We start from the raw sequence: 69,914 nt of genomic DNA on the forward strand, positions 1-69,914 counted from the left end.
TCTAAAATTTATAGGCTGAACATCTTTTAAAGTTACATTATTAGACGCAACTACAGTAATGTGGTCACAAAGAAGACTGCTTCGTGTTAAGAGACAGATGGTTAATAGAATTGGTTTTATGGATACTATTTGATTCCGTGCATTAAAATAGATTTTGTTGTTTTGTCCTTATTAGTGGAAACATATTAGTAGTCCTGCACATATTTGTGTAGTTTTTAGTCAAAAGATGACTCGTGTATTTCCATGGACCTGTGAGTTATGAAGGAAAATGTTAAAAGTGTTAAAACTGCCCCTGGTCTGAAACTAACTCATTCACTTCACTGTCTGCAGAGACAGCAGGTGCTCTTGCTTGCTGTAGGAGGTGTGGTCAGGCCCTCGGAGGGGCAAAGTATCATGAAGCTTTGTGCTTGTTGGAGATATGGTGGTGAGTGATGTACTAAGAGCCAGCCCATTCCAGTTACCACTGTTCATGCCAAGTATTACTAATGTGGTCCTTCTCTGCAGTTTGAAATACAGTATATAAAGCAATTCTGCAGGGTTTGAAAGCCACTAATTAGCATGACCACCTTTATTCTTCAATGCGCCTGATATTCTTGTACAAGTTTTCTTGTCATTTCTTTCAGGAATAGTTCTCTCGTTAGCACCATCAAGCAAATGCAAAAAACTTCCAAATCAGACAGTCAGTCCCTGAAACTCCATGGCTCAGATGTAAACATGGCAAATAAATAGTCTCATAACACAACAGTAAGAAATATAATGAAGCTTTTTTTAAATTAATGTCACATAATATATCATGAAATTCTGTCATGGGACCATTCTGTTACCACGATCCCTCACACTCAAGCGATCTTGCTACACAAAGAGGTGATGTTTTTTAGTGTGGACACTGAGACTGGACCCTAGTCTTGTTTTATAGCTGCTGATTGGCCTTTGTCACAGCAGCTGTTTGAATGTGTCCTTGCAGTGTAAACACAAAGTCAATTATTAACGTTTATCAATGCTCTGCTCCACTGAGATAAACTGGTTCACTGGTATGTCCGATACACTTATCAACAATTTATCGTACCTGTGTTTAAAATGCCTTTTGCTAAAAGAAAAATATATTATCATGAGAGCCGTGCATTTTATTAAATGTTCCTGTTTGTGTAGACAATGATTATTTACCAAATTAGTTGACCAAATGAACCCTTATTGTCTACATTTACATGTATTTTGACAGTTACATAACTGTCTCATTATTATAGCCACACTACACATTTACAACAGGAAATTCTTTTATAGATGTTGTCAATTTATTTTACATTTAAACACATCTGTCTAGGCATATTTATTTTAAAAAATCCCAGATTATTATTATTATTATTATTATTATTATTATTATTATTATTATTATTATTATCTCTAGTAAATGCTAATCAAAATCTCTAAAAATACTCAAAACAGAAGGAGCTTAATTTAAAAATGAAAACATTACTTTACCCTGTGATTTATTTGCTTGTTGTTGTTTTTTTTTCTTCTAAAAACGGGATAGTAATTTTGTCACTGGTACATTATACCTGTGCTTACCCCTCTGGGATAAGAGTAAATGGCTGTTGTGAAATGGCCTTTTTAATATAACCAGTCATTTAAGAAGTTACAAATTACAGTGTTGTAGTTGAGGTGTCGAACGGATGGATGGTAAAAGCTGTTTTTGAGTCTTGTAGTCCGAGCATACAGACTCCTGTAACATCTGCCAGATGGTAACAAGGAGAACAGCTGACGTGCTGGGTGGCTGTGGTCCTTGATGATGCTGTGTGCTTTCCGGAGGCACCGTTGAAGATGTCCTGAATGGTAGGAAGCCTCATGCCAGTTATGTGCTCTGCTGCTTTCACGACCCTCTGTAGTGATTTACGGCTGCTGGCAGAGCATTCCGTACCAAACTGTAATTATTGTGCTACAATAAATTACCTGATAATAAATGAGTCTGATAATAAAATGAGTAATAAGATGTTTTGATTTAAGAACTGGGTTTAGCTGAATTATCATAAGTTTGGTCTAAACTTTAACATAACTCCTCCTTTCACTGGCTGAATTTATCGGTTATGTGCAGACGTTTCCGATGGGATATTTTCAAAAATAAAAGCTGGGTGTTTATGTATTTTTTCCACTGAAGTCATGTTTCAGTAAAAAAAAAAAAAACAGTCCTAACGAATTCAGTTAAAATGTAAATGTTTATTATTATTATTTTAGCCACACTTTAAATTTATAAAAGGAACCCCATCCCCGCAAAAGAAAAAGAAAGTTAAAATTTTTACACATAAACAAACATCTAAGCATACATTTCAAACATTTCTATATTCTAAAAGTAAACGATAAATATATGTAATATTTAGTATTATTGGATGGTTACTTGGTTATTTAAACCACTATAGTTATATATTTCATAGATGAACTTTTCTTTTTCGGTACTAAAATTTTTGTTATTTATTATCATTGAGATTTTAACTGCACTTTAGTCTTAAAGTTACATGTTACATAAATGTTTAATATTTCTTTAACGTTTTTCTGTCCGGTTACATGCCAATAAAGTTATTTGGGGAAAAAAATTGGGGGGAAGAGGTCACGAGATAAACCGCAGCGTAACAGGGGCTATTTGTGGGGATATAACACTGTTTGGCACGAGGAGCTTCTTATCACTTTTTAACTAGAAAATTATCGTCTGAGTCATCATGCCTCGTGGAAGACTTCTGACCGCTTATTTATGGTCTGTGTTAGCACATAGGTGTCGTGCCTGACGGTGGAGAAACGATGTTGTTCGTTATAGCTGTTGTCTATGTTTATTTAGCGTCTGTTGTCGGTGTAACTGACTCCACTCCAGACTCGTGGTATGTTGCCGCTGTGTACGAGCACAAAGTAATCCTGAACCTAGATCCGCGCGTGCCCGTGTCCCGCCACGATGCCCTGCAGCACATGCAGAAAAACCTGGATATCTACGAGGAGCAGGCAGCCCGGGCAGCCCAGCAGGTATGCACATATTTAAAACAGTATTACTCATTGACCTTTACAGAATTCTGTTGGCATGTCCTTCAAATTAACGAATGAATTAAATTAAGTCGACTGCAGAAGAAAGTGAAGACGAACAGTGTTCAGAAGCCTTACAGGACCAACCTCTTTTAACCTTGTCACATTTTTCTGTTTTTTATGAAAACTGTCAAACTGTGATCTGTCATAGTCAATTTTTAACAGACTTTTTACTGAAGCAGTCATTGCTGCTTCAGAATAGGTATAAAAGCTGTCCACCCTTTAGTACTACTTAAAACAAGAAATTCTTTATATTGTATCAGCATTCTGTTTCTAAGTAAACAACCACTGATTCTTCCCCTGTATAAAGGTGTTTACTTTCACTGCAACAGATTACTGAATCTTCCTCTCTCTCACTGTCGTCTCTCTCAGGGGGCCCAGATCCTGGTGTTTCCAGAAGATGGTATTCATGGATTTAACTTCACTCGATTATCCATCACTAGCTACCTGGAAACCATTCCTGACCCTCAGGAGGAGAGCTGGAATCCATGCATGGAGCCAGAAAGACACAACAACACTGAGGTTCACAGTCATATATTTCAATCTTGGTGATGGCAAGCACCACAGGCTTAACACTGCTGTGATGTTTTTTTTTCTTGATCAGCACCATGGACTACTGAGCCAATGTTTGTAGTGGTAAAAGCTAAAGAAAACATCCATCGATCCATTCTTTTCCACTTATCCTTTTCAGGGTCACAGGGGGGCTGGAGCCTATCCCAGCTGTCTTAGGGCAAGAGGCAGGCACAGGTCCCCAGTCTGTCACCGGGCTAACACATAGACACAGACAGCCATTCGCACTCACACCTATAGGCAATTTTGGGTTTCCAATTAACCCAACCCCACTAACTGCATGTCGTTGGACTGTGCGAGGAAACCGGTGTACCCAGAGAAAAGCCACGCAAACACGGGGAGAAAATGCAAACTCCACATAGAAAGACCCCGGCCTGATGGTGGAACTCAGGATTTTTTTTTTTTTTTGAGGCAACAGTGCTAACCACCATGCCACCGTGCTGCCCTAAAGAAAACATATACAGGATAAATAAAGTTAGACTTACGTTCACAAGATAGAGTGCTGACTTAAACATATAGTGGAACTAATAATTTGTCCACTTTACTGTAATACTCTGAATATGAGAATCCAGTTTAAAGTACAGGAAGAGCACTTTTGATAGTCTTTGACTGGGCACTCTTATCTTCAGGGCCCCAGGGGAGCTGACCCATCTACTCTGTTGGATGTAACATCTCACTGTGTCTGAATCTCATCATATTTGATTATGTTTGTGACTCAAAGGTTCTCCAGAGATTGAGCTGTATGGCTCGTCGTAACAACCTCTACCTGGTGGCCAACATGCCCGACCTGCAACCCTGTCCCCTGAAGACCAGCCCCTCCTCCACCTGTCCTCCTGATGGGCGCTGGCAGTTCAACACAAATGTGGCTTTCAGGTACATGTTAACTCTTAAAATGAAAATGAAGGGAGCGGACAAATAAACACTTCTTTTCTATGGCCTCCTCTCCACAGATGGAGTGCATGTGTTTGTGCCTAAATAAAGACCAGTTCTCCACAATTCCCACAAAAATGATTGACCCTAGTGCCAAAAACACCAAACATTTCCTGGAGTCAAAGTTAACACTTCTTGTTTCAATAGCTATAACAGAAACTACTACAAGAACTACCAAGTATAGTAATTATTACAACTCTGAATCAAATATGTCTTCTTTCATACAGGTCAGATGGTCTTCTGGTGGCACGCTACCACAAACACAACCTATACTTTGAGGCCTCCTGTGACACACCTCCAGAACCTGAAATCATAACATTTGACACTCCTTTTGCTGGGAAGTTTGGCCTCTTCATCTGCTTCGACATCCTCTTTCACGATCCTACAGTGCTCCTAGTGCAGAGGGTATAAAATATAACCACATATGCACTCAGAGTATATATGTAACATTTTAAAATCTTCTCTGAAATTCAACACTTCTTGTTTATGGCTTTTTTTTTAGGGTGTGCGTCAGTTGATCTTTCCAACAGCCTGGATGAACCAGCTCCCCCTGCTGGATTCAATCCAGTTTCAGCAGGCATTCAGCCTGGGTGCCAATGTCACCCTACTAGCTGTCAACATTCGTAATGACAGGCTCATCATGACAGGAAGTGGCATCTACACCCCTTTTTCTGCCACCTACCACCACGCCAGGAAAGGAGACCCAGAGGAGGGCAGGCTGCTGGTGGCCAGAGTGCCAGTTTTGGAGCCACCTGAGGTTGAGGCTGGTGGTGGTGAGTCAACAATATCAGTGGCTACAGACTCTGGATACTGCTACCAAGACAACTGTGATGACCCTCCTCCTCCCTCCTACCCCACCTTCATCTCCTCTATGATGTATGACACATTTACATTTGTCCTCTTAAATGAGACACAAGGTGACGTTAAAGTGTGCAACGGCACTTTCTGCTGCCGCCTGCAGTACAGGTGGTTACTGCAAGAACATAAAGAGCTCTATGCTCTCGGCGCATTTGCAGGAATACACACAGTCAACGGACGTTACGCACTGCAGGCAAGAATCACATGAATTTTAATATTTCTAAAAAGGTTAAAACTGACAACTCACTATTTTTATTTGCCACATGTTAAATATCTACAGGTTTGTGCAGTAGTCCGTTGTGGAGGGTTGGATCAGAGCTCTTGTGGACAGGAAGTGGAAGAAGCAGAGTCTAAAATGGACTTCCTGTTGGAGGGGAACTTTGACACCAAATACGTGTACCCATCTATTCTGACAAGCCGACTGGTCCTGGAGCAGCCCGAGAGTCTGGAGAAAGCTGCAGACATGAGAGTGACCATAAAACATTCAAACACGAAGGGTGGCCTGGTCACTGCCTGCCTGTATGGACGAATGTACCACCTGGATAATGAATGAAATTTGGAGGGATCAGGAAAATAAAGTTCAGTGTTATGGTTAAGAACTGCTCCAAACTTCAGCTGTTACACATTTGTTTTATGTCTTATAAAATAAACCAAAACAAATGTCTTTAATCATCTGTTACTTAATCTTTACAATACAAACATTTCACCATGTAGCATTCATCCTCTGTTTGAATGTTGCATATTCCTCAAAAGGCAATATTTGATAGTTTCTCTCTCACACACACTCACACACACACAGTGACAGCCACCTTCTCTTGTCTCTTGTACACAACACAAACATTAAGAAAGTACAGCATTGCAAGTTATCCATTCCTTGGGCTGCTCATTCAGTTCATCAGTTGTACAGTACATTGGTCTTACATCCACCTGCTGTCACAATCCGCTCTCAACGATTCAATCTCCACCTGGAATAAATACGTAGGTTTCAATATTGACTTTCTCTCCTAGGAATCAAGAAGTCGATCCTAATCTTGAATGCAGCATTATAAGTGTCCCAGAGTGACAGTCAGTGGCTGCTGTGAAAGCTCAAAGTACAGTAGGGAAAACGCTTCTTCAGCTGGTCCCATAAGATTGTCCCTCAGTTTCTGTCTTAACAAAGAAAAAAAAAGCAGTCCTCTGAGCTTTTCTTCACCAGATGCTCCATTAGTAAATGTGAATGAAAAATCTTTAAAACCACTCCAGAAAGTATCCTCAAACAGAAAGAGTTCAACATAAAAATAAAAACACTGCTTTAAATTGAAAAGGACGCTGGGCATGTTACTGGTCGTACAGTGATGCCGTGGAGAAAAAAAAGTGGCAAATTATTCTTTATTTTACCAAATTATTACATTAGTGCATCTTTTCCACTGTGTATGCACCTGAAGGAAGCAAGCATGTGGTTCAGACGAGGATTATTTTTAGATTTGAAGAGACTTACCTAAGAATACTCTGCTTGTATTTACTGCCCTGTCAAGCTTTTGTCAGTAATCTATTAAGGCTCCTGAGTGGCTGGCTAACCTGCCAGTATTGAGGTTCCACTAGTCCTCAGTACGTTTCTGAATCTGAGTCATTCATTTCATCATCTCCAGAAACAGAGGACAGCGGCCGTTCTGGCCTGCAGTAGGAGGCGTGGTCAGGCCTCAGTGGGGCTGGAGTATCAAAGGCCACACCTTTGGAAATGTGGTTTGAAATAGGGTGGTGGTTGATGACTGTTTGAGTAAGCGAGAGAGTGGGCAAAGCTGCTATGGTGACCATGGGCGAGGTGGGCATCATTGAGTTAAGGATGAGGGCCAAGCAGTCAGCTACATCCCGATTGGGAGCACAAGCCAAAGCTGGAGTGTAACCTGGGAATAAAAGGAGAAAAGGGGTTCATAGTACACATTAGAATTACACCTGAAGAGTACGTGTGAGTGCAGTGAGATGAAAGCTGACCATTCTCATCCACAGCTAACACACTGGCTCCTTTCACCAGCAGCTCCTGGACCACCACTGTCAATCCCTTCCTGGCTGCTACATGCAAGGGCCTGCAGGTAGAAGAGTGCTACAGTAAGTTCACACTGGGTTTTGGCGGTTATCCTGCTGCTTACAGTAGGTGCAACCTTCAGGTTCTACATACGTCTGCAGAGCAGCGTTGGTGCAGTTAATGAGATTCCTGTCGCTGATTTTCTCCAGAATCAACAAGGCACTTGTCTCGTGACCCTGAGAAGAGCAGAGAGTACCAAAGTCATCTGCAGTGACCACGTGAGATGTGCAACAATCCTGCCTTTGTCAATATGTTAAAGAGATGACGTTCTGAGCTTCACATAAATGTTAATCTCGCGCAAAGCTTTAAAAAGCTCTTTGTGTGACAGTTACAGACCAGTGCTCGTGTGTGTGGCAAATATTATTGTTCACAATAATATGACATTCTCCAAATTGTGCCTTTTAGTGATGCAAGTGAAACATGTGATGATGTGGTTAAATGTGTCTGCCAGATGTGTCCAAAGTGATACATAAATGTTCCAAGAGCCAGGGCCAAAACATACACGTCCCACACATTGCAAAAATATAAAATCTGAATGGTAACTACTTTCAACTTAAAATCTGAGACACTGAGACCACAAGAAAATCGCAACATTTTTAATACTGAATGACTAAATAACATTTCCTGTCTCTGAAATGCCTTTACCTTGCTGCAAGCCAAATGCAATGCTGTGTTCCTGTCTGCATCTTGCAGTGCCAAGTCTGCCTTAGCAACGCTCGCCATCACCTCTGTAACACAACACAACAGTGGAGATTAATACAAGTGAAAGGTTAACAAATCAGGGACCATTATTTCCACAAGTTTATCCCTGTATCAGTTAGTGTACTGACCCACAGCATTGGTCTGTCCATTTAGAGCTGCCATCATCAGTGGTGTTCTGTGCATGTGGGTGTCAACAACATTTGCCTGAGCTCCATGGCTCAGAAGAAGGGAAACGCACTCCACATGGTCAGAAAAAGCTGCAGCATGAAGAGGAGTCCTGCATCAACATCAATACAGTTATTGTAAATACGTTCCTGCTCACTAAGAACAAATACAAAAAAACAACAACAAAAAAATCCCTCCACGCATGATTTTAAGTCTGCATCTCTCACCTGCCCTTGGAGTCAGTTGCATTCACAATATTTGCACCCAGGGAGTCAATTAACATCTCTGCCACTCCCTCATTATCGTTTATCCTAAAACACACAACGCAGCCTGTCACACACCCTCAGAGCAAATCGATCCTCATAAACATTCGTGGATATAAACAGACAGAGCCTTACACAGCACAGTGCAGTGGGCTGAATGAGTTCCCTGTAATCTTCCTGAACACCTCCTGATCTAACAACATCTCCACACATGCGTCATACCCTGGAAAACAGAGAAAGACAGATGTAAAAACAGAAGAAAGTACAGTGCTGTGTCTTAAAAAAACCCAGATTGACATGGTTCTCAAACATTTCACGTTGTGTCCCAATACCGTTATAGCAGGCCCAGTGCAGTGGTGTGTAGCCCTTGCTGTCAGTGAGGTTTGTGTGACTGTGTGAAGTGTTGGTGGCCTGCAGCAGGGCACCCAGGGCACCCACACGGCCAGAAGCAGATGCCAGGTGCAGGGGGGAGCGGCCCCGGATGTCCTTTACACTCACGCTGGCTCCCCGCTGGAGAAGGGCCTCTACACATTCCTCCTGGCCTGTCACAGCCTATGTGAAACATACAGAAAACACTAGAGAGTATAAATACCAAAAGAAATTTTTAAAAAGCATATATTAAAATTTAATATGCGATCTCAGTAGACACGTGTGCCTATCTCACCCCTCGGTGTAGTGCTGTCCTGCCCCAGCGGTCCTGATTCTCCACACTGGCTCCTTGACTGAGCAGAGAGTACACACAGTCTGTATGTCCGCTCAGCACTGCCAACATCAGAGGAGTCCTGAACACAGTGTGGAGATCAGGCACAACTCAGTAAGAATATTTAAGTGATCAGTTGAATCGCACAAAACAGTAGCCTAAGATTTATATATTTTTTTATTTATGTATTTAAACACACATGCACACACTCACTGTCCGTTGCTGTCTTGTGCATCCACATCAATGTGTTGGTCATTGTTGTTCAACAGCAGGCGCAGGCACTCTGGGTGGCCATTCATAGCTACAGCAAAATGAAATTTTAACTTTAAAAGCCAGAAAATTCACCCTTTTCACGCGATGGGAAGGCGACTGCCTGCTTATATACCTGCAGTATGTATGGCTGTCTGTTTGTGAATGTAATCCCGAGTCATGGGTGACGCGCCGTGGTGCAGCAGCAGAGACACACACTCCTGATGACCTCTTGAGCAGGCCAGAATGAGGGGGGTGCATCCCTCTGGGCTCCGAACATCCACATCAAGCAGGGATGACAAGAGCACCTCTAAGGCTCCACAGTGTCCATGATAAGCCTGGACAAAGTGAAAAAGCACACACACACACATTATGTTAAATGGGGTGGCTGTGGCTTACTAATCTGAAGGTTGGTGGTTCAATACCCAGCTCCTCTATCTAACTGTCAAAAGGATGAGTGTGTGACATTAAAACTGCTTGAGCATAGGAGAAAGTGCTTGTATGAGTGGGTGAGTGTTCAGATAGAATAGAAAAGCCCTAAATAAGTACTAATCCTTCTTTAATGAATGCAGAGTCAAAGATAGATAGAAAAGAAAACATGCTTTAAAGAAAAAAATCTTAAAACTCACTGCCAGATGGAGTGGACTAATGGGAGCGTGGCTCTCTGAATCACTCAGCATGTCTGTTCCTGATGTCTCCATTAGCTGAAACAGCAATATTACTCATTTCAGATCCAGGTTTGCACAAATGCCAGTATGTGCAATACATATACTGATGGATGAAAATTGGTTGAAAACTGAAAGACTATAAAAGGTAGGAGGGCATAAGATTAGGTAAGGTAAAAGGTAAAACAACATAACATGAGAAAAAAGGGCTTTATTTACATAGAAATGTGTCATGATTTCAAAAAGTACATCAATATATATATATATATATATATATATATATATGAACAGATTTTAGTTTTGTACAAAATACAGATAAAAACAGCCTTTTTAATTTGATGCCATAATAAGCCAGAGGAGGGTTCACAGCTTTATCTGTTTAGCAGTTGTCGTAGCCACTACACTACAACAGAGGGAGCTCCTCGCAAAGCTCAATGGTGCTACAGTGAGAGACTGAAATTCCTCTTACCACATCAAGGGGCGTCTCAGTTGCCATCTAAAAGAAACAAAGAGACTTTTTGATATAGTGTCAGAAAACAGATTTATCAGCCTTTATGGCCAATTTTTCCCCATTCAGTGCAGCAGCTGTACACACCAGCTCCAGGCAGAGTGTGCGTCCGTAGGCCGAGGCATAGTGCACAGCACTATAACCCTGTTTGTCTCTCACACCTGGATCTGCGTCATTCCTCAGAAGGTATTCCACACATCTGGGAAAGACAATAGACAGGGTAAGTTTAAAGTGTTTCTTTTATCTCTTTTAAAGAAACACTTTAAACTTGGCATTAGGGATTCTCTGAAACATAATATTTACACTTTGAACACAGAGCAGAACTTACTTCCCATCAATATCAGCAGCAGCAGCGTAGTGCAAGGGGCTACAGCCTCTCTTGTCCAGCTCATTGATGCTTGCCCCAGAGCCCACCAAGGCAAACACACACTGGTAGTTACAGTTGGCTGATGCATAGTGTAGCGGAGCTCTGTGAAGATCAATAAATTAAGTTAGCCACTATTCGCAGATTTAATGTGGTCAAAACTTTACCATTGTCTCCATCTCTTATTTTACTCCATTTCTAGCATCCACCTTTGTGACACCAGCACTGTACTCTTAATCCAATTTTCACATTTTATCTTACCTGCCAAAGTTGTCTTTCCTGTTAAAGTCTGCTCCGATGTTTAACAGCAGGTTCAGACACTCCAGGTTCCTGTGTGGAGAGGGGGACAGCTGTGTTAATGTACCACTCACTGGTACAACAGTCAACTGCATGACATTTACAAAGTACATACACAAACTTTCAGTTCAACCAAAACGTGTATCAGATTGTTGAAAAGAGAAAGAAAGAGTACAATGACAGGAGAATAAGTAAACTAATAATACTGAAGCAGTAAGCAAAAACAATCACCCTCCAGCTGCAGCAGCATGTAGACAGGTCCTTCCAAAGTCGTCGGGAGTGTCTATGACAAACCCTGCACAAATATGCAAGCTGCATTAATTTGGATGTCAACTGGGTGATTCCACAGGCCTGAATGGTGTCAGCATTAATGTACCTGAGGACAGCAGCTTCCTGCAGCAATCTGAGAAGCCGCTGAGAGCTGCCAGGTGTAGGGGGAACATCCCGTGAATGCCTCTCCTTAAAAGACAAGCCATTGCATGCAAGCATTTTTATGACAGAAAAAAAATATTTTATTTATCCTGACTTAACCGTTTCCAGGCTTAGAGCTACTCACTTGCATTTGATCCTTTAACACTACTGCACAGATAACATGAAGCAAGAAGACAGACAGATGGTGAATGTCAGTTGTTACTAACTTGGCTGTGTTGGCTCCGTGTTTGATGAGCGCTGTAATAATTAGCTCGTGGCCATAGCGGGCAGAAATGTGAAGGGCAGTGTTTCTGCTCTTGTCCTCACAATCAATTTCAGCTCCTACACCCACATAAATCAGATAGAATTATATTTTCCATTAAAAAAGCCGGAGCAATCTCAAGAAAAAAAAAGAGCATATTGTGCAACATATGCGGCATACAGCACACTCTGAGATCCAAACTAATTTGAATCCATGCATGAGACAGACAGCACTGGGCGAGGGCTCTCACCATTTTGAATAAGAGCCTGAGAGCAGGAGAACCTTCCATGTGTAGCTGCCATGTGCAGGGGAGTCTTCCCATCTTTACTCTGAAGAGAGAGAAGGCAGAGAAAGAGACATTTATTATTGCAAAATGTACATATTACAAATATGAAATCATTAAAACATCAGCTATTCAACTATGAGTCTAACTCAGAAGTGTTAGAAAGATAAAATGAACAGAAGCTATCACAGACGCCACTGTGGACCACCCACACACACAAAATGCTTGAGCAGCTTGCTGCCTTAGGGAGTCTCCCTCCCCCTCCATCATCCATATGGCCTTGCACCTTGTTGCTGTAGGGACCCAATATCAGTTTCCATCACTGCTACCAAAGTGCTAAAAACACAGTCCCTCTAGCTTTCAACTAAATTCTGAGCAGGATGCATACTAGTAAACACTGAGGACATACAAGATAAAATTTATCCTTTTTTAATACATAGACATAGGAGCATTATGCACATACTTCCTTCTTTGGAAAGCAAATACTCTCCCTTGGATGAATTTCTAGTTTCAGCTTTTTTAACTGCATGTTAACATTACCTGCAAGTTGATGTGAGCCCCATGGGCCAACAGCAGCTCCTGGCACAGCGCCCCCTGGCGTGAGGAGGAAGCAAAGTGGAGGGCAGAGAAGCCCCTCTCGTTCACCTGAAGCCAGGGGACCAAGTAACAGGATTAAACACACAATTACTATGCACATGCAACGTGGCAGAGAGTGATGCGCACACACCTGGTTAACACTGGCTCCTGCCTTGATCAGCTCACCGACAACCACATCCTGTCCATTGTAACAAGCCAAATGGAGTGGTGTGTTGCCATAGGCATTAGCCTCATTTACCTATGCACAGAGGAACAACATTTTCAATTTAACCATTACTAACTACAGTAAGAAATTTTGGTGACACAGACGGCATTTTAAGGACACTGTCAGTATGTCTGTACTGACATTAACCCCGAGGCTCAGCAGGTAGTGCACTGTGCTGCTCATGCCACTGGAGGCAGCTGCATGCAGTGGGGTATAAGCCTTCTTGTCCTTACAGTCCACCTCAGCTCCACTGGCAACCAAGAACTTCACTACCTCCAGGTGACCTAATACAGAGAAGTGAGAAGGAGATGAGTCAAATTCACTTCTGTCAAGAACTACATGCCAGCATCTCCCATTCACATCAACACTATGACCACTATGAACACTCTTACCCATGTAGGCTGCCCAGTGGATGGCTCTCCTGTCCTTCTTATCAAACGCATTAATGTTGGCTCCTCTTGACAGCAGCAACTTCACCATCTGACACACAGAATCAGATTGACAAGGAGCTGATGTGTAGTCACCTCTGTATCTGTGTGTGTGGGAGTGAAGAAAGACTGACCTCTACATGTCCACTGAAGGCAGCGTGGTGCAGGGCAGTGCGTCCCGCCCGATCAGATACGTTGACATTGCTTAGTAACGGGACCAAAGCCTCAGCACAGCGTACCGCCTTATTGCTAGCTGCTACATGGAGCGGCGTCTGCCAGTTCTTGTCACGAGCATTCACATCCGCACTGTGCTTTAGTAACACTGCCACAGCATCCTGAATAAAGAGTGAGCAAACATAAGGTCTACTGGAAAACAGTCTCAGTGCTCTAAGAATGTAAGCACCAAGGTTTACAGGTGGCTGTGTGGGTGTTTAGAAAGTTCATATTCTATTCATAGAGGGCTTTCATCCTGAAATCAAAATGCTGGAAAGTAGAAACTACACAAGGGACTATGTTAGTTTGGGCATGTCGCCCAGGACTAAGAAGAATAGGCAGACATTTTGACGTTTATCAAACACAAAGCCATAACACAGGGGTTATTTCCATTTGCCCCTTTAAGGCCAGATTCTGGGAAAGATTCTCTTAACTTTATCACGACAGACCTTTCTCGAAACCTTGTCAGTAAAGCAGCTAAAAGATATTCTAAGCAGAAAGTGTTTGCGAAATCTCCCTTAAAAAAGGATTTGTTTACCATTACTTGTGACAGGGTCAAAGTTGTAGCGGATTCCCCAGAGGTCACATTTGCATGTGTGTTTGTGTAAATGTGTTACCTCACTACAAGAAGCCACAGCTCGGTGAAGAGGAGTTAACCACTTGTTATCTTTGGCATTAACTCGGGCTCCTTGAGTGAGAAGAAGAGAGTGAGACAGGGTAAGAAAAAGGAGATGTCAGAGCAGTCACATAGTGCCATACGCAGAATCGCAGAATGTACAAAAAGGAGGGGAAGAGCTAAATATCTTAAAAAATATCTTGTAAAATAAATAAATAAAAAAGGATTTTATGAGAAGGAGGATGAGCCAACAGTGGCTGGAAGATATAAAATGCCCATGATCCCCTTTTGGCACGACCCGTGTGTTAAAATAGCCCTGCAGCTGCACCTGTTACTTGCTCTTCATTGAGAAACACTGAATACACACACAGTCTCACATTTATTCGCGCACTACAGCACCCTACTCACTCGTGTTACACGTATGCTTACACTCAGGCGTTTAAGTGTAAGCTCCTCCCACTGATGTGCTCAGCTTACTTCACAGAAAATGAAGCCAAAAAAACACTCGTATCAGATTGTTGACAGATCACAAGAGCGGTCACTAGTCACCATGAGACGGTAACTGAGCAGTGAGCACAGCATGGAAATTACTGAGAAACTGCATGTTATGATAAAAGAGATGACAAACAGTCAGGCTTTTATTCCAGTTTAAAATGCACTGAGCTGTATGGAAGTAGGGAACTACAGGGGGGAAAAGAGTAACATGGCATTAATGAAATACAAAAAAAAAGTTGTCTGTGAAGGTTCTCAGTCATCCAGGTCATCATAGTCTAAGAAGCTTGGAAAGTAAAGCGTCCCTCTTGGGAGGACACTCCCACGAGGCTCTTACAAATTGCACATTTTAATAAGGAGAGAACAGCTAATTATTCAGTATTGCTTTGAGTATCTTACCGAGCAATCAGCATGATGTAAATAACGCTTTTAAGACTTGTGCCTAAAAAATACTACAGTTTGAGTGAAGGGATATAAACATACAGAAGAGGTAATGAGGATACAGACATAACTGTATTTCTCCATCCACCCAGGCATTATAACTAGAGGTCCATAATTAGGTAGAAATGAAATCAAATGATTGGCTTAACAGCAGCACGGTGGCACGGTGGTTAGCACTGTTGCCGCACAGCAAGAAGGTCCTGAGTTCAATTCCACCATCAGGCCGGTCTTTCTGTGTGGAGTTTGCATGTTCTCCCCGTGTTTGCGTGGGTTCCCTCCGGGTACTCCGGCTTCCTCTCACCGCCCAAAGACATGCAGCTTCTGGGGATAGGTTAATTGGTGTGAATGTGAGTGCGAATGGTTGTCTGTCCCTGTGTGTTGGCCCTGCGACAGACTGGCGACCTGTCCAGGGTGTACCCCGCCTCTCGCCCTATGACAGCTGGGATAGGCTCCAGCGCCCCCCGCGACCCTGAAAAGGATAAGCGAATGGATGGATGATTAGCTTAACAGGTGAGCTGGGGTGTAATGTTTACCTGAGAGGATGAGAAGTTCAATGATCTCAGCATCTCCCAGGTAAGCTGCAGCATGCAGCGGGGTCCGCTTCTCGTTGTCCTGGGAGGACGTTACGAAACAAAAACAATCAGTAAAAAATAGGTTTCACTTCTCGTTCAGGACACACATCCTGAGCTGTGACATCATTTGCTGCATGCCAGAACAGAATCAATAGACCTTACAGTGTTGCAGACCACAGGAAGTGCCATTCAGTAAAAATATCTATCATCGTTTCCCTTTTATTCTTCACTTCACTTCATCACTTCAACACACATCTCGCCCTTTCAGTACAACTGAGACCAATCAGTGAGGTGGGGCTATAAACAAATCTCATGTGACTGGAATAGGCCTGGGCTAGTGTAGCTGGCTCCAGGGAGAGCTGGTGTTATGACCCCACCATTATAGAACCACAGAAATCACACTGGAAAAACACGCTCAGGAAGACTGGGACACAGACTGAATGAAATTGGGGAAAAAGGAGAGAGCCAGTGAAGGTCGTGTCCTTTCTCATCTGAAAGGTTAGAGTGTTACAAACAGTTCATATGTCCTGTCTGGCTGGCAGCTACATAGGATGCAGAATACAGAAAGCTGCCAAAAAAGCACTCCGCCAGCCAATCGATAAACCCAGATCAGCTGTGGGCTGCCGGCTGCCTGCTGCTCCCCTCGCTGTTGTTTATGTGCCCTGTGGCAGTGAAAGGCAATGCTAATGTGTTTGTGTAAATTATTCTAAAACTAAACGACCTGAAGCAACAAAAGTGTGTGATTTACCTGAATGTTGACATCCTCTTTCTTGAATATGAGGGCGCGAACTTCATCTGGGTCCACATTGAAGATGGCTCTCAACAGAGATGGCTATAGAGATTAAAAAAAGAAAGAATGATGAGAAATGCCAGCGTATAGCACTATTGGAAAGGCAGTAATTTTCTATGCTGACAAGTGTGTTATCAGAGAGAGTTATGAGTGTTTCAGACGGAAGAGTCTTGCACACACACAGAGTATAATCCCAGGCTGGGACAGAGCCATAGGTCACATATGGCTGTATATCACCTATTTGTTTATGAGTGGCTGTTTTGGCACAAAACTGTTCAAATCTGGGTTAATCCTGAGCATTCTTGCCACGTTGTGCTGCAACAGAAAGTAAATAAAATGTAAATATAGAATAAAATAAAAATGAATAAAATACATTTATGAATAAAGAAGAATTTTGAGTACATTTCCTAAATTTAAACAAGTTATACAAGGTCCTCCTCAAGAAAGAAACTGTGAATGAATGACAGGCACATGGTTTATCTTTAGCCTCCGTTTAATCTATGCTCACGGTCATAAATGTAAACAGCTGCCATGAGGTTGACAGCATACTGAGCAGGATTTGTAGCCAGCGATGCCCTGCAGTCATGATAAAAGTAAGATTAAGACAAAAACAGCATCCTCCTTTTCCTTGCATCAGCCTTTATTTTAAAACTGCTTTCGGCTTTCAGAAGTGATGAATTCATAATAAAAGGGTAATTTGTCATCTCTGAGATTTAACTGTTTCTGTGTTTGATAGAGAAAAATAACAAAACTCATGCAGCACAGCAGACATTTGGTATTATAATAAATCGCCTTAAAGACTCCCCTAGTGAGCCTCATCTTTGTTACCAAGATTTGAGCAATGTAGAAATTTTAAATTAATGCTACTGTTCTCTAATTGCAGCTTCCTTCTTTCAAAACCTATAAATAAAAAAGTGTTTTTCATTTGCTGCAACAGTAGTGAAAGTGCCTAACGCTAATATGATGGTGCTGATTTTGGCGAGGCTCTAATCTTCAAATGCTGCCGTTCGCTCTTTTGCAACCTATCAAGTATTGTCTACTGAGGCTCCATGTCTCTTACTGACAAACCTTTTTTGCTAGAGTGGCTCGTCATGGTCAAACACTGCTGTTCAGTCTATACTTAGTACGATCTAGTGTTAATAAGCACTACAACAAACACTTCAGCCTTCTTCTGTTTTCCCCAACCTGCTCTCATTACCTCCAAACTAAAAATAAGTAGGGCTGTCTAGCATGCCGGCATCCATCTCTTGCCTATTACAATGATGACCACTAAGCTAATGTAAGTGACTGAAGGAGGTCCCCATGCATAAACCCTGTCATCACAGCCGGCACATCTTCTTTGGCTTCACCCTCTTCAGTGCATGCTTCAAAGAGCAGTCATCATAAGTTGAAAAGACTTATTAGCATGTTCCAGCAGAAAGCTTGCCCTTTATACATCCAACAGCGGAGACTACAAAGACCAGGGCTTGCTTTTAATCTATACAAACCAGAGCAGTTCTCATGTGGCAGGACAATACTAGCGCTATATTTAGTGGCACAAACCATGTGCTGAAAGTGCACTGTATTTTTATAGAATGGCACATGAAACAGTACAGGTATAAACATCAGACCAGAACTCAAAAGTGCAGTGGTCTACCTTAAATCCTAGTTAATGCTGTCATTTACACACAAAACTGTAGATGGTACCCTCATTAAAACCAGCAATTTAGAGATTCAGCAAACAGTCCCATCTCACCTTGTCATCCTCAGCGACTACCTTTCGAGAGGCATGATGGGATCTGCGGTCTGGGGATGATTTGGGCCGTGGAGGTGGGGATGAAGAGCAGGACTCATCCTCCTCTACCTCCTCCAGTACCACAATACACACACGGCTAGCCCGCTCAGACCGCATCGGGAACAAACATTCACACGCCACACAATCACTCACTCACTCACACACACGCTCTGTCACTCACGCACATGAATACAGAGTGTTCCTTCTCACATATGTGCACAATTCAGCGGCACAAAGGTCAGCAGTAAATCCCGCACACATAGTGTTTTCCTCGTAAACAAGCGCTGCACATCTTCGCAGAAAAAAAACCACTCTGAAATCCGGCTCTGTCCTCTATCTGTCAGTGTTGCTTTGCGGCATGTCTTTTTATCCTCCTCCTCCTCCTCTCTCGTCTCCACACTCACACTCTGTGAGCGGCAGTAGCGGAGACGGCAGGGAATTCCTTTGCGTAATGGTGGCAGTAAGAGGCATGCGGCAGAATGAGCTGCGCACAGGAAGCTACATATCCTCGCTGCTGTGCTGCAGCCAGGAGCACATACGCAACTGATGCAAACACACACGCGTGCGCACACACACAGATTAGCATAAACGTGGGAGGGGGCAGCAGCACCTAATGTATGTGTGGGTATGCATCGCTCATTTCAGGCAGACTGCTGAAGCCAGCTCTTTCAAAAGAAGAGAGGGATAGGAGAGGGAAAGGAGGGGGAGGGGAGAGGAGAGAGAAAAAGAGAGCCAGGGAAGAGAAAGAGAAGGGAGGGAAAGGGGAGTAGAGATAAAAGGGGTGAGAGACAGAGAGAAATAAAAAGAAAAGGAGTGGGAATGGGAGGGGATGATTGTAGGCAGGTACCTGGAGCACTACAGAACAGCTGTGTAAGTTGACAGTGGAAAAAAAGAAGAGCAGATAAAAGAGAATCAAGTTATAAAAAGAGTGACGAGAGAAGTAAGATTTACTGGGACAAAGGACAGCTATTTGATGCGTCACTGTAACCAGGTCACTTCCTGGTCAGGGCTTATCCTGACTGTCCAGCTAACGAGTATGACAATACTTCCACTGTTTTAACTGTAAGAACAAAAGCGAAAGTCTAATAATGCTTTTAGAGTAAAAGCTTCCCTCTCAAGGAACAGAAACCATGCTGTTTGTTGGACGTTTGAGCTCGGTCCAGATCCCTGCTTGTTTACAACTCTACCTAACTCAGTCTACCCTTTGCCTTATCATTAAGTACCGATGTAATAAAACTCCTGTGTCTGTTATTGCACATTAAAGTAATAATGTCAAAGGCTGCTCATATTTTGTTAACTGGCCAGGCATCTTCAGGGATCTTAAAAGCTATATTCAACATAGATTGTTAAAAGCAACAACAACAACAACAACAAATACACATACACACTTAAATGTAGTGCTGTTTTTAGCTAAATGGGGTGTAAATTATCTGCATTTTATAAAGCTGGTGCTACAATAGAAGTCCCCTTTCATTTTGTATGCTGAAGAATCAAAGAAAATGAATACCACATTGTTGTTGTTTTAGTTTGTGTGTGTGCCCCTGTCCTCTTTGGTGTACTGGTGGCATAGCTTTAGAAGTTCCCATCTCCTCATTATAAAACTGGAACCAAATGGCTTTGCCAGAGAATGTGAGGGTAGCTAACAAGACCAGTCTGTGCGTGCAATACTGTGTGTGTGTGTGTGTGTGTGTGTGTGTGTGTGTGTGTGTGTGTGTGTGTGTGTGTGTGTGTGTGTGTGTCTCCTTCATATTCAACGCAGATCCTAAAAAGAGCAATCTTGCCAAGCCACACATCCCTATTAACTCAGTGGGAGGGACGGCGCAAGGCAAATGAGAGAGAGCGATTCATTTAGAAAGAGCCTTTGTGCAGGCCTAAATTTTAAGTCTAATGGTTTTAGCATTTAGAAACATAATATGAAACACAACATACAATTTCTTTTTTCCTACAGTAATCACTCTGCCATTACAGATTTGCATCAAAAGCACAAACAAAGAATGATTTTCACGAAGCAAAGCATGTAAACAACCAGCGTTTTGTCTATCCCACTTGCTAGCACTGGGGAAACTCTAAGCAGAGCAGCCCGAAGATATTTACAAAGCAAATTTGTTGTAATCCGCTAAACAGAAGTGAGTATTTCTGTCTGTATCCACCCAAACTCAAAAGCAAAGCCAAAGCAGTGGATGTGGAACAGGCTGGAAAACTCCAGATACAGTAAAATGAATGATCAACATCATGTGAAAAAACAATCTAACAAATAAATAAACATTTTGTTAGGTTGGTCTTGTGTGGTATGAAAAGTCCAGTGTGACTGCAGCTACTTCATGAGAGACCTGGCGTGACAGTGTGCATGTGTAAGAGAAAGTATGCAGGCCTGCACTGACCTCTGCTCTGACCCAGCAATAGGATGCACGGTGTGTGTAACATGATCCCAGAAACACAAAGGGCAGTGCGTGAGTGTGTGTGCTGGCACAGACAGCAGTAATAAACCTGCTGATATCAGCTGATACCGTGAGATATATTAAAAGGTTTCAACGATCATCATGAGATTATCTGTAGTATAACTTTGCTGTTTTGATGTGTAGCCAGAGCCATCTAGAGCTATTATATCTCTAGAAAAACTACAAACAGAGCAGCAAAAACTACAAGTGGAAGATGGCGATTAGTGCAGCTGCTGCGATAGCTCTCCCCTGACTCATTATGTATGAAAGTACTGTGCGTTGCTATCCTAAAATACAGGTTACCATTTTGCTCAAGAAAGCTGATATTACCGTTATGAAATCATCTGTATGATAGGCTGAAATCTTTGTAATGGCTAATGTTGTAAATTGCTTAAGCTAAGATAATCTAACTAACTTTATACCTCATAGTATCGTTAACCACCTACTCTGCATCCATTCAACACTTTAATCTGTCTCCCATCAACAAATTATTTAAACATTTTAAATAAATGGTCTGCTACCATCACGTCAGTGTTTTAATACAACTTTTGAACTAGTACGCGGGATAGACTTTTTTAATTATCCGGTTGTTCAGTCTGACGTCACTAGCCGTGTCTGGACCTAAACTCCGCTGCAGGTCCATATATCAAACGATCACTATGGCATTACTGAGAGTAGAAAAACTGCCTAAAGTCTTTCATCTTTAATAAAATGATCAGCGTTCTGCTCTACCAGGTGTAACAATTGAGTTTAACATCCAGGCATCCATGAAAACGGAATTTATGACATTTAACGAGTTAGAAGTTAGCAGGGAGTTAGCTCGCTAGCTTCTATCTAAATACAATATAGCATGTCCTGACTGCGGGGTTTTGGAAACAAATTACAGCTCTGTTATCACTTCCAGCATAAATGAAGACAGAAAACTAAACAGCAGTGACGTTTGTAGGGTTACTGAAGTTGGGCTAGCTGGTATATAATGATGTGCTACGTGACCGCTAGCGACACAGCTATGTTAGCATAATATAAACAAGCTAACTTTTTTTCCACTCGATAAAAGTTAACGTGAGTGTTCACGGTGGTCAGGAACAAATGTAATCGCATGGCAGGATGCTGTAAAAGGACCAAACTTCAGCCAGGAGAACAACTGAGATAATCCATCCACAATACAAGGTTAGTCATTCATATACTGCTGCATGGGCTGGGCTGTAGTTACATCCTAAGGTTTTAAAAACTGAGCTTAAATAAATGATTAGCGGTAATAAAAGCCGAGGGAGGTCAACAGTGATCACTGACTGTTTTAGGAGCTTTTTGAGATCAAATAGAAGAAAATACATAACATTAAACATGTTAACAACACAAAAGCCATATTAAACGCAGACTACTACCGGAAGTAGGATTCGTCGTGTCATCACTGAACAACCGGATTATTATTACTGTGATATTGAACTGGCCTCAAGATATTGATAACGATTACTAACTTACTGGTAATGCGACACAACTGGTATGATGTGTACTAGGTATGTCACAATGACTGCGCTGACAATAACTGTGATATTTAAAAATGAAATATCAATATTGTATCAGTGACATTCATATGAATCTAAATAACTCTGATTTGGCTTTGGGCTTTTTTTAAATGTAAGGTCACAGATTCTCACCATCTCTTTGACTTTAATTCATTTTCCAAAAAATACTAAACAAAAATAAACAGAGTTAAAGAATTTGACTGATTCAATTATTGCTTTTTAAAATATTTTTGGCAGATTTTCTATAGCACTGGCAATTATATTGTTCTGATTAATTTAGTTTTAAATGGATAATTGGTTAATTGTTTAGTGAAAATCTGATGTGATGTGAAGTTCTACCTTTTTCTTTTAAAATCCTTTATTTGAACTGTAAGAAGAACTCTGCAGATTTATTTTAACACCATCTAACCTTGAGCCAAGATCATCTTTAATGTATTGTTAATGCGGGAGAAACAGGAACGCCGATAAAGAACAAGAACACAGAACAGTCAGTTTTAACCACTGGGTCAGCTTACGCTTTGATTATACTCAGACACAGACACGGACAGCTGGAGACCCAACAGACTAGGAGTTATTCCCGTTATAATTCTATGAACTATGCCTAAATTCCACTTCCTTGGGCGCACGTGTAGTTGATGTCACTCAGACACAAGCGGCCTCAAGCGGACCCCAGCTGACTCGCAGATCTGCAAATTCTGATCAAACTTACACTAACTATGACTAAATAAACTAAAACAAACTGTGACTCCTAATGGTTTTTCTTGTATAAGTCACTACTTTTAGCCAGATTAACCTAGAATAGACTACATACTCTCCAGGACTATAAAACTGAAAACTAAAGCAATAAAGCAATTAAGCTGTATAAATTCTGCACACACTGCACTTATCCAAACAACTTGGTGCATGATGGTCAGAAGCTCTCTGGTGACCGGCTATTGCATCGCACGATTCTGCTGAATAGAGACAGTTCTTTTGAGAAGTCGCAGGCCAGTAAACACATAGAAGGAGAAACATTTGAAATACTAATGATAGTATATTTAAAAAAAAAAAAAAAAAAGGAGAAGAAGAAGAAGAAATGATTCAATCACTTCTTAGTAGGGCTGCTCAATTAATCGAATTTTAATCACGATTACGATCTGGGCTTTCAACGATCATTAAAAATGACTGAGCCGATTATTAGCCCCTCCCTCCCTCGTGCTTTACTCTCGCGCTGCTCCGTGTGGTAAATCGAGCGCACCTCTCTGCATTTCGAACACGCATCACAACAATTAAGAGGACCCGAGGAAAGCTCGGAAAGCTAAGCAGAAGTTATTTGGACAGGAGAGTGACTGCCGTTGGTTGAAAAGAGAGGTAAAAAAAAAAAACTTCAGTGGTGTGGAAACACTTTTTTGTATTTAAAGTTTTGAGGGATAAACCTCTTAAATTTCTCCAAGTAGAAATATATGTAAAAAGAAAAACAAAAACGATTTTCAAATTTTTTTGTAGTTTATTGCGCTTTTTTGCAATTAATGTAATTACTATGGACTTAATGCAGACATATTATTAAAATTTGGGCTATAACAGTTGTATTGGTGTATAGCAACTTGAAATGCTCCCACAAATGGCACTACAACATGTAAAAAAATTATATAAGCTCTGGTGGACTTGGTTCTATGGTAGGTCTTAAAGGGTTAAATAAATATCGTCAAATAATCGTGATCTCAATTTCAGTGAAAATAATCGTGATTATCATTTTTGCCATAATCGAGCAGCCCTACTTCTTAGCTGGGTCAAACAGCCTGGTTTCTAAGCAACAGGACGCCCTCTGCAGGACAAACATACGCCGTTGCCAAGAAAAATGACATTCTCGTCTCCACTTTGGCCCTCTGAGCACTCTAAGTGTGACTATTTTTGTCCCTTTGTCAACTTGTCAGCAAACAGCACAGAGAACAATAGAGAATAGAGAGGGAGATCTGACCACACACACTCTTCCGCTTGTTGCGTGCTTGATGTAAGACTGGAAGACTGTTCAGGCCAGGACAGGACACTGAGCCCCACAATACCTGACCCACTTTTTCTTGACCAAACTCATCAGAGCTTCAATCAAAGCCAATTGTGACTCAACATATAACTGAATTTCTAAGCAGTCAGTGTCACTATACTGAACCCCTGATAAGTCATTAAGAGCATAAAACATAAATTTAAAAAATGAAAGAGTTAAATCGATAATTTTAGCCTAATGCAGTTTCATCATCTTTATTATAAAATGTATTATTTAAGAAGTTTAGCACCAGCACTCGAACAGAAACACAGTACTTTGACTCACGGTGTAAAAGTCTGAGTCTAAGTTAACCTGTTCTTTATGTATGTTGACAAATCAACAAATTCCATGCCAAAAAATATTCTGTCTTTTAAATAGATTGCTCCACAATACTATTTTCTTTTTAAATATACATATATATAATTCTATTTTTATTTCTGTTAAGTAAAATGCATACATGTATATGAGCTTACACACTTGATTTCCTAATTTATTACATCTATCTATCAACCAATCAACCAATCAACCAACCAATTTTCCTTTCAAATGTTATATAACATACAAACTGCTGTTAATGTGGCTGGCTTCTCAGTGGGCCAAACGTGGAATATAAATAAATAAATAGTGTGTGGCAAAAACATTAATCCGACCTTTGGCTAATGATCAACCCGCCCACTTGCTATCACCACCCTGAAGACAGGAGCGTTTCCAGCAGCTGATCTGAGGATAATGTCTGACCGGTGAACACAGCTGAGCAGACTTGAGGGCCAGCACCAGCTGCTACTTCCTGTGACAGCCTTTCTTATCTCCAGCAACAGGTGACTGCCCGAAGCTGCCCTCGGGGGCTGAGACGGACAGCTGACAAACCTACTGGGCAACAAATTCGATCTGCAGTCTTTTAATTTGGAAGGTGCAATCCAATCCACGATATCGGCTAACTTTTACGTTATTAACCTGGCAAGGTGTACCGCGCGTTAAGGATTGCGGTTGCTTATTCACATTTAACAGGGCGCAGGAGTTAGCTAGCCACCCAGATAACCTCGTAGCTATCCAGCTGTGTTCATCGGTCCATCACCACCAGCAACACACACACAAACAGTCAAAAGCACCGAGCCTTTGGCATGAAACTACTTTAACTGGACAAAGTTAATGTAAGGCAACAGATGGCCACACGTTAGCATACTTCTTGCTCTTTTTTTCTTTTTTTCTGTTTACGGCTATAGCTAGTTAGCTAACATGTTAGTTGACTTAATGATAAGAATGATGCAACATTAGCCTAGCATTTAGACTTTTATTTCAAAAATAACATTTGCACGGCAGGCTTAAGTCACTATCGACAAACCTAATAGTTTTATGTTACACAAGTTTAAGGAAAAATAAGCAGTCGACGTGACACGCCGCTCCTTATCCCCATACTGTAAAAACTCGAGCAAACTGGCGTTAATCAGTTTTCCTCAAAAGTGTCGAGCTGACTACACCCCAACTAACTGAATTCATAGGTGAGCATTACCTGGTCTTGTATCTTCAACACAGCCATATTCCTTGAGTTAAGACCAAAGGAGGCAGCAACTCGCACGGGAGTTACTGTAAATTACCCGGGGTAGACTGAAAGGGAAAAGACGCTCCGCGGCGGCTTCTCCCTCTTCCTGTCACGGACGCACTCACTGGGAATACACAGCATCAACTTCCCCATATTTTCACTGTTATGTATCCCACTTATCAGGGAAATCATCATCTTGTTTCCCATAAACACAAAACGCAGACTCCAGCGCCCTCGCCATATGTCAATATGAATTGTATACTGATTGAAAATAAAGTAGTTTTGTATTAACTACGCTGAGATAAATTCAAAATCACATTTTTTCCTGTTTGTACAGAGTAAAAACAATCATTGTGCCACATAGTGTGAAGGCATGAAGCAACTATAGACAAACATATGAAGTAAAATATTTTTTTATTTAATTTTCAGCGTTCAGTATTATAAAAACATATAGTTAGGTCAATATATAATTAACAGAAACACAACACCATTTTAAAATTTAATTGGTAACAGAAGCTTATTATTATTATTATAAAATGAATTTGAGAACGGAACACCGGCTTTAGTTTAAGGGTAATCACATCATTGTATGTGTTGCATTTGTTTTCTTGAAGGTGAGGAAGTGGAATATTTTGGAATGACTCGTTCTCAACTCAGTCAGTGGGGTGAAGGTGAGTCAAGTGGAAGAACGGAAGTTGTCTTAGATAGTGCCAGTGAATTTCTGGCCTAACTGCTTTATTTCAAAATTTTAAAGTCTTAAAATCATCTTTAATTACTTTCAGAAATAAGAATTGAGTGCACAAGTTTGAATTTAGTTTTGGATTTTGTCACACAGGCTCAAATATGTACATACACCCCCACAAATATTTGGTTCTTCAAGGGGACATTGCTTTTAGTAGTCATCAAAAAACCTCTCGGCATAATTCTGTTTGGACCACTCTTATTTGCAAATTTAGTAGAATTCATTAAGATTGGTTTCTTTCCTTGCACAGACCCGAATTTCAAGCATAGTCCATAAATTTTCAATATGGTTGAATCCATTCCAGAAGCTTAATGTTAGCCTGCTTTATCCATCCAAATATGCGATGTGTTTCAGATCACTGTCCTGTTAGAACAGCCAATTGTATCCAAGTTTCAGTCGTCTTGTTGTTAATTTGAGGTGACGTTGAAGAAGTTTGAGGTATCCCTTCTTCTTCTTTACTATTCCAACCACTTTTTTTTTTACTGACATGATGCATGTGAGGCATGATGCTACCACCAGCTGGCACAGTGTTCTTAGTTTTAAAGCCCCACCTTTAGTCCTCCAAACATACCACTTATCATTGAGGCATCTCAAATTCTGTGTCATCTGAGCATAAAACCTTCTCCCAGAAGGCATTTGGCTTGGCTATGTGGGCAGCTGCAAATTTCAGTACATCTTGAAGGTGTTGATTTTGAAGCAGGGGCGTCTTTCTTGGTCAGCACCCTCTCCGTCCCTGGCAATATAAAACTCACTTTATTGTGGACAGTCATGCTGTTTCAGCAGTTTCCAGTTTCTTGCAGGCTTGAGCCTTGGTGGTTCCTGGGTTATTCCTGAAAGTCCTAACCAAATTCTTCTCATCTGAGGGTGAGAGTTTGGGTCTTCTCACAGACCTTGGGAGAACATCTGAATAATAACTGATGATCTAAACAGTTTCTTAGAAATTTCTCCAAAAGTTTCTACAATTTTCCTTCTTAGGTATTCACCAAGTTCACTGGACTTTTCTGTTTGGTCAATCCACCGAGTGCTGTCAAGCAAACCCTTATTATGCTGGCAAAGAGAAGCTACCAGTTGTAGTCAATCATGATCACTAAGAAGTGAATAGAGCTCATCAAGTTGGATGAACAATATGTATACATATATCTGAGCCTGTATGTATACTTTTAACTCTGTGTGGATTAGAGAAAATCCAAAATAAATTCAAACTCATGCATTAAATTCTTGATCTTTTAAAGTCACTAAATATGTATGCTTTACGGTTCAAATAAATTAAAAATACAAAACGACCATTACCTTTATGTCCTTGATAAGTCCATGTAAACTTCTGAATACAACTGTACATATCATTACAATTCTGCACAATCTTTTAAAACATATAAATGTGTCCACTGCTTCATCTCTGCAAACGTGCAAAAAGTTTACTGGCACTCACCGAGGCAATCAGCGTCTGGTTGCTGGGCATAACACAAGCATATCTCGGCTATGAGTCGATTACAACTTGTAAAACAAACTACCGCTACCAGATATTTACAATAAACAATGCATGCAATGATGTTGATGACAGCTTTTATTTTGAACACATAAAACAAACAAACCAATTAATATGCACATATTGTTTCTATCAAACTGGATGTTTTCCAGTCAGTAAATGTCCCTATAGTGATCCATATACCAAGACACGACAGGTTTTCGTGCATTAACAGAATTCCATCCAGCTATAACATTCACGGTGATCACATGGGATTGAGACCCTTTGGTCTGTAAAACCTCCTGCGCCGTTCTAGATGGGAATTACTGGAAAACTGTTTGCCGCAAGTACTGCATTTGTTACTCTTGGTCTGGCTTTGCAGGTGTTGAACTAAACTCTGCAGACGGTAAATGTCTCCCACAGATTCCACAAACATGGTTTTTATCCCTTATACAGTATGTGTTTGCACATGGGCTTTCAGTCTGTACATGTAATGGAAAATCTTCCCACACAGGAATAGGAAACTGGAGCTTTGATTGGTCGATATCTGGCTTCACAGGAGGTAACAATCTTTTCACACACAGCTTTGTCTTTGATCTGAGCGCATCTGAACTTGAGCAAAGTGTTTTTGTGTCCTTTGACTTCTCAGTCTTGCTGCATCTTCCATCTTTGGAACCTGCACTGATTCCAGTAGAGTGCAGAGTTTCCCAAGTCAGTGCCGATATATCACACACCATGCATTTGGGAAGAGATTCCATTGCCTGAGCTGAAGGTGCAAAAAGAGAGAATCCCTTGCTGCTTTCACTCATATTTCAAATAAAACTGTTCACATAGTCAATGACGACAGAGTCCTGGGGGCGGCTTGGCTCTAGACTTTGTTCTCTCATTTGATTGCTACCTTTTTCCTCGTCTTTGATCTGCAGTTGTGAGCACTGCGTCTGATGTGTGTCTGTCACTCAAAGGTTTAACAGCTGAATTAAAAGCCTTCACCTTTTCAAAGCTATTTAAAGTCCAGTTTAAAACATTAAAAGCACAACACAATAAGACCCAGACATACTTTCCCCTTGTTCATGAGTGAGGGGAGAGTGACAGACAGATTGGTGTGATGTCAGCAGTGATAAATGAGGTCACATGAGGAGAAGACACACAACAAGTCTGGAAAATAAATGTGAATTTGAGGATTTAGTTACTAAAAAAGACACTGCAACAGTAGTCAAATGTTGATGGAAGGTGTAACCGGACAAACATTAACACAGCAAGTGCTGGATGATCTGCTTGCGGGCAGTTCATAATCATTTCTGGTCAGAGATTTGTTGCATGTGTTGAGTTTTACTTGAATTTGTTTCACTGAGGAGAATAATTTAGGTGACCAGTACAACAAGGGAATATAATCTGGAGATAGGGGTATTATTCTGGTATAGCAGCAAAGTATTGCCTAAACCTCAGTGACATATAAATGTGAAATCTTACACAACCAAATACAATAGCGCCACATTCAATGAAAAATTACATATAATTTTAAAAAAAAAAGCAAAGCTTTTACATTTTTTTGCTCTGGACTTTGGAGTCTGAGACATGATTACCCAGCGATGTACTGGTCTGCATCACATTTAAAGGCACTACTAACACAAACAATGTCTTTTTACATAAGGGCAAAACACACACTCATTATTGTACTAAACAAATAGTTTCATAAAATATTTTGCTGGTACATTAAGAATGGCTACATTGTGACATTATTTTCTGAGCTGTCATTGTAGGAAAAGCACAGAAAGCTACAAATGAGAATCAGCAGCTTGACCGGTATGTTAAAATCATACACCAGTCACGTGAAAGCCTTTTTTCTACTCCAATGTGTTCTCTATATAGTTTCTGTCAACCATAACCTTAACTCTTAGTGAAACAGTGAAACTGAGAGTTGAGGAAGGGTAAAAAAAACCAAAAAAAACTAAACTAATAAACAACAACAAACAAACCCAAAATCATATATTGGATATAAAATTTGTTTTTGTGATATTAAAATCAAATTCAATGAAACAAACCAACACAAAGATGTATGCCCAGACCTAAATCCTACAGAAAATCTGTGGGGTGCCCTGAAGAGGGCTGCGCACAAGAGATGTCCTTGCAATCTGAGCTGACACCAAAAAACACTGTCACACTGAGCCGAAACAGTGCAAATACAAAAATTTGTGCATCCCCCCCATTAAATACATCTTGATCGTGTTACATATTATTTTACCAATCCGGTAAACTGATATTCTCACAGTTGGTGATGTGCTTTGAAAGTGAGGAAAGTAAAGCCTCCTCACAGTGAGGATAAATACAGCTGCTTAGTTTAACACTGGTGTCAGATACATGGAGCAGTAAAACAAACAAACAAACAGCTGGACTGGTGCACATTCCCTTTAAGTGTTTATTTTCTGGCGCATTTATCATCTGCTAGTTCAATGAACCAATCTGAAGCCCCGGCTAAGTTGGATTTGATGATATTGTCCAGCGGCAGTGTTGGTCAAGTTACTTGAAAAAAGTAATCAGTAACTAATTACTGATTACTTCCCCAAAAAGGTAATCCCATTACTTTACTGATTACTTGTTTTCAAAAGTAATTAATTACTTAGTTACTTAGTTACTTTTTAAAAACACGATTTACAACCTGAAGAGGTGATAAAGCGATAGATCTTTCAGCCCAATTCTACTTTTTCTACATAATCCATCATACAAAATGTAATCAAATGGAAAAGTCTGTTTTTTTTTAACTTGTTTTATCAGTTTTAATCTTTTAACTTTATGCATCAAGCAAAAATTTAATTATATGCAACATTCTCTGACGTGAATAAATTAGTTTAACATTTAAACCTATTTTCTGCACATTCCAGCACATGAAATAAAATATTTTTTGTGTTTACACTCACTCTTTCAAATAGATGCAAGTAAAACACAGCAGAAAATAAATAAAGTCAAAGACTCAGCGGTCCTTTTGCTCTATTTTCACCTGTAAAGCAGGACTGCGGTAGGCGGAGGTTTACCCTGGTGCAGGTGTGCCGCAGCGGTCAGTGGAAGAATCCACGAGTTTCTCTGTGAATTTCTCATTACGTCGTTGCGCACTCGGTGCTTACTTGGAAGTTTAGGGGTTTTTTTCGCTGTAAAAAGAAGAAGTTTTCTTCCCACGCACAACGGACACTAATGTTTTTGGCACTTTTTATGGAATCAAACTCAAAGTAAGGTCAGTACTTCCACGCTTTAAACGCTGCACCTCATACTCTCTCCCACAATCGATATATGATCCATTGTTGATCTGCACACAGCTGTTGTCACTAACGGCGCACTCGCTTACGTCACTGTCGTGAGACATTCTCGCAAAAAAATCACGGTTTTAGTAACGCAGTAACGCAGCGTTCCTACGGGAAAGTAACGGTAATCTAATTACCGTTTTTGCAATAGTAATCCCTTACTTTACTCGTTACTTGAAAAAAGTAATCAGATTACGCGTTACTGCCCATCTCTGTCCAGCGGTTATGCTCGTTTTCTTCGTTTGGATGGGTCGCCTGCTTCTTGTAACTTGTATTTTTTCACCAAGCACTTCAGAAGCAGGAGCCTGGAGCCGTCTGAAGACAACTTCCGTTCTTCCACTTGACTCACCTTCACCCCACAGGGCGAATCCGCTGCCTCTGTTTCTTCTTCCGACTCCGATGGAAACTGCGGGACAAGCGGTGCTGCTGCTCCCAAAGGTTACATAGTGTCAGTGTAACAGTTTCATCCTAACGTGCGTCAAGCCTGATGAGGAGACACAACTGCTTCTATTGTGTTATTTTGTTGTACTTTATTTGAACTATTTAAAATTGTACGCACATACTTTATTATTCTTTGTTTTATCAAGCTCTTATACTCCGTCTTTCAGTACTGCCAGATATACGTTTGGTAACAAATTTGTTAGACCACTAAATAATTTAAGGTTTATGCCACATCTGCCCTGAATGAACAGTACTTTTAATTATTAAAATCGCAAGCGGAAGAGAAGGGATTTTTTTTAGGTTTCTGTAATGGTTAATCCACCTATAAGGGTAAGCTCTTTAATCAAATTGGCATTTTTACTGCTAAAATTCTATTTACTGTGGTTTTCAGTGACAGAAAAAAAACAAACTAATGAAAAAAAAATGAAAGCACATTATTATTATTTTTTTCTTTTTCAAAATTACAGTCATTTACTTCAATTTTTGAGCCTTTTTTTTTTTTTTTTTTTTTTTTTGCCTGTCCCGTTTGGCTCTTTTGCCATCAGAATTGTTGTCTAAAGGCAAACAAAGATGCCCAACGGATTTACTTTACCAAATGGACCATCCCAGCCTTGCCGTATTGGTCTATTTGATTCACCTTTGTTTATTTTATTTTCATTTGCTGAACATGGGACAGACTTGACTGGGGAAAGAAACAGGAGAAAGAAAGAGGGAAAGAAAAAGAGCGGGGAAGAGGAACATTGATAAAGGGCAAAAAACAAAAACCCACAAAACAAACAGACAAAAAATACATATATCAATCACCTGGATCACCTGTTGAGAAAGAAAAAAGAGAAAACAAGCAAAGAAAAAGAGAGCAATATAATAAACAACATCACCGCCATGATCTATGTGAATATAACAGTAAATACTAAATATTAAACATTATTGTGCAGCACAAGAGATCGACAGCGCACAGTGTGCTTTGAGGTAGCAGCCAAAAAGGGTGTAGTTTGTGTGTGTGAGCACCCGTGTGTACACCTGTGAGCGTGAGCGCGCTTGTATTTAAAAGGTTCCTTTATGTAATGATCTGCTAGAGGGTGGGGAGCCACGGCCCCGTCCTCCTGGGCATGAAGCAGGTATGGAGGAGATCAAGGCTCCAGACCCCAACAAGCAGCCACCAGGAGTGAGCCAGCGGGTACCTGGACGCCCATCCCCGGACACAAAGAACCACCAATGCACTGATGTCTGAGGGCGTCTGCCACTGGCAGGGGGAGTGGTGGAGGGAGATAGGCCTCCATACCATGGAGGGCCTGAGATGTCCCTAGAGAGGTGGCGTCTGATACCCAACCTGACATATAGACACAAACAAACAGGCACACACAGATACAAACAGCCATTCCCACCCTCATGCTCTCATATGCAATTACTCAGCAGGTTGAATTTTTGAACCTGAATAAATGAATAATTAAAAAGTTTGTTTGCGGTTGAACATTTGAAGGTCCATCAGCTTCAAATTTTGTGAATACAAATGTGAATTCAGCCATTAAAAAAAGTAAAATTACTTTTACAGATTTTTTAAAATATTTGTGTTGTCTTGTTCTTACAACTTAAATTTATTAAGCACTGTAATTCCTTTTTGTTGAAGGCACTTTTTTTGGTCCATCAGCTTCTGCGTTTCCCCATAATTATACTGTGGCTCAGCAGCAGGGGAGGCTGACACTCCATCAGCTCATCACGCCTCCCCTGCATAAAAGAGTATGCCAGGACCTGAGGTGTTGTTGTTGTGTGTGTGGCTGGCAGCTGAAAAGCTGCAGCAGAGAGAAGAGGAAATGCATTTCAACAGATTTCTGACCATAATAATAGTAAAAGGAAACTCTTATAAAAGAAAAAACTATTTAAAAAAAAAATAGCCACAGGACATTTTAGGCATGTTTCTGTGATCCTAGGATGTCCCAAGGGTAGGCTCGAGTTTTCTGCATGAGAAGGAGGAGGGCCGTGGCTACATTCATGCTCACAGAGATCGTTCATCTACGCGGCATCGGCCCTGAAATTGTTTTTACCCCTGTTAGACCAAAAGGAAATAAATATTAAACACTTTTTCTTTTTTACATTTTTGTTCACACATGGTGATACTGATCACTGTTTTGTTGACCCTTATGGGTGGTAAAACCTGACTCTTGCCTACCTATCCATAAAGTCACCTTTTGTACTGCTGTACTGCTGACAATGATATGAACTACTGAGTTACTTGTTGCTTCTTTGAGTTTCTTTCCACACGAGGAACCTAAGTGAAATATTCATTCATCTGTGGAAAGTTTAAAATATCTGAACGGTGAGTTGTGCAGAGACGTTATCCTAGAATATTCTTCAAAACGAAGGTTAGAGTATGGCACTTCCTACCTCCTACTGCTTTCCTTTGTCTGTGGGATGGGAGAAGCAGGTGCTGATGGCAGCGCTGGCTTATAGAGGAAGGAATATGCGAGTTTGTCTCTCACACAGTACGTGTAGGTGTGATCACAGTCCAGTCCCAATGGACAGCAGTGGTATCCATCGAGACAACATTTCCCCTACAAGAAACACTTTTAGTCTCTCGAACAATAATAATGGAGCACTTTTTAATTAAAAGCTGCAGACGTTCAGATGAAAGCTGATTTCATGTTAGTGGAAGATAAAAGGAATTTCATTACATTCATGTGTTGTATTGCACAAGAGTATTTAGGCTGACTCACGGGAGAGTAGGGACAACAGGTCCAGCCTCCTTTTGGGTGTCTGCAGCAGGTAGTGCCATCAGGACAGTAGGTGTAACTGTCACAGTAGACCATTGAACTCTTTATTTGATCTGGGACGTGGCTCTCTTTAAGCTCCTGGAGTGGAGTTCCAGACAGTTCAGGGGGGGCTGGTTTCTCTGCAGCCTCCTTCTTCACCATGGGTATGATCAGCCACGGCTGGTCTAATTTCTCACAAGTCATGGTAACCAGGTTACAGCGATATCCCGAAGGGCAGCAGTGCAGCAGGTCGGCGCAGCACATGGCCTGCAGAGCAAATAAAACAAATTTCTACAAGACTTCCAACTACCACAAATTAAGGTACTACACTGGTGTGTGAATACACCTGACTTACATTTGGATATAGACAGCAGCTATATCCATGGGCAGTCTTGCAGCAGGTACAGTCATCTGGACAAAGACTCTCATCAGGACATGTGATGGAGCATGAAGCAAATCCCCACACAAACATACCAACTGACAGCCACAGAGTGATCCCCGACATCTGCAAGGAAGAGTGTCAACATGACTTTTTATTCTTTGGTTACTTAAACTTCAGATTTTTCTGTTGCCGGCTGCGGTAATGTCAAGTTTCAGTTCAAGACTTTAAAGAAACTTTACCTTTTTTCAGTCACTTACCTTCAGCAAGTGAAGAGCTTCAGCAGCTTCTTGTCACACGTTCCCCTCTGCTGAATCAAGCATGCAGGTTACACATTTTATAATGCAGGTTAGACACTCCCACTGACGTAAACTGTAACATCCCTCTGTCACGTGATGCTCGTATTAAGGCAGACAGGTTTTCAGAACTGCAGAAGGTCAAATCCACAACTACTGTTCTGCTTGGCTTAATAAACAAACTATTAACTACATGTGCACAAGCAGTATAGTTAGGAACAAATGCATTTTTCATTATGGCTTACCATGCACTTCTTTTAATCATACTTTATTTCACTAAAATGCACTAAAATCCAAAAACACAATAGATAAGAACAAGAGGGACAATAACAATAAGGCCATTCTGCATAATGAGCAGTTAAGCCTGTTATGATGATTGTAGGGAAGAATTTTCACTGGGGAAGTGTGTTAAAAAGGGAAGCCTTTAACTGGATTTTAGTAATGTGATGAAGCACATTTCCCCGTTATTAGACTAAACCGTTAATAACAGAAAGCAGAATAAATTTTTAAGTAAAAATAAACCCATGTATAAATGGGAATATATAAAACAGTACCCAGATGAACACTTTGACAAAAACATTTATGTTTACTGAAGAGGAAATATGGGGCAGCATGGTGGCGTGGTGGTTAGAGTTGTTTCCTCACAGCAAGAGGGTTTTGGGTTTGAATCCACCATCTGGATGTTTGTGTGTTCTTTATGGTTTCTCTCCTGGTATTCTGGCTTCCTCCCACAGTCCAAAGATATGAATATTGTGGGGGTTTATTAATTGGTGATTCTAAATTGTCCTGAGGGGTAAATGTGAGTGCAGATGGTTGCCTGTCTGTCTGTGTTAGCCCGACAACAAACTGATGACCTCTTTGTACCCTACAACTCACTCTATGCCACCACTCCTTGCAAATGTGTTTGCAAACCTCACCTACTTTTTCCATTTCTACATCCCTTCAGTGACAGCTATCATTTGTTTTAATCTGCAGCAAAACAGCGACTCCAAACATACACTAAAGATCTCAATATGCTCCAAGAGATGGTTTGCCTTTTATTGCTAAACTCTCTACTGAGAAAAAATGATGCTGTTTGAATGGATCTAATTGATATAAAATGTTTGCATTGTTAACAAAAGTATATTTGAACACATCCTCAATGCATGCCTTCTCCCCAGTGCTAAAAAATTTGTTTCGTCCTATTCCTGCAGGAGTTGTGTGATTTTTAGCGGTTTCAGTTGTTCACTGATGAACACTGAAATGTTAGTGAGGTTCACCTGCTGTATTTGTTGTGCTTTATAATAAGCATAAACCACTGATCACATGTGACAGGGCCAAAGCCATCAGCGCACTGTGAAACAGAAATGGAATTTCCATTAAATTACAGTAAAACACTAACAACACGACCCAACATTCACTGTGATCACTCCAGTGTGCTGTATCAGCAGTAGGTTTTACAGTTTAAAAATAATGATCTCAACTGGCTCATTTCTACTTTTTTGTTTTACTGTAACATATAGTTGTATGACCTGATGCACATTTCATCACAAGTACTGAGAACTTCCTGCAGGATTCTTGCTACTGCTAGCTAAACCTGAAACACGGGATTTGCCCACACAGTCACTGGAAACCACTTCACACAACAAAGTCTAAATGTCAAATAACTGTAACAACCATCGAAATAATGATAATGATAAACATCCATGAGTAGATGTATGTAGGTGCAGGCTCAGTACTTTTGTCCACGTAAGTATGAGCTTCACTGTCACCACTTTAGGTTGCTTCTAACTGAGCTGTACTGGAATTTAATTCTATAACTGCCAAGCATGCAGGAAGGTAGCACCAAAGGAGGAATTCAGAGGTATTTTAAGCTTGCAACACCAACAGGTTTCTTTGTTTTTTCTTACTAAACAACAAGCTGTGGTGGAGTGAGTTGAATGTATTGTCCAAAAAGAATACTTCCCTATCAACTCCTCTCTCTCTCTTACTATGATTGTGTGTGTTTTTCTTTCTTCTTTTTTTTTAATTATGTATTGTTAATTGTAAGAGTTTTTGGAAAGCTTTTATTTCACTGGGTATTTTCTCACCCCACTAATCTGCTTACCTGTTTGAAAACTAGAGGTGTAACAATACTCCAAAACTTCTGTTTTGATATAGGAAAATATATCAATTTTACAACACTGATATGATTTAATAAAGGATTTACTTCTCGATGTGGGTATAAATGTATGGGGAAGAGGGAACTTCCGGATACGAATTGTGGGTGATGCATTTTCTGATTTTTATACATGCTAGACATGTGGTAGAGCTCTAATATGCATCTTTTAATTAGTTTGTGTGAGATAGCGTGGCCAAAGTGGCTGAAGAAGAGCAGAAAACAGATGCTGTCCATTGTAGCAGGTGATGTTTTTTTAACAAACAATGTGACTAAAATTATTTTTGCAAAAACCTCCACAAATCAAAGGCTCAAATGTTAAGCTTGGGAAAATAAATATAACTGAATTTAAAACAACCAAAATTAATATTGAGTGCACCAAGCTACACTGACCTGGTCTTCTCCTCCTGAACAACTGAGTTCTTCTGTTTAAATACTCTCAATCGTTCCAAACAAATAGTCTCTAAAGGAATTTCTTATATGATGGGTAAGACTGAATATTATAATCATCCATTTATTGATGCTGCTTTTTACCACCAACAAAACACACTATTAAAGTGTAGCCATTACATTTTACAATAATGCATACATAACTGAAGCAAACAAATCCCTAGTTTTCTTCCCCCTCTGTACCTGGTTCCATCCATCAAAAATAAACAGGAAGATATGAATACACAAAGTGAAGCAGCACGTTTGTAAGTAAGGTAAGTTCACACACAATAATTTATTTCATTTGGATTTTTTTTTTGTCTTGTTTCCGGTTGATTCTGAGTGAGGTTCCAGTGTGTTCTTGCTTGTTTCAGTTTAGTTTTACTGTCTGTGTCCTTGGGCAAGATTCTGACATCCAAGTTGTCTCTCGCACATCCATCAGTCTGTGTGTGAAACTTCGGTGTAAAAAGTGCTTAGACATAGAAAAAAAATCACTTGTATTGTGTACTTGTGTGTGTGACTGGATGGCTGCAGCATGGAGAGGTGAAGCACTTTGAAAGTGCGTAGAAAAGCTCTCTAGAAATGCTAAGTTAAATGTTTATGTTTTAGCTGAACTTTTATTTGTCTTAATGATTATAATATAGGGGATTACAAATTCAATAACCACTCATCGTCACAGAAAATACAATATAAATGCATAAATATATGAATAGTTTTTAAATATTTCTTTTAAAAATGTACACTAGTGTCAGACAAAGCCAAGCTATCCACTGCACACAGCTAGAGGGACCCTTCAGTTGTTTAACATGCCCTTCAGTGTTTCTATGTGACTGAAAAAAGGTAGCCTATAATCTCCATCACTTCGCTCCGTGCTGTGAATTTAACTGAACGTGGCCTTAAATGTAAAACATGGCATAAACAGTGTTACACCTAATGATAAAGTGTAAAGAATTAACAATGCACTTCTGTCAAACAACATATTTAAGTGATTTAATGAAACAATTTAAAATGAAGCGACAAAGCAAGGATGACTCATTTAGTTAAACACCTTCCCGTCTCCTGATCACTCTCCGGTGGGAGGGAGGAGAGGAGTCAAGGAGAGGAACTGAGAATGTGCAATTTGAGAAATGAGAAGAGGGCGGGTCTTACCCATCTATCCATCCTTCCATCCATCCATCCTTCAAAATGGCCACTAAGGGTCAGCAGAAGCAAGCTGTAAACAACCTGTCTGTAAACATTCTGATATTTCAGCAGTTCAGTAGCCTGATGGCTTTTGTGTAAAAGCTATCCCTGAATCTGCTGGTGCAGGTGTGGATGCTCATGTACACTCCTACCTGACTACAGGAACTTGAAGAGTGTGTGGCTGGATTAAAGAGGATCCTCTGGGCTGTCCTCCTACAGTGCTGTCTGTAGAGGTCCTGGATGGCTGGCAGTTCAGACTTGGTGATACAATGTGCATATCTGGCCATCCTCCACACAGCTTTGTGGTCCAGAGCATTACAAGTGCTATACCAGGTTGTGATACAGCCTCTCAATGGTGCCGTTGTTGAGTATTCTGGGGTTTATTCCAAACCCTCCTCATGATATGCATGTTCATGTGGATAACCTGTCTAGCAACACCAGGCTCCACTCGTAGTTTCTGACCACGTGAGGAATCTAAGATAAATATTTGCTCCAACTCAAATATCTATGTTGCAAATGGGGGACAGATTTATTCCATTTGCTGTGATGTTGTTCTGTGTTTTCAACACTAGGTGTCAGCAGCAAACAGCCCGTTTCCAAAAGAGTGACCAAAACATGGAATAAGTTAGCAGTAATGGATCTGCAGTTTGGAAGCTTTTTAGGCTGGCAAGACCAACAAGGGTTTGTTTTGTTTGTTTTTTCAGTTTGTTCATCAACTTCAAAGTCTTATCTTAATGAAGTATTGTGATAAAGTTGTAATTCATTATGTTGGACTGGTGTAGAGCAGGCTGTGGTGTTCATGGGCACTCAGAATGCGATGTGAAAAGAACATAAATGAATGACTCCATGACCCAGTTTGGAAGAAGATGTTATTTTTATTGGTTAAGTGTGAAAAGTACACAAAGGAAGGAAGAAACCATAAAACAAATCAGAAGCCTTTCACCTTACTACCTTAAATTCAACATGCTGGTCTATACTCACTGACACTCAGTCACAGGGGCAATATAAGACAATGGAATAGATAAAAACCACATTTCCATTACTCAAGCAATAATTGGTGACTCTCCATTATAAAATATGCAGTAACATTAGCTTAAGCCTGTAAAGCTTCATCCATGAAATAATTGCCAGAAAATTAAAATTTTCTGAACGTGGAGGATTTATTGAACCTTCTGACAAATTAAAACAAAAAGAAATTAAATGTTCATTTGAAAGTATAAGATTTAATTTTCACAATTTTTTACACCTGTGTACTATTCTTCAGCATGGCAAAAAGAATTTTAGGGCAATTTTTAACAAAAATAACCAAAAAAATCTATCACAGTGGACTTTAAAGCCATCTCAGCATGTGTTACCATAACGCAAGAGGGGTTGCAGGTACATCTATAGTCACAGCAGCTGAAAATCTGCTTCCTGTGTCCCTGAAATGATTACAAATTGTTCAGTTAGAACAAAATATTTTGGTCAGAATGTTTTGTGTACTCTAAAACAGCATCTATTTAAGTTGCCCCTTCAGATCACAGTGTGGGATGTTTAGAGAAGGAGAAACTTAAACCTGGCGGGCTGCAAAAAGCAATTTTTGCTGCTCTACGATCGAGCCAGCTTGTAACTCTCTGCCTCATTTGATCACTAAGGGGCAGCAGAAATAAGCTCTACTGCTGACACTGAACTGGAATCAACGCAAAATATTAATTTCTCTGTGGGAGATTTGTGGTTATTTAGCTGCTACATGCTCTTTGCATGTTTGAAGCCAGTGTACTTCGGATTTATTAAAATCTTTCAAGGCTGCAAAACTATGAAGAAAAAATACTCAGAGCTGAAGAAAGCCAATGAGTCAGTAATAACTCTCTGTGATATCATCACCACAGGGTTCATCATGTGACAGTATGTCAACATCAGTGACCAAGCCCACGACTATCACGACATTTAGCTTAAATCCTGGTTGGTGCTCAGGTATGCATTGGTATCACATGACTTGATAAAACACCAGTAAACAAAAAAAGGTCTGTAGCCTTTAAAATTGATCTGAACAGTGAGTCATGCAGTGAAATTATCCCAGGATGTTCTCCACATGTGAAGGTGGTTAGAGTGTGGCGTTTCCTACCTTCTTCTAATTGTCGTCTTCCTCTGAAGTTGGGATGAAGGACGCAGGTCCTGAAGGTAGTGCTGGCTTGCGGAGGAAAGGATATGTGAGTTTTTCCCTCACACAGTGCTGGTAGGTTCGGTCACAGTCAAATCCAATTGGACAGCAGTGGTAGCCATCCAGACAACATTTGCCCTGCAAGAAACACTTTTAGTCTCTCAAAAGAATAATTATCATAGCTGCAAACTTGCTTCATGTCAGTGGAAGATAAAGGGAATTTTATTAAAATCATGTGTCTTATTGCACAAGAGTGTTTAGGCTGACTCACAGGAGAGTAGGGACAACAGGTCCAGCCTCCTTGTGGGTGTCTGCAGCAAGTAGTGCCATCAGGACAGTAGGTGTAACTGTCACAGTAGACCATTGATTTCTTTATTTGATCTGGGACGTGGCTCTCTTTAAGCTCCTGGAGTGGAGTTCCAGGCAGTTCAGGGGGGGCTGGTTTCTCTGCAGCTTCCTTCTTCACCATGGGTATGGTCAGCCACGGCTGGTCTAATTTCTCACAAGTCATGGTAACCAGGTTACAGCGATATCCTGACGGGCAGCAGTGGAGCAGGTCGGCGCAGCACATGGCCTGCAAAGTAAGTAAGACGAGCAGAGCTTTTTAACAACCAACAATCAAGTTACTGCACTGGCAGAAAGTTTCTGACTTACATTTGGATATGAGCAGCAGCCATATCCAATATAAGCCTTGCAGCAGGTTGTGGTGTCTGGACAAGTACTCCCATCAGGACACATAGAGCATGAAGCATATCCCCACAGAAACACACCGAATGACAAACACAGACTGATCCTCAACATCTGGAAGACAGAATCAACATGACTTTGCAGATTTTTTTCTTTCTGAACTAAAAAGGTCAGACTTTGTAACTTTAATGTGACACACTAAAGTCCAATTTTAGTAGCAACAACTAAACCATAAAACACTTTACAAAAAAGTTCACTTCTTTTAATCACTTACCTTTAGGCAGTGAAGAAATTCAGCAGCTTTCTGTGATGCCTTTCACACTTTCCCCTCTGCTGTATCACACACAGCTCTATATAGTACAGGTCAGACACTCCCACTGAGTAAGAATGAAAGATTAACTTCACGTAACACCCCTCTATCTCGTGACTCTCATATTAAGACAGACAGGTTTTGAAAATTTCTGGAACTGCAGAAGTTCAAATCTGCAGTTCCAGATTAACTGCTGTAATTACTCAGCTTAATATACAGTCTTCACACGTCCTCATATGACATGACTGTGTATGCACAATAAAGAAGGAGTGGGTCTGTAAGCCTCACCTATCAATCAAAGTACTACACAGCTGGCAAAAGTACAGACATTTTTCAATACAGATTGAACTACTGAGTACTTATGAGCAGTCCTTACGTTCGTACATAACCTGTTCTTCCCCTCCTGTCCTGTCTTTCTCACATCGTTCTCTATCTCTGAAGTTATTAACTTTTTTTCCCTCCCTCAAATGTGTAACCCGTACCTTTAGCTAGCAGACACACTTTTGTGACAAAGTGCACACAATAGTGATGGGTCGTTCGCGAACGAAATGGCTCTTAGAGCCGACTCTTTGACGTGAACGACGCGAGCCGGCTCCTTATCGCGAGCCGTCACGTGTTTTTTTTTTTTTTTTTTTCTCTCAGCCTCTCTCTCGCACTTTTTTTTCCGCTTCACTCTGCACGCGAGCCTTGTGCTTTACGCTGGGCAGAGGGGGGAGGGGCGGTAGTTACACTCAGTAGCACAGGAACAGAGCCAGAGAGAGAGAAAGAGAGGCAGGGACAACAACATTAGAAAGGTATAGTAATCATCCACAACTATTTTCGGTTGCAGATGATAAAGGATTGAGAAAGTTTATTCATGCAGGTCCATATGACAGAGAATGTGCATGTTCTTTTAGTTTTCATATTATAATTTATATTTAATTGTGTTGTGGTTTGCAGTGTTTTGTGTTCTTTTCACTTTAAATTTGTGAAAGGAAAAAGCTGAAAATTTAAATAGTTAAAACTTGAAATGTGAATAGTTGATTTTTATATTATATGATTTATTTATTACATTTTATGTGGAGTGAATAAATAAAAGTATATTTACGGTGGCCCCTAGAGACAAAGCACATACAAACTTCAAATCACGTACGAACTCTGAAGCATGTACAAACTCCAAAACATGTAAAAACACGTACAAACTCCAAAACACGTACAAACTCCGAAGCACGTAAAAACTCCGAAGCATATAAAAACTCAGAAGCACATAAAAACTCAAAACACGTACAAAAGACAACAGAAGTGCTCCAGGATGCTGGGCGCAGTGTTGAGCCTTTGTTATCTTGTGGCTACACAAGCCAGCAAGTACCAACGACCGGATTTCGTGTGTCGTAGTAACAGGTAAATGAACTTTTTTTTTAAATTATTTGAATATATATATGAGTGCCTGTGTATAAATACACAAACAATACACACATGCTTTCAATTGTGTAATTTAAGTGATCTAGTAGCTCTGCTTTGGAAGTTCAGTTCATGCTAGAAATGTGTTTTGGAGATTGTACGTGTTTTGTCTCTAGGGGCCACCGCATATATTTATATATAAACATATATAAATAAAACCACTTGTTTTTATGTTAGTAATTCCTTTTGTGCATAATTTTATATTATTGTTAATAATAAATTAATTAAAGCAACAAAACAACCTGAAGAGCCGGTTCGGAGCCGAAAGAGCCGGATCTTTTTAGTGAGCCGAACCGAAAGAGCCGGATCTCTAAAAAGAGCCGGAAATCCCATCACTAGCACACAACAGTTTGTGTGTTTGCAAATATTTGTTGACCTGTTAGAAATGCTGGATTTTATAAAGCACTGCTCCCATTATGCTCGCTTCTCTTCTGTAGTGCTAGCTAGAAGCAACTTGCAAACATCTGGTCCAAAAAGTGTTGTTTTGGATCATTTTGGCCTGCTTTAAGGGCTGAATATAGTACTTTAAATAACATATAAATTATACATTTCTGCCTATTTTGTGCCATTGTGTGCAATAAGCACCAGTGGTGGATGCACCAACAGGATTGTCTTTGTTATTTTCCCTCCATTTATGTTCAAGTCGGTTTGACATCTGTTATGTTAAACAATAGATGGTACGACAACAACAAGAAGACACACCACCTTTGTCACAATTATTGTATCTTCTTGCACAACATGGCTATGTGAATGCTGCTGTCTTGAACATGCTTAGAACCCTGAAGATAACCATCTGCGGGAGCTGACTTCTTCTCCACTTCTTGCCATTGCTAGCTAAACTTGCAACACTGGTCTTGATTACAGAAAATCTCAAATCAAATCACATATCTACAACAATTACAGCAAGGGATGAGTTTCAAGTATGCCTTAACTATACCAAGTGTTTTGATAGCAGTTCATGACAAAGTCATCGCACAGCCGAAGCACAACAGCCTCATGTATATTATTGGAAGACCTTGGGTAATTAGCACAGCGGCTAACTTGTAGAGGGCTAGCATGGTGGTGAGTGCAGGACACTGGGGAGGAAAAAACAAAACTAAAAAAGTGTGAACTTCAGTCCATGGTGACCATTAATCTACTGCGTTGAAAAAAGAGAACGATATGTATTGGGAGCCTGTTGTTGCTCCAAAAGATTAACTAGCTAAGGATAGTACCCTCCAATGAAAATAGGTGCAGCCAATTATTGAATGGACTACCACATGAGAACATTTTGAGAACAGATTGAAGCACCCAAGACTACGCATTAAAGGTCCAAACTCATGCTAAAGATGCAAAATGTTTATCTCCGACTCTCCATAATGTTTTCATTTAAATATAAAAATACCTCACTGGAGCCGCCCAGAGTGAAATGAGCAGTGTGGGAAATAATGTCACACTGGTGTGTGTTTTGTTGCGACATTAGCAGTTCCCATTGTTTCCGCTCCACACTCCACGCAGCTGATGCAGAGGCCGGGCCAGGCGAAGCTGAATCTGAAGCTGAAGTTGAGGCCAGGCCAGGCGAAGCTGAAGCTGAAGCTGGACCGGGCGAAGGCGAAGCTGAAGGCTCTGAAGCTGGACCAGACGCGAATGTCCCTGCAGGCTGCGGCGTGGAAGCCGGAGAGAAAGGCGCTGCAGGCTGGGGCGTGGAAGCCGGGGACAAAGGCGCTGCAGGTGGCGGTGTGGAAGAATATATAGAACAGTACCCAGATGAACACTTTGACAAAAACATTTATGTTTAATGAAGAGGAAATGTGGGGCAGCATGGTGGCGTGTTGGTTAGAGTTGTTGCCTCACAGCAAGAGGGTCTTGGGTTTGAATCCACCATCTGGATGTTTGTGTGTTCTTTATGGTTTCTCTCCTGGCATTCTGGCTTCCTCCCACAGTCCAACGATATGAATATAGTGGGGGTTTATTAATTGGTGATTCTAAATTGTCCTGAGGGGTAAATGTGAGTGCAGATGGTTGCTTCTCTGTCTGTGTTAGCCCTACAACAAACTGATGACCTCTTTGTACCCTACAACTCACTCTATGCCACCACTCCTTGCGAATGTGTTTGCAAACCTCACCTACTTTTTCCATCTCTACATCCCTTCAGTGACAGATCTCATTTGTTTCAATCTGCAGAAAAACAGCGACTCCAAACATACACTAAAGATCTCAATATGCTCCAAGAGATGGTTTGCCTTTTATTGCTAAACTCTCTACTGAGAAAAAATGATGCTGTTTGAATGGATCTAATTGATATAAAATGTTTGCATTGTTAACAAAAGTATATTTGAACACATCGTCATTGCATGCCGTCTCCCCAATGCTAAAAAATGTGTTCGTCCTATTCCTGCAGGAGTTGTGTGATTTTTAGCGGTTTCAGTTTTTCACTGATGAACACTGAAATGTTAGTGAGGTTCACCTGCTGTATTTGTTGTGCTTTATAATAAGCATAAACCACTGATCACATGTGACAGGGCCAAAGCCATCAGCGCACTGTGAAACAGAAATGGAATTTCCATTAAATTACATTAAAACACTAACAACACGACCCAACATTCACTGTGATCACTCCAGTGTGCTGTATCAGCAGTAGGTTTTACAGTTTAAAAATAATGATCTCAACTGGCTCATTTCTACTTTTTTGTTTTACTGTAACATATAGTTGTATGACCTGATGCACATTTCATCACAAGTACTGAGAACTTCCTGCAGGATTCTTGCTACTGCTAGCTAAACCTGAAACACGGGTTTTGCCCACACAGTCACTGGAAACCACTTCACACAACAAAGTCTAAATGTCAAATAACTGTAACAACCATTAAAATAATGATAATGATAAACATCCATGAGTAGATGTATGTAGGTGCAGGCTCAGTACTTTTGTCCACGTAAGTATGAGCTTCACTGTCACCACTTTAGGTTGCTTCTAACTGAGCTGTACTGGAATGTAATTCCATAACTGCCAAGCATGCAGGAAGGTAGCACCAAAGGAGGAATTCAGAGCTATTTTAAGCTTGCAACACCAACAGGTTTCTTTGTTTTTTCTTACTAAACAACAACTGTGGTGGAGTGAGTTGAATGTATTGTCCAAAAAGAATACTTCCCTATCAACTCTTCTCTCTCTCTCTCTCTCACTGTGATTGTGTGTGTTTTTCTTTCTTCTTTTTTTAAATTATGTATTGTTAATTGTAAGAGTTTTTGGAAAGCTTTTATTTCACTGGGTATTTTCTTACCCCACTAATCTGCTTACCTGTTTAGGTGTGAAAACTAGAGGTGTAACAATACTCCAAAACTTCTGTTTTGATATAGGAAAATATATCAATTTTACAACATGCTTTTACAACATACTTTATGCTTTAATAAAGGATTTACTTCTCGATGTGGGTATAAATGTATGGGGAAGAGGGACCTTCCGGATACAAATTGTGGGTGATGCATTTTCTGATTTTTATACATGCTATACATGTGGTAGAGCTCTAATATGCATGTTACATCCCCCGGGAGGATGTTTTCATGTTCAGACTGCTTTCTAGGGGAAAGCTGCCTTTTGTTTTGACACCCTGTTTTCTCCTGTTTATGTGTTGTTAGGTAGATTATGGTTGTAGGTTGTCTATTTTGTTTCTTTGGAGTTAGGTAAGTTTCTTTTATTTCTACATCAGGGATGTTTTGTTTGTTATGTTGGCCTTGGCTCTCCCTGACGTTATACCTCAGTCTGAACCCAAATCCCATCACCAGCATTAAATAAACCTTCTAAAATTACCATCTTGGCTCCTCCTTCTCTATCCACCTTTATGTTCGTCCCTTCAACCCCCTAGACTAGCCAGGGGACGTAACATAAATTGGGGGCTCATCCGGGAGTATATCCTGTTTAATCCATTTTTAGATGGTGAAGGTTTGGAGTTGTTTGTTTCTGCTGGTGTATTTGGCAGAGGTAGTTAGTATGGTGTTTTCAATTTGAGTCCATTTTTGAGTAGTCCTTCTTGGGAGGAGCTAAATGTGTGTAGAAAACATGATTTGTTTGCTATAGCAGCACACTTTGAGTTAAATGTATCTAGGCAATTGGTGCAAGAGGACGTGAAAACTGCTGTTTCAAACAAACTTGTGGAAGAAGGCCTGCTTCCTGTTTCTAAATCACCTCGTTTGCCAGTTCCTCTTGACAGGACCCCTAATGAAGGAGTGAAGCCTGCTGTGTTAAAGGAAGAAGGGCAAAACCCTGCTGCTGTGGAGCAACAAACGGTGGAAAATTTAAGCACTAATGGCTCACCTTCTTTTGCTACTCCATCTTTCAAGACGAGAAGTATTACTCAAGGTACGTTTGGCTAAATTACAATTGGAGGCTCAGGATAAAGCCCAAGCTCGTCAGGCAGAGTTGGAACTTCGCAGGTTGGAGTTGGAAGCAGAGACAGAAAAGGTGTTAAAGCTGAAAAGGTTGGAGCTGGAGTTGCAGACTGAAAGGGAGGTCAGACTGCATCAGTTGGAGTTCCAGGCACAGACTTCAAGTAGCACTACTACTCAACCTAGTTCTGCAAATTCATCTGTTGGTGAAACTACCCCCTCCCATGTAAACCCAGGTGGTTTTAATGTGAGTAAAAACATTGTGTTGGTACCTCCATTTCGTGAATCAGAAGTTGATACATATTTCAATGTGTTTGAACGTGTTGCTGCCTCATTGCACTGGCTGAGAGAAGTTTGGCCATTGCTTCTTCATTGCAAATTGGTAGGCAAAGCACAAGAAGTCTGTTCTGCTTTATCTTTGGAAGAAAGTTTGAAATATGATGTAGTGAAGTCTGCGATCCTTGCTGCTTATGAACTTGTTCCCGAAGCGTATAGGCAACGCTTTTGCAATCACAAAAGAACAGCAAATCAGACTTTTGTAGAGTTTGCTCGTGAAAAAGCTACTCTTTTTGATAAATGGATAACAGCGAGTAAAGTTCCTGACTACAACTCCTTACGTGACCTGATACTGCTGGAAGAGTTCAAAAATGGCCTGCCAGAACACATTGTTGTACACCTTAATGAACAGAAGGTTTCCACTTTGAAAGAAGCAGCTGTGATAGCTGATGAATTTGTGCTGACTCATAAAACTGTTTTTTGTGCAGAAACGTGAAGTTATCACCAGAGAACCTCCCCCACGAAAGGATCCTTCAAGCCCATGACAGACTTTTGCTTCAAGGACTGAAAGGGAATGTTTCTATTGTCATAAACTTGGTCATGTTGTTGTTGAATGTGCCACTTTGAAGCGCAAGAACCAGTCACCAAAAGGAGTAGGTTTAATTAAAACCATTCATGCTGAGAGAGGGGACCAAAGTGAAGGAGTTGATCCCTGCTTCAAACCCTTCCTCTTAGATGGCACTGTGTCATTGACTGGGAAGCCTGAGGATGAAAAACCCATTCGAATACTCAGAGATACGGGTGGGTCACGATCTGTGATTTTATCTGATGTATTACCCTTGAGTGACCATTCCTCTTGTCATGGTAGCATTCTGATTCAAGGAGTTGAAATGGGCTATGTTGAAGCTCCTTTGCATTATGTACACATCAAGTCAAAGTTGGTTAATGGCATCTTCTCTGTGGCAGTACGCCCCTCACTTCCCATAAAAGGGGTGCAGTTCATTTTGGGAAATGATATTGCTGGTGGAAAAGTGCAACCTGTTCCCGAAGTAACAAATGATCCAGAATTAAACTTGAAGAGCAACGACCTAGCAACATGTTTCCCATCTGTTTTTCCTGCTTGTGTTCTCACCAGGGCTCAAACAAGATGTAAAGCTGCAGAAATTGATTTGTCAGACTCTTCGTTGGCTCAGGCTCAGGCTACAGATGATTTGCAAACCCTGATTGATCTTAAAAGTGGCTCAAAGGATACTACTGAGAAGTGGAAGGATCTCCATCTCTCACAGTTAGACTTGCCAGTCACACGTGAAAGCCTTATTGCTGCTCAGAAGTCTGATCCCTCATTGACTAAATGCTTTACTTCTCTTTCTGAAACAGGAAATAAAAAGGCTTCTTATTTCTTGGAAGATGGGGTCTTGATGCGCAAGTGTACTGCACACCCAAGTTTAACAGCAGACGTAGAGGGAAGCTGTTCTGATGACTGTGACTGGAGCACTACTTATCAGATTGTTGTGCCTCTTGAGTATCGTCACTACGTAGTCTCCCTTGCACATGAGCACCCCCTGTCTGGTCATTTGGGAATTACAAAAACATACAAAAAGATACTCAACCATTTCTTTTGGCCAGGATTGAAGGCTGATGTAGTTGAGTTTTGCCGCACTTGTAAAACATGTCAGATTGCAGGAAAGCCAAACCAGACAGTTCCTATAGCTCCTCTTCATCCTATACCAGTACTTGGTGAACCTTTTGAACGTGTCATTGTGGACTGTGTTGGTCCATTGCCCAAGACAAAGAATGGTAATCAGTTTTTACTGACTGCAATGTGTACTTCGACTCGTTTTCCAGAAGCTGCCCCACTCAGAAGAATAACTGCACCTTTGGTGATTAAAGTTTTGACAAAGTTCTTCACTATTTTTGGTCTACCAAAAGACTTTTGGTCTACTTTTGGTCTACCAAAAGTAGTCCAGACAGACCAAGGAACTAACTTTCTGTCTAAACTTTTCAACCTGGTCATGCAGACTCTTGGGATTAAGCATGTTGTGTCAAGTGCATACCATCCTGAGTCTCAAGGAGCATTAGAGCGTTGGTATCAGACACTCAAGGCAACGTTGCAGAAATACTGCTTGGATACTGGAAAAGAGTGGGATGAGGGAGTACCCCTGATGGTGTTTGCCATGCGCGAAGCCAAGCAAGAATCCCTTGGGTTTAGCCCAAATGAACTAGTGTTTGGTCATTCTGTTCGGGGACCTTTGAAGTTGTTGAAAGAACAGTTCTTGTCAACAGACCATGTTGTGAAAACTAATGTTCTGGATTATGTTTCACAGTTCAGAGAGTGCCTCTGTAAGGCCAGGTTGGCAGTTGCAGAAGCCCTCTCCTCTGCTCAGGGGAAGATGAAGAGTTGGTATGATAAAAAAGCCGTTCCTCGATCTTTCAATCCAGGTGACAAGGTTTTGGTTCTTCTACCAACTGCTAGCTCTGCATTGTCTGCCCGCTTCTGTGGACCATACCAGATGGATAAGAAAGTAAATGACACTGACTATGTGATTGAAACACCAGACAGGAAGCGTAAAACACGCTTGTGCCATCTCAATATGCTCAAATATTTTCATTCTAGAGCTGACTCTTTCTGTGGCCCTGCAGATAAGTCTGTGGCATCTCCGTCAGAGCAAATCTCATCTCCAGAAACTCTCTTGTTGAACTCTTCCTCAGGATTGAGGTCGAGTTTAGATGAAGACGGGCTCAAACTTTGTGATGCCAGCTACCAGAATGCCAGAATGCTTAATTCTGAGGTACTGTCTCAGTTGTCTATATATCTTTCTCACTTGACCCGTGAGCAACAGCTAGACATTGAAAGGCTTGTCAACATGCATTTAAAACTCTTTGGGGACATGCGTTCCCGTACGACTGTAATAGAGTACGACATTGATGTTGGGGATGCAGTACCTATTAAGCAGCATGCTTACCGTGTGAATATGGCAAAAAGAGAAATGATAAAGAAAGAAGTAGACTACCTTCTGAAGCATGGATCAGCTATTCCAAGCTATAGTCCATGGGGTTCTCCGTGCCTGGTTACGCCAAAATCAGATGGAACACCTCACTTCTGCACAGATTTCCGCAAGGTAAATGCAATAACAGTACCTGATTCCTTCCCACTGCCCCATATTGAGGACTGGATTGACAGCGTCGGATCTGCTGCTTATGTGAGTAAGCTTGACCTTCTTAAAGGTTATTGGCAAGTTCCTTTGACAGAAAGAGCATCAGAAATCTCAGCTTTCATAACACCTGATCACTTTTTACAATATACAGTCATGGCATTTGGAATGAGAAATACTCCTGCTACCTTTCAGAGGTTAATGTCAACTGTATTATCTGGTGTGGCAAACTGTAATGTTTATCTTGATGATGTGGTCATCTATTCTTCCAACTGGTCAGAGCATGTTGACACTTTAGCCATTGTGTTCAAGCGTTTAGCTGATGCTTCCTTGACCCTCAACTTGGCTAAATGCAAGTTTGGTAAGGCTACAGTGACCTACCTTGGAAAGGAAGTTGGGCAGAGCAAGGTTCGCCCTATCAGTGCAAAGGTTAATGCCATTCTCAACTTTCCTGTGCCAACAACACGCTGTGAGCTGCGCAGATTTCTGGGGATGGTTGGTTACTACAGGTGTTTCTGTAGGGGTTTTTTCTGAAGTTGTAACACCACTGACAAACCTGTGCAGCCCGAAGATACCATTCATTTGGAGTCCTGAGTGTCAACACGCTTTTGAATGTGCAAAAGGTCTTCTGTCGAGTTCACCTGTTCTCGTTGCTCCAGACTTTTTCTAAACCTTTCAAGCTTGAAGTGGATGCCAGTGAGGTGGGGGCTGGAGCTGTTCTTCTTCAAAATGATGGACAAGGAGTGAGTCATCCTGTCTGCTTCTTTGGCAAGAAGTTCGATACTCATCAAAGACGGTACTCGACAATTGAAAAGGAGACTCTGGCCACACTAACACCAGGGACCAACAGAGGGAGCACAAACCCAGAAACCCAGTATCTAAAACACAAAACACAAACCATCCCAAAACAGCCCACAAATATTAATGAAAATAATAACAATAAATACACCAAACACAAAATCACTGAGTCACGGATGACAGTAGGTTTTACAGTGTAAAAATAATGATCTCAACTGGTTCATTTCTACTTTTTTTTTTACTGTAACATATAGTTGTATGACCTGATGCACATTTCATCACAAGTACTGAGAACTTCCTGCAGGATTCTTGCTACTGCTAACTAAACCTGAAACACGGGTTTTGCCCACACAGTCACTGGAAACCACTTCGAACAACAAAGTCTAAATGTCAAATAACTGTAACAACCATCAAAATAATGATAATGATAAACTTCCATGAGTAGATGTGTCATGGTCCTGGGCCATGTGGGCCCAGTATTCTTAGTTTCTTGTATTTTTGTATTTCGTTCCTTATTTAGGCCATGTTTCCTGAGTTGTCCTGTTGTGTTGTTCCTTATTTGACTTCCCCTTGTGACTTTTATCCCCTGTGTGCCCCTCTATGTATCTGTGAGCCCTCATCTCCCCTCCTTGTGTTTCATTCCATGTTTCCCCAGCCCACTATGCCCGTGCTCTCTCTCTCCTCCTGTTTGCACCTGTGTACTTCCTGTTTTACTTTGACAGTCTCCCGTCAGTGTTGTTTACTCCTGCCATGTCTTGTTATGTTCATCTGTGTCAGCTGTGTTCCCATGTGTGGCCACTTCCCCTGATCATCCCTCTTGTGTATTTAGTCTCTGTGTTTCATGTAGTCTGTGTCGCGTCGTCTGTGTTACCACCCCCTGTGTTCCGTATCTCCAGCCATAGCTTTTCCTTAGTTTATGTCCAGTTTAGGTTTCTGTTTGAACTATTACTCTTATGCTGCCCTCACTCTGTTTTGTTCCTTTCATCAGCCAGAATAAAAGGCTCGCTTTTGTTTAACTCCACTCCTGCATCCTCGCTTGTGTTCGCTCCTGGGTCCACCACACACATTTCCGCACGGTCTGCCTCCGCAGACCGTGACAGTACGACGCGACCATGCCGGACCCAGCGACACACGAGAGGAAGATCATCCAGACGGTGGAGTCGCTATGTACTAAATGGCTGCAGTGTTCCGGAGTGGAGGAACGGGAGGAGTTAGCCCGGCAAGTGGGAGTATGCGCGTCTGTATTTCCCTGGTTATGGGAGGCACTACACCCACTGATCGTTGACTTTCTCGTCACCACTCTCCAACTCCATCCGCAGCCGCAGCGGCCCGGTGTGCGTGCGCCTTCGCCAGAGCCATGCTGTTGCGATGTTACCCCGCTGCCTCATGAGCCAGTGGCAGTCAGAGTCGGAATGGTGAGGCTCACCACCGACACACCGTTGGCTCCCGCTTCATCGGCTTCCGCATCTTCGCCACCGCCTGACTGCACGGAGATGCCCGAGGCTGTTGACTTCGGTGAGGAGGAGCGGCAGCAGGTGTTGCGGGCGTATCGGGAGGATGAGCTACGCTGGAAGCCCTGGCTTATCTCCGAGGAGGAGCTCCGGCGTTCGCGTGCCCGTCGCGCTGCGCGACGACCGGAGGTGAGTGAATGCAACCTGTCATCACCAGCCTCCATTGAAGCCGTAGAAGATGAACTAGACTCAGAATTACAGAGCCACGGGTCAAAGTTAACAGAGACACATAGTGTGGCAATGGCTGACTCTGGTACTGTGAATGGTGTGGTCTGTTCGTCTGGCTTCCACGAACAGGGAGTAAGACCCACTCAGACTGTGAATTCCAACACTGGGGAGTTTCAGCCCGTGTTCTTGTCACCACCACCCGAACAGGTGTTTGACTGTCCAGCCTCTAAGCTGACCGGGGAATCCCCCGTTTCGTGTGTTTCTGTTTGTGAAAATAAAGTCACTGTTTCGGAATTAGCCAGTGCTAACTTCAGACTGAGTAATGCTCTGCTAACCAAGCCACAGCCAAGTGAATTTGTTTCAGAGAGGATCTTGGACAGGCCTAGTGATCTTGTAGGGACCTCTGACACTACACTTGGATTGAAAGAGAGTTCCACAGGCCGTGATGTTGCTTGTGTGGGGAGTGGGGTGGAAGTGTTTTCTTCTGTGTCATTTAATGTGCCTGGGGTTCCATCAAAGACTGAGTTACCTGTGGCTAATGCCTCCCTTCCCGAGCCCGCTCCGCTCACCAACGAGCTACTTAAAGTAGGCCCCTGTGCTTCCTTAGCACATAAGGATTATTTAAAGGAGGGTCATGACGTAAAGTATAAGAGTACTGAGTGTGAGATGATGTGTAATCCTGTTTTGCATGCTGCTCCTATTCCCAATGAACTTAAAACTGAGAACGCTGATCATGAACTCACGTTGGAACGTAACGATGACGACATGGAGTCAAATCAGGGTAACATGAACTGTGTAACATCACCCGTCTCAGCTAGGAATGCTAGCACAGCATTAGCCATACCATTTCACCATACACACTACATAACACCCTTGAGTTACAGTCCACCTCACGCATGGTTCCTAGTCAATATAACACTTAACGCCATCATGCTGGTCAGTTCTCATCGCCCAGATTCATTCCTGAACATTTCATGTTTGCCCAGGAGCTTATCCGTGAAGGCTTAAGTCGTGTTTTTCTGGGGAATGTTGTAGTCCTTGTTTTCCCTGTGGCTGACCCGGCTTATCTGGGCCGTCAAGCTCTGTCATTGCTCGAGACTGAAGGGAGGAATATAGAAGCAGGACTTTCTGTTTTGGAGCCTGTTATGTCAGCCTACATGAGTCTTGAAGTGAATGAGCTGGTCTTTGCCTCAGGACATCTGACACCTGTTTGCTTCTGGACTGTTAACTGTAAGATGTCAGGTGAACGTGTTCAGCCTCCTGTCTCCGCTGGAGGGTCCGAGGGGCCCGTTCAGCCACCCGTCTCCGCTGGAGGGTCCGAGGGGCCCGTTCAGCCACCCGTCTCCGCTGGAGGGTCCGAGGGGCCCGTTCAGCCTCCTGTCTCCGCTGGAGGGTCCGAGGGGCCCGTTCAGCCACCCGTCTCCGCTGGAGGGTCCGAGGGGCCCGTTCAGCCACCAGCTGCTCCACTGGCAGCCTCGTCCACGTTTGCAGTGGCCGTGTCTTCATCCACGCTAGCTGCGGCCTCCGTGTCTCCGTCCACGTCGCCGTCTGGTCCAGCCTCCGCCTCTGCCACGCCTGGTCCGGCCTCAGTCTCAGCTCCTGCTTCACCGTCGCCTGGTCCAGCTTCGACTCCGGCTTCAGCCTCATCTTCGCCTGGCCCAGCCTCAGAGTCTTCGTCCTCGTCTGGCCCAGCCTCAGAGTCTTCGTCCTCGTCTGGCCCAGCTTCGACTTTGGCTTCTGCTCCTCCTGGTCCAGCTTCAGTCTGTGCCTCGTCTGGTCCTGCCTCGTCTGGTCCTGTGCCCACCGGGCCATGGCCAGCACGCCTAACACTGGAGAGCCGCCGCTGCCTTCCGCGCGGCCGGCCTCCTGAACTTCTCTATCTCCTTCGCCGCCGCCGCTGCCTTCCGCGCGGCCGGCCTCCTGAACTGCTCCGTCATCTCCTTCGCCGCCGCCGCTGCCTTCCGCGCGGCCGGCCTCCTGAACTGCTCCGTCGTCTCCTTCGTCGCCGCCGTTGCCTTGCGCACGGCCGGCCCCCTGAACTGTTTCCACGTCGTCGCCGTTGCCTTGTGCACGGCCGGCCCCCTGAACTGAGCTGTGCTTTCCTTTTTGTTTTCTGTTCTCAACTTTCCTGTGCCAACAACACGCTGTGAGCTGCGCAGATTTCTGGGGATGGTTGGTTACTACAGGTGTTTCTGTAGGGGTTTTTTCTGAAGTTGTAACACCACTGACAAACCTGTGCAGCCCGAAGATACCATTCATTTGGAGTCCTGAGTGTCAACACGCTTTTGAATGTGCAAAAGGTCTTCTGTCGAGTTCACCTGTTCTCGTTGCTCCAGACTTTTTCTAAACCTTTCAAGCTTGAAGTGGATGCCAGTGAGGTGGGGGCTGGAGCTGTTCTTCTTCAAAATGATGGACAAGGAGTGAGTCATCCTGTCTGCTTCTTTGGCAAGAAGTTCGATACTCATCAAAGACGGTACTCGACAATTGAAAAGGAGACTCTGGCCACACTAACACCAGGGACCAACAGAGGGAGCACAAACCCAGAAACCCAGTATCTAAAACACAAAACACAAACCATCCCAAAACAGCCCACAAATATTAATGAAAATAATAACAATAAATACACCAAACACAAAATCACTGAGTCACGGATGACAGTAGGTTTTACAGTGTAAAAATAATGATCTCAACTGGTTCATTTCTACTTTTTTTTTTACTGTAACATATAGTTGTATGACCTGATGCACATTTCATCACAAGTACTGAGAACTTCCTGCAGGATTCTTGCTACTGCTAACTAAACCTGAAACACGGGTTTTGCCCACACAGTCACTGGAAACCACTTCGAACAACAAAGTCTAAATGTCAAATAACTGTAACAACCATCAAAATAATGATAATGATAAACTTCCATGAGTAGATGTGTCATGGTCCTGGGCCATGTGGGCCCAGTATTCTTAGTTTCTTGTATTTTTGTATTTCGTTCCTTATTTAGGCCATGTTTCCTGAGTTGTCCTGTTGTGTTGTTCCTTATTTGACTTCCCCTTGTGACTTTTATCCCCTGTGTGCCCCTCTATGTATCTGTGAGCCCTCATCTCCCCTCCTTGTGTTTCATTCCATGTTTCCCCAGCCCACTATGCCCGTGCTCTCTCTCTCCTCCTGTTTGCACCTGTGTACTTCCTGTTTTACTTTGACAGTCTCCCGTCAGTGTTGTTTACTCCTGCCATGTCTTGTTATGTTCATCTGTGTCAGCTGTGTTCCCATGTGTGGCCACTTCCCCTGATCATCCCTCTTGTGTATTTAGTCTCTGTGTTTCATGTAGTCTGTGTCGCGTCGTCTGTGTTACCACCCCCTGTGTTCCGTATCTCCAGCCATAGCTTTTCCTTAGTTTATGTCCAGTTTAGGTTTCTGTTTGAACTATTACTCTTATGCTGCCCTCACTCTGTTTTGTTCCTTTCATCAGCCAGAATAAAAGGCTCGCTTTTGTTTAACTCCACTCCTGCATCCTCGCTTGTGTTCGCTCCTGGGTCCACCACACACATTTCCGCACGGTCTGCGGACAAGATGTATGTAGGTGAAGGCTCAGTACTTTTGTCCACGTACGTATGAGCTTCACTGTCACCACTTTAGGTTGCTTCTAACTGAGCTGTACTGGAATTTAATTCCATAACTGCCAAGCATGCAGGAAGGTAGCACCAAAGGAGGAATTCAGAGCTATTTTAAGCTTGCAACACCAACAGGTTTCTTTGTTTTTTCTTACTAAACAACAAGCTGTGGTGGAGTGAGTTTAATGTATTGTCCAAAAAGAATACTTCCCTATCAACTCCTCTCTCTCTCTCGCTCTTACTATGATTGTGTGTGTTTTTCTTTCTTCTTTTTTTAAATTATGTGTTGTTAATTGTAAGAGTTTTTGGAAAGCTTTTATTTCACTGGGTATTTTCTCACCCCATGTTCTGTCCTTATTGTGCATCCCTTTGCCCAACTTGACAGACAGCTAACGGTTTCAATGAACATTGGAGGCGGAAGTAAGTTTAAGGCTTTTTACTTCGTCAGTAGTTCAATGATTGACATCCTTTTCTTCCCGTAAAACTAAAAACAAACACAAAGTAAATGTCACAAGATGTCTTTTCCTTTTTACACACACTTCTAGGATATGTACTATACTGTTATATAGTATGTGTAATCAACAGTGACTCAGTGGTGATCACAATACAACTTAGCGAGTTTAGCTTCCTAGAAGATAAACATAGCAGAGGAAATAACTGCTTTCTAAACAAATCTATGTAATAGAAATGCACCAAATAAACTTGTAAACATGTTGTACATTAATACTCACAAGCAATAACTCTCCAAGGCAGAAACGTTTTAAAGAGCAACAACATATTCTGCAGGTTAACAAGCGACCAGCTTCCTGTTTCCTCTACCCACAGGAACACAGAAAAACCCCACCAAAATAAAAGCTGGTGAGTATTCCCATTATGACCAGCAGAGGGTGCTGAAGAGAAAGAACCTATGCATGTCATAACACCCCACTAATCTGCTTACCTGTTTAGGTGTGAAAACTAGAGGTGTAACAATACTCCAAAACTTCTGTTTTGATATAGGAAAATATATCAATTTTACAACACTGATATGCTTTAATAAAGGATTTACTTCTCGATGTGGGTATAAATGTATGGGGAAGAGGGAACATCCGGATACGAATTGTGGGTGATGAATTTTCTGATTTTTATACATGCTAGACATGTGGTAGAGCTCTAATATGCATCTTTTAATTAGTTTGTGTGAGATAGCGTGGCCAAAGTGGCTGAAGAAGAGCAGAAAACAGATGCTGTCCATTGTAGCAGGTGATGTTTTTTTAACAAACAATGTGACTAAAATTATTTTTGCAAAAACCTCCACAAATCAAATGCTCAAATGTTAAGCTTGGGCAAATAAATATAACTGAATTTAAAACAACCAAAATTAATATTGAGTGCACCAAGCTACACTGACCTGGTCTTCTCCTCCTGAACAACTGAGTTCTTCTGTTTAAATACTCTCAATCGTTCCAAACAAATAGTCTCTAAAGGAATTTTTTATATGATGGGTAAGACTGAATATTATACTCATCCATTTATTGATGCTGCTTTTTACCACCAACAAAACACACTATTAAAGTGTAGCCATTACATTTTACAATAATGCATACATAACTGAAGCAAACAAATCCCTAGTTTTCTTCCCCCTCTGTACCTGGTTCCATCCATCAAAAATAAACAGGAAGATATGAATACACAAAGTGAAGCAGCACGTCCGTAAGTAAGGTAAGTTCACACACAATAATTAATATCATTTGGATTTTTTTTTTCTTTGTCTTGTTTCCAGTTGATTCTGAGTGAGGTTCCAGTGTGTTCTTGCTTATTTCAGTTTAGTTTTACTGTCTGTGTCCTTGGGCAAGATTCTGACATCCAAGTTGTCTCTCACACATCCATCAGTCTGTGTGTGAAACTTCGGTGTAAAAAGTGCTTAGACATAGAAAAAAAAATCACTTGTATTGTGTACTTGTGTGTGTGACTGGATGGCTGCAGCATGGAGAGGTGAAGCACTTTGAAAGTGCGTAGAAAAGCTCTCTAGAAATGCTAATTTAAATGTTTATGTTTTAGCTGAACTTTTATTTGTCTTAATGATTATAATATAGGGGATTACAAATTCAATAACCACTCATCGTCACAGAAAATACAATATAAATGCATAAATATATGAATAGTTTTTAAATATTTCTTTTAAAAATGTACACTAGTGTCAGACAAAGCCAAGCTATCCACTGCACACAGCTAGAGGGAACCTTCAGTTATTTAACATGCCCTTCAGTGTTTCTATGTGACTGAAAAAAGGTAGCCTATAATCTCCATCACTTCGCTCCGTGCTGTGAATTTAACTGAACGTGGCCTTAAATGTAAAACATGGCATAAACAGTGTTACACCTAATGATAAAGTGTAAAGAATTAACAATGCACTTCTGTCAAACAACATATTTAAGTGATTTAATGAAACAATTTAAAATGAAGCGACAAAGCAAGGATGACTCATTTAGTTAAACACCTTCTCGTCTCCTGATCACTCTCCGGTGGGAGGGAGGAGAGGAGTCAAGGAGAGGAACTGAGAATGTGCAATTTGAGAAATGAGAAGAGGGCGGGTCTTACCCATCTATCCATCCTTCCATCCATCCATCCATCCTTCAAAATGGCCACTAAGGGTCAGCAGAAGCAAGCTGTAAACAACCTGTCTGTAAACATTCTGATATTTCAGCAGTTCAGTAGCCTGATGGCTTTTGTGTAAAAGCTATCCCTGAATCTGCTGGTGCAGGTGTGGATGCTCATGTACACTCCTACCTGACTACAGGAGCTTGAAGAGTGTGTGGCTGGATTAAAGAGGATCCTCTGGGCTGTCCTCCTACAGTGCTGTCTGTAGAGGTCCTGGATGGCTGGCAGTTCAGACTTGGTGATACAATGTGCATATCTGGCCATCCTCCACACAGCTTTGTGGTCCAGAGCATTACAAGTGCTATACCAGGTTGTGATACAGCCTCTCAATGGTGCCGTTGTTGAGTATTCTGGGGTTTATTCCAAACCCTCCTCATGATATGCATGTTCACGTGGATAACCTGTCTAGCAACACCAGGCTCCACTCGTAGTTTCTGACCACGTGAGGAATCTAAGATAAATATTTGCTCCAACTCAAATATCTATGTTGCAAATGGGGGACAGATTTATTCCATTTGCTGTGATGTTGTTCTGTGTTTTCAACACTAGGTGTCAGCAGCAAACAGCCCGTTTCCAAAAGAGTGACCAAAACATGGAATAAGTTAGCAGTAATGGATCTGCAGTTTGGAAGCTTTTTAGGCTGGCAAGACCAACAAGGGTTTGTTTTGTTTGTTTTTTCAGTTTGTTCATCAACTTCAAAGTCTTATCTTAATGAAGTATTGCGATAAAGTTGTAATTCATTATGTTGGACTGGTGTAGAGCAGGCTGTGGTGTTCATGGGCACTCAGACTGCGATGTGAAAAGAAGATAAATGAATGACTCCATGACCCAGTTTGGAAGAAGATGTTATTTTTATTGGTTAAGTGTGAAAAGTACACAAAGGAAGGAAGAAACCATAAAACAAATCAGAAGCCTTTCACCTTACTACCTTAAATTCAACATGCTGGTCTATACTCACTGACACTCAGTCACAGGGGCAATATAAGACAATGGAATAGATAAAAACCACATTTCCATTACTCAAGCAATAATTGGTGACTCTCCATTATAAAATATGCAGTAACATTAGCTTAAGCCTGTAAAGCTTCATCCATGAAATAATTGCCAGAAAATTAAAATTTTCTGAAAGTGGAGGATTTATTGAACCTTCTGACAAATTAAAACAAAAAGAAATTAAATGTTCATTTGAAAGTATAAGATTTAATTTTCACAATTTTTTACACCTGTGTACTATTCTTCAGCATGGCAAAAAGAATTTTAGGGCAATTTTTAACAAAAATAACCAAAAAAATCTATCACAGAGGACTTTAAAGCCATCTCAGCATGTGTTACCATAACGCAAGAGGGGTTGCAGGTACATCTATAGTCACAGCAGCTGAAAATCTGCTTCCTGTGTCCCTGAAATGATTACAAATTGTTCAGTTAGAACAAAATATTTTGGTCAGAATGTTTTGTGTACTCTAAAACAGCATCTATTTAAGTTGCCCCTTCAGATCACAGTGTGGGATGTTTAGAGAAGGAGAAACTTAAACCTGGCGGGCTGCAAAAAGCAATTTTTGCTGCTCTACGATCGAGCCAGCTTGTAACTCTCTGCCTCATTTGATCACTAAGGGGCAGCAGAAATAAGCTCTACTGCTGACACTGAACTGGAATCAACGCAAAATATTAATTTCTCTGTGGGAGATTTGTGGTTATTTAGCTGCTACATGCTCTTTGCATGTTTGAAGCCAGTGTACTTCGGATTTATTAAAATCTTTCAAGGCTGCAAAACTATGAAGAAAAAATACTCAGAGCTGAAGAAAGCCAATGAGTCAGTAATAACTCTCTGTGATATCATCACCACAGGGTTCATCATGTGACAGTATGTCAACATCAGTGACCAAGCCCACGACTATCACGACATTTAGCTTAAATCCTGGTTGGTGCTCAGGTATGCATTGGTATCACATGACTTGATAAAACACCAGTAAACAAAAAAAGGTCTGTAGCCTTTAAAATTGATCTGAACAGTGAGTCATGCAGTGAAATTATCCCAGGATGTTCTCCACATGTGAAGGTGGTTAGAATGTGGTGTTTCCTACCTTCTTCTAGTTTTCTTTGTCCTCTGAAGTTGGGATGAAGGACGCAGGTCCTGAAGGTAGTGCTGGCTTGCGGAGGAAAGGATATGTGAGTTTTTCCCTCACACAGTGCTGGTAGGTTCGGTCACAGTCAAATCCAATTGGACAGCAGTGGTAGCCATCCAGACAACATTTGCCCTGCAAGAAACACTTTTAGTCTCTCAAAAGAATAATTATCATAGCTGCAAACTTGCTTCATGTCAGTGGAAGATAAAGGGAATTTTATTAAAATCATGTGTCTTATTGCACAAGAGTGTTTAGGCTGACTCACAGGAGAGTAGGGACAACAGGTCCAGCCTCCTTGTGGGTGTCTGCAGCAAGTAGTGCCATCAGGACAGTAGGTGTAACTGTCACAGTAGACCACTGAAGTCTTTATTTGATCTGGGACGTGGCTCTCTTTAAGCTCCTGGAGTGGAGTTCCAGGCAGTTCAGGGGGGGCTGGTTTCTCTGCAGCTTCCTTCTTCACCATGGGTATGGTCAGCCACGGCTGGTCTAATTTCTCACAATTCATGGTAACCAGGTTACAGCGATATCCTGACGGGCAGCAGTGGAGCAGGTCGCTACAGCACATGGCCTGCAAAGTAAGTAAGACGAGCAGAGCTTTTTAACAACCAACAATCAAGTTACTGCACTGGCAGAAAGTTTCTGACTTACATTAGGATATGGGCAGCAGGCAAAGCCAATTTTAGCCTTGCAGCAGGTGGCGGTGTCTGGACAAGTACTCCCATCATGACACATGATAGAGCATGAAGCAAATCCCCACAGAAACACACCGAATGACAAACACAGACTGATCCTCAACATCTGGAAGACAGAATCAACATGACTTTGCAGATTTTTTTCTTTCTGAACTAAAAAGGTCAGAGTTTGTAACTTTAATGTGACACACTGAAGTCCAATTTTAGTAGCAACAACTAAACCATAAAACACTTTACAAAAAAGTTCACTTCTTTTAATCACTTACCTTTAGGCAGTGAAGAAATTCAGCAGCTTCCTGTGATGCCTTTCACACTTTCCCCTCTGCTGTATCACACACAGCTCTATATAGTACAGGTCAGACACTCCCACTGAGTAAGAATGAAAGATTAACTTCACGTAACACCCCTCTATCTCGTAACTCTCATATTAAGACAGACAGGTTTTGAAAATTTCTGGAACTGCAAAAGTTCAAATCCACTACTTAACTGCTGTAATTACTCAGCTTAATATACAGTCACCACACGTCCTCATATGACATGATTGTATATCCACAATAACGAAGGAGTGGGTCTGTAAGCCTCACCTATCCATCAACGTGCAACAGAGCTGGCAAAAGTACAGACGCTCTTCAATTTGTAGGAGTACAGATTGAAGTACTGAGTACTATTTATCACAGTTGCTGAGCAGTCCTTACGTTCGTACATAACCTGTTCTTCCCCTCCTGTCCTGTCTTTCTCACATCGTTCTCTATCTCTGAAGTTATTAACTTTTTTTCCCTCCCTCAAATGTGGAACCTGTACCTTTAGCCAGCAGACACACTTTTGTGACAAAGTGCACACAAACGGTTTGTGTGTTTCCAGATATTTGTTGAGCCTTTAGAAATGCTGGATTTTATAAAACACTGCTCCCCTTATGCTCGCTTCTCTTCTGTAGTGCTAGCTAGAAGCAACTTGCAAACATCTGGTCCAAAAAGTGTTGTTTTGGATCATTTTGGCCTGCTTTAAGGGCTGAATGTAGTACTTTAAATAACATATAAATTATACATTTCTGCCTATTTTGTGCCATTGTGTGCAATAAGCACCAGTGGTGGATGCACCAACAGGATTGTCTTTGTTATTTTCCCTCCATTTATGTTCAAGTCGGTTTGACATCTGTTATGTTAAACAATAGATGGTACGACAACAACAAGAAGACACACCACCTTTGTCACAATTATTGTATCTTCTTGCACAACGTGGCTATGTGAACGCTGCTGTCTTGAACATGCTTAGAACCCTGAAGATAACCATCTGCGGGAGCTGACTTCTTCTCCACTTCTTGCCATTGCTAGCTAAACTTGCAACACTGGTCTTGATTACAGAAAATCTCAAATCAAATCACATATCTACAACAATTACAGCAAGGGATGAGTTTCAAGTATGCCTTAACTATACCAAGTGTTTTGATAGCAGTTCATGACAAAGTCATCGCACAGCCCAACAGCCTCATGTATATCAATGGAAGACCTTAGGTAATTAGCACAGTGGCTAACTTGTAGAGGGCTAGCATGGTGGTGAGTGCAGGACACTGGGGAGGAAAAAACAAAACTAAAAAAGTGCGAACTTCAGTCCATGGTGACCATTAATCTACTGTGTTGAAAAAAGAGAACGATATGTATTGGTAGCCTGTTGTTGCTCCAAAAGATAGCTAAGGATAGTACCCTCCAATGAAAATAGGTGCAGCCAATTATTGAATGGACTACCACATGAGAACATTTTGAGAACAGATTGAAGCACCCAAGACTACGCATTAAAGGTCCAAACTCATGCTAAAGATGCAAAATGTTTATCTCCGACTCTCCATAATGTTTTCATTTAAATATAAAAATACCTCACTGGAGCCGCCCAGAGTGAAATGAGCAGTGTGGGAAATAATGTCACACTGGTGTGTGTTTTGTTGCGACATTAGCAGTTCCCATTGTTTCGGCTCCACACTTGGGGAAAAAAAGTCATAAAATTAAAAATAAATGTATCTCTACTTTCAGCAAAATAATATTGTATATAAAGGCGTTACTAGAATTATGAGGCACTAAGACAAATTTTTTTTAGTTACATCAAAATTGGTGCTCATCCAGCTCACATATTACTAAATGACGAAATGTAGGTGAAGAGCCGTTAGTTGATAGGCAGCAGATGGTTTATTGCTTAATTTTGTTACTGCAGAGAAAAGAGCAGAAAACTACAGGTCTTGTGAGTATTGTTTTTTTTCCTTTTGTTCTATGCTTACAGGTTTACAAACGCTTGTGTTTACAACTATCACTAGATGTTTATATAGACTGAAAACCACAGCACACATCCACAACAATCAAAGTTTACACATAAAAACAAACTGAAATAATCATTCAAATTGGTTATTTATTAATATAAATGATATTAAAAAAATCTATCCCTCGGAAGGGCTAGATATTCTGCATTTTAGCAATTAATTTGACTTTCAAATAATGTACAAGATCGCTAAATTGTGGACTTCAGTCCTGTGTTCAGAACTCCAACTTGGTGACTAATTGTCATGGTCCTGGGTCGGTGACCCAGCGCTTTTAGTTATCATTTTCTAGTTTATGATGATGATGATTATTATTGTTTGAGTTCTGTGTGTTATATTTGGTCTGCCTTTGAGTCTGTCTCTGTCTATGGTGTCACCCCATCTGTTTGTGAATCTGTCTGTTTAGTTCAATGTCTTGTCTGGTTCCATGTGTCTGAGTTTCCTGTTTTATTGTGAAGGTTTGTGTCATATGTGAGTGTGCTCAGTTTACGTTTCCCCTGTCTCGTCAGCTGTGATTTCTCCCAGGTGTGTTCCCCTCCTGTCTCTCATCCCTTGATTACTGCCGTCTGTGTATTTAAGCCCTGTGTTTCTCTGTGTCAGTGTCGCGTCGTACCCTCAACTAGCTGTGTGTTCTGCTTCTATGTTCCTAGTGTTTGGGCTCCTGCTCCAGTTTAGTGTTTCTTTCCAGTGTTTCAGTCCTTGGTTCCTCTGTTCTGACTTTTGGTTTTCTTTTGGTGAGTTTAGTTTGTACGAGGTTTTTCCCAGCAATAAAGCTGCACCTTAAGTTTCACTTCCGTGTCTGAGTTCTGCATTTTGGGTCCACCACTCCTGCTTGCCTGCCACACAGCGATTCATGACAGAACGACGCGACCAGTATGTATCCAGCAGACTCACTGAGGAAGCGCAGCTCAGCCTTTGACGGGACCCGGCTAGCGCTTGGAGGGCCTCCGTGCTGCCGTTCCTCACTAGCTGCTTACCCTTCGGTCCACTCACCTGCTTCTTCCCCCCGGATGCCCCGGTCTCACAGAAAACGCTCCCGCCGGTCCCGGGAGGATTACTATGAGACCGCGAGCAACCAGCTTACACCAGCTCAAGCTTTCTACAAGATGTTAGGGATCGACTCACCCAGCGTTTCCACTCCACAGCAGGAGCAGCCACAGCCGAGTCATTCCTTGTCACATTCTGCCAGTGCTGCTTCCTCTTCTACTTGGGAGCGGCGAACGTGCCGCCAGCAATCATGGCTCCGGCAGGAGCCTGGGACTCTTCTCGACCAACCGCCTAGGGTGAGTGACAAAGTCCCCCTACATTCGCCTTCTGTGTCGAGGGATAAACGTACCGTTTCCCCCAAGGCCGCTAACGTCAGCTTCATGAACTCTAGATCTTCTGTTCCTCCTGTTCCAGAAAATGACAGTATTCATTTTGAGAGCGATCGTTTCCACTTTGGTTCAAAGGACTGTGCTTCTGATGCTCCTTCGGACCCAGGAGTTAAGACTGTTTCATCTGGAACTGTTTATTCTGGGGCTATGTCAGCTCAGTTAGCCGCCCGGCCCGAAGCTCAGTTAGCCGCCCGGCCCGAAGCTCTGTTAGCCGCCCGGCCCGAAGCTCTGTTAGCCGCCCGGCCCGAAGCTCAGTCGCCACCTCCACCACATTCAGCCTCGCTTCCCATAGCACAGTCACATCCACAGCCTGACTTACTACAAACCTTATTTCAATCCTTAGCCCAGTCAATAGCTCAGTTGGTAGAGGAATCATCAGCCTTATCGTCAGCTCGGTTTCCAACTTCACAACCATCATTTTCCCGACCTTTTCTTCAGTTGCCCTCAGCTCAGCCACCTATACAGCCATCATCTTCACCTACACCTCCGGTACAGCAAGCTATGTCTATCCAACCCTTACAGAACTGTTCCACAACCTTGAATCCTAATCAGAGAGACAAACCAAACAATATTGTTATCAGTCCTCAAAAGCTGGCCAGTTCTGAGACTGAGATTCACTCCAGGGCCTCCCCAGAGGCTGGGTTTCAGCCCCCAGCAGACTCTGGACCCCTGGCGGTTAAGAAGCCAGCTGAGGACCGCACCCGGCCGTTGCTGCCTGAGCAGACTCAATGCTCTGTGCAGCTGCAGTCTGCCATGTGTTTACCAGAGGCCCGTGTGCCTGGTTCTGTTCTGTCCCTGCCAGAAGCCCGTGTGCCTGGTTCTGTTCTGTCCCTGCCAGAAGCCCGTGTGCCTTCTGGTTCCGCTCTGTGCCTGCCAGAGGCCTGTGTGCCTGCTGGTTCCGTCCTGTCCCTGCCAGGGGCCCGTGTGCCTTCTGGTTCCGTCCTGTCCCTGCCAGGGGCCCGTGTGCCTTCTGGTTCCGATCTGTGCCTGCCAGAGGTCCCCGCGCCTGCTGGTTCCGATCTGTGCCTGCCAGAGGTCCCCGCGCCTGCTGGTTCCGATCTGTGCCTGCCAGAGGCCCGTGTGCCTGCTGGTTCCGATCTGTGCCTGTCAGAGGTCCCCGCGCCTGCTGGTTCCGATCTGTGCCTGTCAGAGGTCCCCGCGCCTGCTGGTTTTGTCCTGTGTGTTCCAGGGGCCCCTGTGCCCACTGGTCCTGAGACTGTTTTCGCTGGAGGGCCCGAGGAGCCCGTCCAGCCTCCTGCTTCGCCAGCTGGAGGGCCCGAGGAGCCCGTCCAGCCTCCTGCTTCGCCAGCTGGAGGGCCCAAGGAGCCCGTCCAGCCTCCTGCTTCGCCAGCTGGGGGGCCCGAGGAGCCCGTCCAGCCATCAGCTGCAGTCTCATCACCAGCTGCAGTCTCATCGCCTGCTGCAGCTTCATCGTCCTCGCCTGCTGCGGCCTCAGAGTCTTCGGCCTCGCCTGGTCCGGTTTCAGCATCTGCTTCAGCATCCTCATCGCCTGGTCCAGCCACTGCTTCGTCCTCGTCTGGTCCAGCCACTGCTTCGTCCTCGTCTGGTCCAGCCACTGCTTCGTCCTCGTCTGGTCCAGCCTCTGTGTCTTCGTCCTCGTCTGGTCCAGCCTCTGTGTCTTCGTCCTCGTCTGGTCCAGCCTCTGTGTCTTCGTCCTCGTCTGGTCCAGCCTCTGTGTCTTCGTCCTCGTCTGGCCCAGCCTCTGTGTCTTCGTCCTCGTCTGGCCCGGCTTCAGCCTCCTCATCAGCTGCGTCGCCTGGTCCGGCTTCAGCTGCGTCGTCTGGTCCAGCCTCCGCATCAGCTTCCGCCTCGTCTGGTCCAGCCTCCGCTTCACCTGGGGCTGCAGGGGCCACGCAGCCTTCAGGTCCCCTACTACCACCTCCACATCGTCGGTCATCTGCCTGGCCACTTGTTGGGCATCTCCGCCACCGTGGACGCCCTCCTGAACGCCGCCACTGCCTTCCACGTGGCCGGCCTCCGGACTTGTTTCCACGCCGCTGTTGCCGTCCGCACAGTCGGCCCCCAGAACTGTTTCCACGCCGCTGTTGCCGTCCGCACGGTCGGCCCCCAGAACTGTTTCCACGCTACTGCCTACTGCGTGGCCGGCATCGGGACCGGCCCCGCTGCCATTCGCTTGGTCGGCCTCCTGAACTTGACCATCTGGGCCTTTTTGGACTCTGTCCCTCCGTCCTGGGCCACCTCCGCCCACCCTGGTCGGGTGCTTTTCTTTTTTGGTTTTGGTCCGTTTTTGTGTTTCTGCTGGGCTGTCTGGAGCCAGCCCTTGAGGGGGGGGGGGGGGGGGGGTACTGTCATGGTCCTGGGTCGGTGACCCAGCGCTTTTAGTTATCATTTTCTAGTTTATGATGATGATGATTATTATTGTTTGAGTTCTGTGTGTTATATTTGGTCTGCTTTTGAGTCTGTCTCTGTCTATGGTGTCACCCCATCTGTTTGTGAATCTGTCTGTTTAGTTCAATGTCTTGTCTGGTTCCATGTGTCTGAGTTTCCTGTTTTATTGTGAAGGTTTGTGTCATATGTGAGTGTGCTCAGTTTACGTTTCCCCTGTCTCGTCAGCTGTGATTTCTCCCAGGTGTGTTCCCCTCCTGTCTCTCATCCCTTGATTACTGCCGTCTGTGTATTTAAGCCCTGTGTTTCTCTGTGTCAGTGTCGCGTCGTACCCTCAACTAGCTGTGTGTTCTGCTTCTATGTTCCTAGTGTTTGGGCTCCTGCTCCAGTTTAGTGTTTCTTTCCAGTGTTTCAGTCCTTGGTTCCTCTGTTCTGACTTTTGGTTTTCTTTTGGTGAGTTTAGTTTGTACGAGGTTTTTCCCAGCAATAAAGCTGCGCCTTAAGTTTCACTTCCGTGTCTGAGTTCTGCATTTTGGGTCCACCACTCCTGCTTGCCTGCCACACAGCGATTCATGACACTAATGTATAAAAAGGACAAAAAGATATGTACTGGTAATTGCTGGTGCCCAACTTTTGTGGCACTAGCAAGAGATGGTGCCTTGCAAAGAAAATGATAAAATATTCTGCATTTTAGCAATTGATTTGACTTTCAATTAATATACAAGATCGCTTTATCCAAGAAAACCACTTTGTGGGCTGTAACTTGAAATGGGAAGTTATAACGAATATAACACAGTGTATTTCTTCTTTTTCTCACTGCTTCTCTCTTTGTTCTTGGCTTCAGGAAAAAGTT

General features: G+C 42.2%; 5 protein-coding genes across 7 annotated transcripts; 1 reads left to right on the forward strand and 4 right to left on the reverse strand.

Annotated features, from left to right (window-relative positions):
• Positions 1-2,573: 2,573 nt before the first annotated feature.
• Positions 2,574-6,014, forward strand: LOC113014420 (biotinidase-like). Of its 2 annotated transcripts, XM_026155940.1 has the most exons (7): positions 2,574-2,743; positions 2,858-3,003; positions 3,433-3,582; positions 4,352-4,503; positions 4,788-4,965; positions 5,063-5,611; positions 5,699-6,014. In XM_026155940.1, the coding sequence occupies exons 2-7, from the start codon at positions 2,950-2,952 to the stop codon at positions 5,969-5,971; spliced, it is 1,356 nt and encodes a 451-aa protein (XP_026011725.1). In that variant the 5' UTR covers positions 2,574-2,743; positions 2,858-2,949; the 3' UTR covers positions 5,972-6,014. The 2 variants fall into 2 exon arrangements, with proteins under 2 accessions (XP_026011725.1, XP_026011724.1); XM_026155939.1 differs by having other exon boundaries at positions 2,574-3,003.
• A 14-nt stretch (positions 6,015-6,028) lies between these two features.
• Positions 6,029-26,136, reverse strand: ankrd28a (ankyrin repeat domain 28a). Of its 2 annotated transcripts, none has more exons than XM_026155938.1 (29): positions 25,972-26,136; positions 16,662-16,745; positions 15,875-15,953; positions 14,410-14,480; positions 13,714-13,914; positions 13,544-13,631; positions 13,293-13,435; positions 13,077-13,184; positions 12,890-12,994; positions 12,317-12,395; positions 12,032-12,146; positions 11,770-11,852; positions 11,625-11,688; positions 11,358-11,426; positions 11,061-11,201; positions 10,820-10,931; positions 10,694-10,720; positions 10,189-10,263; positions 9,696-9,897; positions 9,524-9,611; positions 9,275-9,392; positions 8,943-9,162; positions 8,746-8,833; positions 8,575-8,658; positions 8,311-8,459; positions 8,126-8,208; positions 7,574-7,656; positions 7,390-7,481; positions 6,029-7,301 (listed from the first exon to the last, which is right to left on the reverse strand). In XM_026155938.1, the coding sequence occupies exons 1-29, from the start codon at positions 25,996-25,998 to the stop codon at positions 7,003-7,005; spliced, it is 3,177 nt and encodes a 1,058-aa protein (XP_026011723.1). In that variant the 5' UTR covers positions 25,999-26,136; the 3' UTR covers positions 6,029-7,002. The 2 variants fall into 2 exon arrangements, with proteins under 2 accessions (XP_026011723.1, XP_026011722.1); XM_026155937.1 differs by lacking the exon at positions 25,972-26,136 and adding an exon at positions 18,439-19,145.
• A 7,651-nt stretch (positions 26,137-33,787) lies between these two features.
• Positions 33,788-35,194, reverse strand: LOC113014997 (granulins-like). The gene is made up of 4 exons (XM_026156883.1): positions 35,045-35,194; positions 34,654-34,956; positions 34,325-34,491; positions 33,788-33,986 (listed from the first exon to the last, which is right to left on the reverse strand). Exons 1-4 carry the CDS (start codon positions 35,192-35,194, stop codon positions 33,953-33,955), a joined length of 654 nt encoding a protein of 217 aa, XP_026012668.1. The 3' UTR covers positions 33,788-33,952.
• A 4,773-nt stretch (positions 35,195-39,967) lies between these two features.
• Positions 39,968-42,298, reverse strand: LOC113014220 (granulins-like). Its single transcript, XM_026155609.1, has 5 exons — positions 42,214-42,298; positions 41,907-42,053; positions 41,524-41,826; positions 41,217-41,390; positions 39,968-40,533 (listed from the first exon to the last, which is right to left on the reverse strand). The coding sequence occupies exons 2-4, from the start codon at positions 42,051-42,053 to the stop codon at positions 41,223-41,225; spliced, it is 618 nt and encodes a 205-aa protein (XP_026011394.1). The 5' UTR covers positions 42,214-42,298; the 3' UTR covers positions 39,968-40,533; positions 41,217-41,222.
• An 18,735-nt stretch (positions 42,299-61,033) lies between these two features.
• LOC113014219 (granulins-like) lies at positions 61,034-63,368 on the reverse strand. The gene is made up of 5 exons (XM_026155608.1): positions 63,283-63,368; positions 62,973-63,122; positions 62,590-62,892; positions 62,283-62,456; positions 61,034-61,599 (listed from the first exon to the last, which is right to left on the reverse strand). Exons 2-4 carry the CDS (start codon positions 63,120-63,122, stop codon positions 62,289-62,291), a joined length of 621 nt encoding a protein of 206 aa, XP_026011393.1. The 5' UTR covers positions 63,283-63,368; the 3' UTR covers positions 61,034-61,599; positions 62,283-62,288.
• Positions 63,369-69,914: the final 6,546 nt, after the last annotated feature.

This window comes from Astatotilapia calliptera, chromosome 22 (assembly GCF_900246225.1).
Source record: "Astatotilapia calliptera chromosome 22, fAstCal1.2, whole genome shotgun sequence".
Classification (NCBI taxonomy): Eukaryota; Metazoa; Chordata; class Actinopteri; order Cichliformes; family Cichlidae; genus Astatotilapia; species Astatotilapia calliptera.

Bases quoted from the DNA above. Each gene is read 5' to 3' on its own strand.
- LOC113014420 (XM_026155939.1), top strand. From the start codon at position 2,788: ATGTTGTTCGTTATAGCTGTTGTCTATGTTTATTTAGCGTCTGTTGTC. The intron at 4,504-4,787 runs GTACATGTTAAC...TCTTTCATACAG, and splicing joins AACACAAATGTGGCTTTCAG to GTCAGATGGTCTTCTGGTGG. The intron at 5,612-5,698 runs GCAAGAATCACA...AAATATCTACAG, and splicing joins ACGGACGTTACGCACTGCAG to GTTTGTGCAGTAGTCCGTTG.
- ankrd28a (XM_026155937.1), bottom strand. From the start codon at position 18,594: ATGCGGTCTGAGCGGGCTAGCCGTGTGTGTATTGTGGTACTGGAGGAG. The intron at 15,954-16,661 runs GTAAATCACACA...ACGTCCTCCCAG, and splicing joins AAGAGGATGTCAACATTCAG to GACAACGAGAAGCGGACCCC. The intron at 12,147-12,316 runs GTGAGAGCCCTC...ATGTGGGTGTAG, and splicing joins TCAGGCTCTTATTCAAAATG to GAGCTGAAATTGATTGTGAG.
- LOC113014997 (XM_026156883.1), bottom strand. From the start codon at position 35,194: ATGTCGGGGATCACTCTGTGGCTGTCAGTTGGTATGTTTGTGTGGGGA. The intron at 34,957-35,044 runs GTAAGTCAGGTG...TTTGCTCTGCAG, and splicing joins GCTGCTGTCTATATCCAAAT to GCCATGTGCTGCGCCGACCT. The intron at 33,987-34,324 runs GTAGGAAGTGCC...TTGGTCTAACAG, and splicing joins ACAAAGGAAAGCAGTAGGAG to GGGTAAAAACAATTTCAGGG.
- LOC113014220 (XM_026155609.1), bottom strand. From the start codon at position 42,053: ATGTTGAGGATCAGTCTGTGTTTGTCATTCGGTGTGTTTCTGTGGGGA. The intron at 41,827-41,906 runs GTAAGTCAGAAA...CTTACTTTGCAG, and splicing joins GCTGCTGCTCATATCCAAAT to GCCATGTGCTGCGCCGACCT. The intron at 41,391-41,523 runs GTGAGTCAGCCT...TGTTTCTTGCAG, and splicing joins CCTGTTGTCCCTACTCTCCT to GGCAAATGTTGTCTGGATGG.
- LOC113014219 (XM_026155608.1), bottom strand. From the start codon at position 63,122: ATGTTGAGGATCAGTCTGTGTTTGTCATTCGGTGTGTTTCTGTGGGGA. The intron at 62,893-62,972 runs GTAAGTCAGAAA...CTTACTTTGCAG, and splicing joins CCTGCTGCCCATATCCTAAT to GCCATGTGCTGTAGCGACCT. The intron at 62,457-62,589 runs GTGAGTCAGCCT...TGTTTCTTGCAG, and splicing joins CCTGTTGTCCCTACTCTCCT to GGCAAATGTTGTCTGGATGG.